The sequence below is a fragment of the Dreissena polymorpha genome, chromosome 8, assembly GCF_020536995.1.
Source record: "Dreissena polymorpha isolate Duluth1 chromosome 8, UMN_Dpol_1.0, whole genome shotgun sequence".
NCBI classification, from domain to species: Eukaryota; Metazoa; Mollusca; class Bivalvia; order Myida; family Dreissenidae; genus Dreissena; species Dreissena polymorpha.
The window spans coordinates 63,383,586-63,441,764 of NC_068362.1; the positions used below are offsets into that span (position 1 = coordinate 63,383,586).

At 35.1% G+C, this 58,179-nt stretch overlaps 2 protein-coding genes across 3 annotated transcripts; both read left to right on the forward strand.

The window, feature by feature from the left end:
- The first annotated feature begins 9,194 nt into the window (after positions 1 to 9,194).
- LOC127841929 (T-cell leukemia homeobox protein 3-like) lies at positions 9,195 to 33,593 on the forward strand. Of its 2 annotated transcripts, none has more exons than XM_052371065.1 (3): positions 9,195 to 9,876; positions 25,935 to 26,151; positions 31,764 to 33,593. In XM_052371065.1, the coding sequence occupies exons 1-3, from the start codon at positions 9,300 to 9,302 to the stop codon at positions 31,948 to 31,950; spliced, it is 981 nt and encodes a 326-aa protein (XP_052227025.1). In that variant the 5' UTR covers positions 9,195 to 9,299; the 3' UTR covers positions 31,951 to 33,593. The 2 variants fall into 2 exon arrangements, with proteins under 2 accessions (XP_052227025.1, XP_052227026.1); XM_052371066.1 differs by having other exon boundaries at positions 9,195 to 9,864.
- A 6,671-nt stretch (positions 33,594 to 40,264) lies between these two features.
- LOC127841930 (uncharacterized) lies at positions 40,265 to 41,656 on the forward strand. The gene is made up of 3 exons (XM_052371067.1): positions 40,265 to 40,509; positions 40,644 to 40,800; positions 40,997 to 41,656. The coding sequence occupies exons 1-3, from the start codon at positions 40,462 to 40,464 to the stop codon at positions 41,161 to 41,163; spliced, it is 372 nt and encodes a 123-aa protein (XP_052227027.1). The 5' UTR covers positions 40,265 to 40,461; the 3' UTR covers positions 41,164 to 41,656.
- The last annotated feature ends 16,523 nt before the right edge of the window (positions 41,657 to 58,179 follow it).

A 58,179-nucleotide genomic window follows, 5' to 3' on the forward strand; every position in this document is an offset into this window, starting at 1 on the left:
AGGTGACTTGAAAACCTCACTTTGATACAATAAAACAACGAGTAATAACACAAATATTCTATGCAGTCAGAAAGAACTTATATTCGAAAATATTCGATAAACTATGCACAATGATTTACCTTTCAATAAAAAATGATCTACAAACGGGAGTGATTGAATTCGCAGTAAAAGAGAATATATTGTTTTATAATGACTTGAGGTTTCATTTGATGTTGTCAAATAGTCACAATATTAACATTTTAAGACTTGACACATTTATTGCGCAACTTTAATATAGTACAATGAAACTCCACAAATATCATTGATATATTATAACCATACATTACTATCCGCTATTTCTTTATGCAAATCAGGTGACACTTACCGTATGCGATACAGGACAATACAAACAACACTAAAACTGCGGTCATAACTGAGAACGGCCTATGCGAAACATTTAAGTTTTGAATAGTTAAATATATGCATGCATGTTTCTCTTAATATCATCGAATGTAGTTATTCATGGACAGTAATATGAAGACCTATCATGGTTTGTACAAACACGTATATGCACGGTTTAAACAATTATTTCGTATATGTATATACCATTCAATAATTATAATTTGCATAAAAATACTATAGTTATAAATAACGTACTTACTCCGAGTAAAGAATTAAAGAAACTACTATTACTACATTACAAAAATGTCTGATATACACAACTCACTAATTAAGCCGCGGAAAACTGGGCTAATGCATATGCGTTAAGTGTCGTCCTTGATTACACTGTTCTGTCCTAATCAGGGGAGGAACTTTTCATCCACACGGGAATTTTTTCTGAAATGATAATATCTTTCAAATATAACAGGAAAACCTTAAATATATATGTATATAGCATACCTTAATTTGATCAAACACCCACATAGGAAACGAATCCGAATAAACGCTCTTAATATGTTAAATGCAGTGCATCAATGTACCTTTAACAACAAGACCGGGAAAATGTATTTGAAATTTTCTTTTAATATTGCACCGTTTTCAAGACTTTCATCTCTTTTGTTTCTAGAGAAATCTCCCAGAAGAATGTATTTGAACAGTTAGTTGTCAAAAATTCAGACTTCATTTCATTTTTGGGGAGTAACAAATCGATTCTTCAAAAAACATTTTCTTGAACAAGTCTTTAAATACCCAAAGCGCTTTTATTTTTAAAGACTTTAATTTCAGTGACAAAACGTCTTTACCCAAGCGCGTTTTTATCTAATAAAAAAATCATATTAATTGAGGAAGAATTTTCAAGACACTAAATTGTCGGCTAATTAAAAATTAACCAGCATTGATTTATGGCAAATCTCGAGTGGATCTCTGTTGAAGACATTTAATAGAGTGAAATGTCATTTTTTAAGTCGTCTTTGTCTGCGAAGTATACGACCATCTTTTCGACTTTAAATGATTGTTGTTCATTACCGTCTAATGGTACACGCCAGTATTGTTTGTTGTAAACGTGTGTATTTGTGTTTTCAAATTTGTTTTGTGTTCACTGTTGATCATTGGTACAGTTTAAAAAAAACAATACTACTACTACTACTACGACTACTACTACGACTACTACTACTACTACTACTACTACTACTACTACTACTACTACTACTACTACTACTACTACTTCTACTACTACTACTACTACTACTACTACTACTACTACTACTACTACTACTACTACTACTACTACTACTACTACTACTACTACGACTACTACTACTACTACTACTACTACTACTACTTCTTCTACTACTACTACTACTACTACTACTACTACTACTACTACTACTACTACTACTACTACTACTACTACTACTACTACTACTACTACTACTACTACTACTACTACTTCTACTACTACTACTACGTCTACGTCTACTACTACTACCACTACTACAACTACTACTACTACTACTTCTACTACTACTACTACTACTACTACTAATACTACTACTACAACTTCCACTACTACTACTACTACTACTACTACTACTACTACTACTACTACTACTACTACTACTACTACTACTACTACTACTACTACTACTACTACTACTACTACTACTACTACTACTACTACTACTACTACTACTACTACTACTACTACTACTACTACTACTACTACTACTACTACTACTACTACTACTACTACTACTACTACTACTACTACTACTACTACTACTGCTACTACTACAACTACTACTACGACTACTACTACTACCACTTCTACTACTACTACTACTACTACTACTACTACTACTACTACTTCTACTTCTACTACTACTTCTACTACTATTACTATTATTAATACTATCTCTACTGCTTCTGCCACCACTACTTCTTTTACTACTTCTATTGATGCAGACTTAGAAGTACTATTACCACACTGTTTGTTGTTTTGGGTAATAGGTCACTTGCCTTTTTTTTTAATTTTAAGCGATTGCAATGCTTAAGTTAGATTTTCAGCATAAGTTATTTGCTTATGCTGACCAATAAAAAAGTATTGTCATACTAATGATCATTGTTTTCAGTTTATATTGTTGTATTAGTTGGGTTTTGTTTTGCTTCTTTGGAGGTCAATTTTCGGAATGACCAGCACGAATTGTTCATTTCATGTCTTGGTCAAATAACTATCAAGGCTGATGGCTATTCCATACAAGCATTTCTTACAAATTATTATTTATGAGACTTTAACGGCCTAACACGAAACACCATCGCCTTGGGACACTGGCCACGCCATGGACACAACGATACAACCAAAGTAATGGACAAAACTAATCCCAACATAACACCTCGATACTGAAAACGCTTTATGATTTGCTTATAGTAATTATTTGAATTAGACAGCATGAATATGATCAGAAAACCCGTTATACTATGTTAAAAATACATAATTCCTCACACAATTGACCAAACACGAACGTTAATAACATGAAGAATTAAATAAAAATGATATAGTAAGAAATATTAGCTGGAAATCACGAAAAGATACACGATCGCAATCAAATTATTCCATAAATAATGCGGGCAGAAAATGTAAAGACGTCATAATAATAGAAAATAATTATGAAAAGTGTGAATTGATTAATACATGAAGGCAAGTCAATAAGAGATGATATATTATATGGAGGACACGACATGACTTCTCATTTGTGTGACCACACTCAACGACTGACCAGCAGAAATTATCCGCATGCGTCCACTTCTGGAAAACAAATGGGAAAATTATTACTTTAATAGTTCTGTCAAATTAGGGGGCTAATCGTTTTGTCTATCAGCGTGTTTCGATTTATTTTGAAGAGTTATTCTCGCCAATTGCCATAGGGGTTTATTTCGGAAGAAGTAAATCAAGGGAGGCTGTGACGTTAACGTTAGCAGAAACAGTCGATGATTTGTTGAAGTCGCCGTCTTGCCATGTAAAGGGACAGTGTGGCAATATTGCGCAGGTTTTATATTTGAACCTCGCTCTGGAAAACGTGCTTTAATTCATTTGCGTACGTTATATTTTCAGATAAGCCTGTGCAATCAGCACAGGCTAATCAAAGACGACACTTTAAGCTGTTATCATATCTTTCGTTTGGATGAAGAGAAAATCCAGGTGAAGAAACACTTTTCGCACACGTATTAAACCCGGTTTTTGCAGAGAGAGAAGGCTGAGTGATAAAACTGAAGAAATCCTGTGTTTAAGGCAGGCGTTTAGTATTATTGTTAGCATTCACATGTTTTGATAGCACCATTCGTTTGGCTGTTGTTGTCTTTAGACAAGAAAACAACTATGATTCCAATCATACTCAGAAACTTGTTTAAACTCGAGTGATTATTTAAATGTTTGTGTTTGAAAACCAATTACCAGCACTATGTTTGTAAATATTACTGAGGAAAGGAACCCTACTAGCCTAGCTAACGTTCCAATCCTATCAACGTTAGATGCTTGTAACTTATGTTGTAAAACACATTCTTGAATAAATATGTTTAAACCAAAGACATAACGAAATACTTTAAATGAACCAGTCACTGTTTTGTATAATGCCATTTTAAAAAGTCACACAATGTGTAATGTAGTTACAGCACTTCATCTTTGGTAAATTCAGCGTCTTAGTAAGTGCATGTACTTAGATTTGGGTACCTGATTAGTCGGTTGAAGCTAACGTCCAGCGGATATTATTGAATAACAGGTAAGGAGATTATTCAAAACATGCGTTATATATATATTTATATATATATATATATATATATATATATATATATATATATATATATATATATATATATATATATTATGCCACTCGCAATTTTTCCAATTCCGTATCACCATACTAGCCGGACTATTTTTAATGACGCCACTTTGAATGCAGAAAATTATAAGAGCATTCTTGGTTAATTATGAACGCTTAAACTCATTTTTTTACTTAAATGATTCGAATTTGTATACAATAAAAGGAATATTACGCAAGTCAATTGTTACAAATGTTTGAATCAGTCTCGTGGCTTGCGCTATTTCGTATCACACTCGAGGCTCCGCCTCTCGTGAGATACGTAATCACACAAGCCACTCGACTGATCAAACACATGGAACAATTTACTTGCGTAAAATTCCGTATATATACCACCTGATATAACAGTATAAATATCAAGCAAACGTTTTAGTGTTGAGTACAGTTCAACAGGCAGTACAGTTCGGAGGTAGGTTTTTTATGGTTATGGGGGCCTCCCGTTATAGGGTCCCGTCCGAGTTAAATTCAGTTGAACCATCAAGACATGTCGGAACTTATCATACATTTGAAAACGAACATTAAATAACTAAGTTATCGAGTGGAAAAAAAATCGAATCCCAACTTGTCTTCTTTCTATTTGAACTATTTTAGACTTTTCGAAATACTAAAGGTTTGTTTGATAGTATATTCAATGTTTTTTAAGACAAAAAAAGCTGTGAAAATGTCCATTTGAAATATTCACCTAATTATGATTAAACCGAAAGCATTTGGCTAATAGTTGTTTTTGAAAACGACCGGTTGCAAGACGAGCTTCAAACACATTTGAAAATTGCGACCACATTTTACCCTTTTACCCTTTAAACAAAACTCACAATTATATATACTAATATCATCAAAATATTTATTGTTCGCAATTAAAACAGCATAACTAACCAACATGTTTGATATATTTTACATATTTTTGTCTTTTATTTCCATTTAAAGGTAAGAGTTTTCTTGATCCACATAATTTGGCAGTATCCCTTTAAGTTGAACATCTTGATTGTTTGTCTGCAAGATTAATACAAAAGCAATTTTATCCCAACAGCAGGGAATAAAACGACGAGTGTATTTATTATTAACAACGTTGAGATTTTATTAATTACTGGAAGGATTAATATGGTTGTATGGGAGGAAATTGTTTTTTGTGTGTGCAATTAAAACCCATACAATAACACAAACTGAAACAATTTAAAGTGATACGCGAACGCAAGGGTTAGGACTCCAAACAGGTTTTTATCAACCCTGCTGTGTAAGTTGAAACTGAGTTTAAAAAAAAATGACACATCGGTTTGACAAAAACACGGTTTAACATGTTATTTCATGTCATGAATCAAACCATATAATTCACCGCGCTCTGGGAAAATCGGACTTAAATTAATGCATGTGCGTTATGTGTAGCCCCAGATTAGCCTATGAAGTCCGCGCCGGGCTATCAGGGACGATACTTTCTGGTTTAGCTTGATTTTGTTTTAAGAGGCGTCCTTTAAAAAAATGAAGTGGAACGTTTCGTTTCTGGTTCGTCTGTGTGGACTGAACAGTATAGTCTGGGACGATATTTAACGCACATGCCATAAGCCCGCTTATATATATGCTAAAGTGCTTTTTTATGAATTTGGAATCTAGATTTGTATCATACACCAACATGTATGGCTTCTAAAGATAGACAAAGTACTTAATATTTAACATACTGTTTTACACTTCATAAGGCGAATTCAATATCAGGCCCTTAAATAATCAAATTAAAACGTTCGCTTTTTAATTACAATTGTTTTTAACAAATATTCCTACAATAAAAAGTAGGTACACATTTTTATATGACCTTGGTATTGCAATCGAACCTTTCTGATATGCGATCATGAAATATACATTTATTTCAATAAATATTACTACAAAGATATATAAATACGAGCCCCACCAGTCCCTTTATTTCTCAACATTTGAAACATGAATACTAAGGTTAAGCATTTTTAAACTTATTGAGTATAAAATGATATATTTTAAGTTTCATTGGCCCAACAATTTAACATCTCATGAGTGAAAAATATCAGCCCCGAAATTATTTTGCCTCACATAATGTGAATGATAACTTTGAAAATCAGTAAGAGTTTCACTTAAACAAACTGCTTAATGGCTGATTCCACCAGACAGTTATCGTTAAAAACGTTTCTGTATCGGAGATAAGTTGCCTCGAATCACGCCTCCCGCGTTCGTCGAAATGAAAATAAGCGCATTAATAACAGTTTCTTATCCCGGACAATATACTAGATGACACCCAATTAGCCCGAAAATTGCACACTTAGAGATAAAATTGTGAAATATTGTTTACAATTAACCAGTGTCAAATATGTTAAATGAGAAACGTATCTCGCAAAAAAAAGAGTTGTCGTTTGAAGATAGTGGTTGAAGTCTGGAAAATGTTTGTATATAATCTCTCGTAAAGCAAGTTGTCGGCGTAAAGGTATATACTGTAAACTTTATAAAACGTCGTCTTCAAATCAGAGCTTTCGTCGTGTAGAGCAAAAACTGTGCTTGTTCATTGTTCATGTCTTTGCCAATAAACTTTAAGTGTCTTTGGAGTGTTCTTTAGTCCGAACTTTGGACCCCATGGTCGCTCAGCTATAATGACATGTGTACGAATGTTAATGCCAAATTAAGAACACAAATGAATGTCACAACATAAAGCGTGCCTCGTCCTGAGGAAATGGGATTAATGCATGTGCGTAAAGTGTCGCTTGCTTATCAGTGACGTTCCGCCTACACTGAATTTATGTAAGAAGAGACCACTATTTAACAAAAACTTCAATAAAAGCGGAAAGTGTTTTATATGATTAGCCAGTGGGGGCTGCACTGGCTAATCTGATAAAGCACTTAATGCATAGGCATTAAACCCGGTTTTCCCAGAACGAGGCTTAATTGACCAGCCATGGGTGGCCTGTTACCAATAAATTATCTCACTTGGAACTCCAATTAATTTGCTCTATTAGTTTCTACATACATTTGAACGGTGAATGTTTTCTACGAATATTGATGTCAACTTTCATCAGGCGGACATTATGTTTATTTAAGCTCTCCAAATATTTCCATTTCAACACTTGGGCGTGCAGGTGGCTTATGTCACCAGTATCTCTATCAAAGTGAGCCACATGCCTGCGGGCGTTTACAAGAAAGAGTTAACCTATGTTGCCAATCTATACAACTAAGCATATGCACGCTATATGGGTTAATACAGTTATATTACGCCACCTTGTAGAAAAGTGTAGAGGATTACGAATATATTAGTCGTGTTCTGAGAAAACTAGGCATAATGCATGTGCGTAAAGTGTCATCCCAGATGAGTCTGTGCAGTCCGCACAGGCTAATCAGGGACGACACTTTATGCACATGCATTTAGTCCAGTTTTCTCAGAACGCGACTCATATTGACTCAATTTTGTGTGATTTTCCTATGTATATGGTTGTTATGAATTGTAAACGGGAATTGTATGGTACATGAACGATTAGCACCGGTGTAAACATTTTTTTTGCTCACGAAGCGTGACCTCAACATTATGTCAAACAATACATCACTTTAGTAGCAATCAGTAATATTGTTTGAAAATTAACAGAAACAGGTTCTATGTTAAACATTTTCTAAAAACACCAAGAGACGAACTATTTTGATAATTTGGTAATGTTACTAAACGCCGCACTTTTTTCATCTTAAAACATACAGACAATCTGTAGGGAAAATGTTACTTGATGCTCTTTTCACTACATCAGATTTTCAAACTTAAATATCTCTTTTTATATTAAATGTCTCGAGGGACCATAGTTTAAGAAAATTTCTCAAAGGAATTAACATTTTGATTTATTTAAGCATGGCTTTGAATTTTAGCCTCTTTATAAACTAACCCGGGTCCTCAAGTTAGAAATGAGTCATGCTCTGTGAAAAGGGGGTTAAATGCATGTGCGTAAAGTGTCGTCCCAGATTAGCCTATGCAGTCCGCACAGGCTAATCGGGACGGTACTTTCCTCCTAAACTAGATTTTTGCCAAGTACAGACTAATCTTGAAACGAAAAATACCATAAAAGCGGAAAATGTCGTCCCTGATTAGCCTGTGCGGACTGCATAGGCTAATCTGGGACGACACTTTACGCACATGCATTTAACCCCTTTTCACAAGATAGTAATGCTGACGCATGAACGTTGTTTTCAGGGAAAGGGAAACAATAGAAACACTATAAAGTTAGTCTATTCCATCGCAACAAACGTTTAAAAAAGCTAAAAATGAACTGACGCAACGATATTCATGATAATGTTTACCCTCATAACGATAATTATTCTATTCTGGCGTACTAAAAATGCGTTGTTCATATACACATTCCATTCGGTTACGTGTGTTCCATTTTTTCCGTTCCCCAACATACATGTAGCGTCAGGATTACAAAGTGAGAACGAACGTTATTTGTTCAGAGACTTTATTGCTCTCAAATTACATTAAATAACAAAAGGCTACAATAAGTGCAAGTTTCCCTGACAAAGATCGCTATTTACAGTATGCGATGTCAGTTAATTTCTTCGCGAAGTAACGACGTTTTCACAAACTTTTCTGCGCTACTCAATCGCCTTTGCCCCGTTGTTATTGCTTTTTCAACACCACAATTTCTTGTTGATGCAATTTAGGCTTTTAATGACCCCAGTTTACAAATGTTCACGGCTTTTTAGATTGAGCTCATCGCCAAATGGTTGCTATCGATTTTCGCTGTCAGATCAACGCATCGCTGTTTTGTCCAATTATACAGCTCCGTAGGCGGAGTCAGGAAGCTACAGCCGCGCGCTGTTGAAGCGAGAGCCAATCAGAATTGTTCGGCGTGTTTCGTCATTTGGCGGGTCTATTTCCAGGCAAAATACTTACTTCCTCAAAACGTATGAGTAAAAACAAATAGTTCATTTGCAAATCTGAACAAAAGACTGTTAAAGATCACTGTGCATGGGGATTTGAGTAAGATAGACAAATGCAGGTGAAAATATAGAAAGTAAATCTCCATGTTATTACAAATCAACAACAACATGTCGGATAAAGTGAACAATGGTAAAAATGTTGAGTGCCAAAGTAAAAACGACACACAAAAGGAAAAGCATGATTCCTCAAGCGAATCTAAGTCGCCTGTTAAAAAGCCACATCTGTCATTCGGAATATCACAAATACTCTCTGGAAAAAGCAGTCGAAACTCGATGTCACCGTCACCGACAGACTCCGTCAGTGACGTGATAGACGCGAATGACGTAAAAAGTGATAGTGAAAATGAACACGAACTCGATATCGAAAATGAAGATCGTATTTATTCCGAAGGTGAGGGGCGCAAATCACCGTCGACGTCGCCGGCGTTGTCGGCATCAAAATACCAGGCGGCCCTGGCGTCACACGCACAAGCGATGTACTCGCTGGACTTCGCTGGTACCCCGCTATTTTCCCTCGCTGGATGTGGGTTGTACCGGGGAACTTCCGGTGGTCTGGTCAAGGTGCCGGCGCAGAGACCCCACCCTATGTTGCAGATGTTTAATCCATACAATATTCCGTGGATAGACTTCCGGCGAGACCGCTTCGGAGGTGAGACAGACAGTAAGGCACTTTAGTTCCACCTATTGTCTTGAATGATACATTTTAGCATGATATCATAATTAATTTTAGTAAAATTTATTAGCTTTGTGTTAAGCTGTATTCCATCGAGTGCTCCTTAATTAAGTGGTCATAATGACAGACATAAATACGGGAAAAATGAAAAGGAAGAACATTACAGTTTCCTATAACATAAAACAGGCACATACCTTTAATGCTTATTTAGACACCCATAAGTTCATTCTCTGTATTACCAAAGCGAAACTTATTTTTTGAAGAAAGCTATTGTTCAATCGACCGCTCATTGATCAGGGCTCTAAATAATGACCTCCGGATTAGAAAGTTGGGCACTACATAATCAGTATGAATGACCTCTTTTAAAACACTTTTGTGACCTTCTGAGCAATGCGATTTTTTTAGTGTAGATATTTAGTACTCGAGAAAACTAGTTAAGAAAGCTTTATGGATAAACATTCATATCACGCTTGTTTGCTTAACATGTGCCTATATTTGACAAATACTTTGAGAGAAAAAAAAACGGTCGTTTGTATGAACTGCAGTAATTTAGCACAAATATTCTAACATCAATTCTGAGTAGAGATGTCCCTGTTTAATATATCATTATAATTACAAATGCTTTATGATAATCTTTGCGCATATTTTAATATGCATTGTTTTAAAACCAGTTAATTGTTATCAATAATAGCAACCTTATGCTCATCTGTCGAATGACACAGAGCTCAAGTATCGTTGTGAAATACGTTCAATGTCAATGTCCAGGTCTTTGCAATGTCATGTAAGAAGCGAAGTTATTTGAAAATTATCGTTGTATATCATCGAATAATCAACACTGGATCGTTATTATTGGTTGTGTACATAAATTGCCTCTCCTGAATGACAAGAACTCATACTGACAGTACGCAATTAGAGTTTTGATAAAGTGCTCAATAAAGACGATACATTGAAAATGAAAGTAATTTAATAATAATAATTAGGTATCTACTTCCTGTTTCTATCATTTTGTATTGCATTTTTGTTGATTAGTAGTTTACTTTTTTATAATTCATGTTTAATTTTATAATGTATTTTATTCATTAGTTACACAATAACTAAGAGAATAGCTAAAATAATATTCATCCTAATGCTCAAATCACACACATAATGTGTTGAGTTATGCATTTTATAAATACTTTTCTTCAAATCTTGAATATTGTATGTAATTTGAAATGTAAAGACATATTTTGTTAAAAGAATTTGTATCAAACTTTAATTTCCGAATAATAACTTGTCACAGTTTTTAAACGCTTTTTACGTAGATTTGTATACATTAAATAAGTTAACAATAATATAATTGCGAACAAAATAAATAGGTTAAAACGAATATTATTAAACTTATTAACATTTAAAGAAATTTATTAAAAAAGAAAAACCAGAATAAACTTCCGCTGTGTGAATATGAAGTCACGTGACTTTATATTTAACGGTTCCAAATTAGTTTGAACCTTTGGTTTGAAACACTTTAATAGATAAGGATCACGCAAGTTGTTTCCGTAAACCCCCGGGCCCGTTATTCTGATCCTAAACTTGTTTGGTATTCCATGTTGAGTTTTCCATATTGTTTGCTAAATTTGATGTTATCACGAAATTATCAATCGAGTTTGTGAAATGATTTGCTTCATTTGATCACATTCGCTAAAATAAAATTATCAAAATGTACTCAACGCAGCATTTGGAATGTAGATTATATGAAGATTTCTGCGTGTCATCACACATTCTTATTAAGGTAGGTTATCGTTAAACAGTTAGCGAATTTTAGCCTACGTAGATATTATATATTTTGACAATGTTAAGGAAAGAAATGATGTTTCATTATTTTTGATCCAATTTAATTAACACTGCACTCAGCTGATAAACGTACGACATGATGTTATAACAATTGCGTGTATATAATACTTGTACAATAAGCTGTAATACAAGATTGACAACAAAGACACATGCTCAGAGGCGACATGAAAATAAGTAAGCATAAATAAGCGTATGATTCGTTTATAATTATATATAGAGAATAGCAGGTTGCTGCATGATCTTTATGTAATATATCATGCAAGGCTTAGAATATTTTAACGGCGAGGCAATAACCTGTTTTTCTGTTTATCATACATCTACGTCCCCGATTTTAAAGAAAAAAAAGCTGCAGTTTTAGCGAGAAAGAATATGACTTATGTCGTTTGACATGTTAATAATGACGCCATGAGCACGCGCGCTTAAAATTTGTAAATTTTTTTTTTTGCTGTTTGTGTTGCATTTGGTGTTTAAAATATACTACATCTTGGTATCAAATTGTTTGTTTTGTTGAATCTGATTCGATTTTACTAAAAGTAATTACCTTATAGTTGATTCCGAGTAAAATGACCATCCTCCACACATGACTGATATAAGAACTTCCTGTTGACCATGATATAAAAAAAATTATGTCAGGCAACGCTATATCAGGCAGATATCAATGCGGTGGTATGATAACAGATCATTTTACACCTGTTGTGAGCAGAATTATGTCATTCTTAGCAACATGTTTAAAATGTGATGTTTTTTCCCGATGCCAATTATAATATTTTTGGGCTATTGTCGTAACAACCTGATTCTTAAACAAAAATTTTTTTTCGAAGAAGATGGGAGCAAATTACTATGAAAATGAATAATTCTATTTCCACGCTTCAAAAGCAAATTTCTGTTGAGTTTGTTATTGAAAACGAAAGAAAACAATAAGTTTGGTCTTACACGTTTAAAGCTTTTTTCATATAAGTATTTTGGTAATATTACGTCTCCGAGACAAAGGCTTTAATTTATCAGACACCCCCCCCCAATAAAAAGAAGAGAATAATACCAATGCGTGTTCCTTTTGAACCACTAAAGCAGTATACAAACTTTTGTAAATGTATATATACGACTTTTCTTTTTCTGTGCGAGGGTGAATGTTCTTGAATGGAAAACGAAAGTAATTGGCCCAAAGCATTTTGTATTATTTATACAATTTCACACTACATATATACATGACTCACTTCTTTATCGAATCAAATGTCTCCAACCCAATTAATATTACAATTTACTGAAAACAACCATATATAAATTCTATCTTGACTTTGTGCTGAAAGTCTTATACTTTTACTCTCTGCCGAAAATCCATTCAAAATCAAGACTCATTCCTGCCTTGGTATCCCTTTTAAACACCGAGCCGACGCTAGCATGCAACTTGTCTCAAAGGTTAGCACTACCTAGCATGTAAACGCTAACTAGCCTCCTATTAACAGTTGACAGCTACCTAGTATCGAACGAGCAGCCTGCCTTGAAAGGAACTGATATTGGTTTAAGTTGGCAATATTTTGCGTTAACTTGACGTAACCTAATACCAACTTGACTCAACAGAATGCATACTGTGCTCAAAATAATTTAAACTTAACGCAAAGCAAACTTGACCCAACAAAGTGTGAATTTGACCCAACATGATGTACATTTGACCCAACATAATGTCAATTTAACCCAACATAATGTCAACTGAACCCAACATAATGTTTTCGTAACCCAACATTATGTCAATTTAACCCAACATAATGTCAACTTATTCCAACATAATGTTTTCTTAACCCAACATAATGTCAACTTATTCCAACATAATATTTTCTTAACCCAACATAATGGCAACTTATTCCAACATAATGTTTTCGTAACCCAACATAATGTCAACTTATTCCAACATAGTGTTTTCGTAACCCAACATAATGTCAACTTATTCCAACATAATGTTTTCGTAACCCAACGTAATGTCAACTTATTCCAACATAATGTTTTCTTAACAAAATAATGTTTTCGTAACCCAACGCAGTGTTAACTTTACATAATTGAACTTAACCCCAAATAATGCCAACTTAACAGAATATAATGTCAACTGAACCCAACATTATGTCAACTTAACCCAACATACTTTTACCTTTCCCCAAAATAATGTTAACTTAACCCAACATAATAACATAAAGGCAGTTATGACGTTCTATAACCCAACATGCGATCGGCCAACTAGCATGCTAACACGGAAAGAAACTGACAAACTAATACGCTTACAGTGTGTGTTTGTTTTTCGAAGTTCATGATATAATGCCGTCCAAGCACTCCGACCTGATTAACTAACTAGCCTCGCGAAATTTGGGACGAATTTTCAGATATATTAACAGCTAGCAATGTAGTTGTTATTGACATACTTTCAATTTAGGCGAGGTCCTGGGTTGTGTGTGTGCGGGGGTGGGGGTGGGGGGAACGGATTATAGACAAGTATTACACCTTCAATGGAGGAATGAATAAACTACGCTGTTTTCAGGGGCGGTTGTTTTAATGATTATACCAATAACAATCTAACAATGAACATGTAGTTAGAATTTTATTGATTTAAAAAGTTAAGAAAAATTATACACGGTCATCCACACTGTTTGTTTCAGCCGGATTCGAACTCACCTTTAAAAATCTCACACTTCAATATGAATATTATATTTGTGCGCGTACGCATAGCACCACCTTATGTATATGTGTAAAAGGGGTTAAATGCATGAGCACAGGCTAAACAGGGACGACACTTTCCGCCTTAACTGCATTTTTACTAAGGAGTGACCTTTTTTAAACGAAAAATAAAAGCGGAAAGTTTCGTCGCAGATTAACATGTGCGGACTGCACTGGCTAATCTGGGACGACACTTAACGTACATGCATTAAACCCTTTAGCACGGTCCATATTATATTAATAAAGAGTCCACGAAAAGCGTCCCGGAGATAAGTTTTCGATAATTGTGGAATTAAATAGTTCACGGAGCATAAACTGGCATTGTCATATTATATTTTTTTCCATTGGCTTATAAGCTGTTTATTTATTCAATAAGGTTTTCTTCAATATATTTTGCATGTTTAATGCAATCTCCACGCAGAGTTATCGTTCCTTGCTCTCACATACAATATCTACCATGACAAGAAAATTCAAACAGCATTGGTAGTATTTAATTTTTTTTAAAACTTTTATATTATAAAAAAGAAGTAACATTTTCTTTTATATTTTAAAAAAAGTGTATAAAATTAAGTTTATAATACCAAATGACATACCTAATTAAAAAAGTCTAATTAACAACAGTAAAATGATCGTACCACGTGGTTAGGCTATCATCACGTTGTTGGTTATATGAAGGCAGGGATTTAATCCAGCTGTTCTGGTTCCAGTCAAATCTCTGCGCGGAGGTTGTGTTTAATGGAGAGTCAAAGCTTTTCCAGAATGAACTCAAGTCGCACTTTGCACTTCCACCAGCGTCAAGCGTTTGGTTGAACTGTATTTTCGTCGTGTGTTTGATATGTTTATATGAAAAAGCCCTATATGATTATTAAGATAATACATTTATTGATTACGTGATACTTAATTATATCATATCTCAAAGAAATATCGACAAAGAACAGCCATGCATAGTAATCCGCCATCATTAAAATTCGTACGTCGACGGCGGAACGATTTCAACACATGATTATTTCTCATATTTATAAAACGTGATAAAATCGCTGCGTCTGAATCGGGTCGTGTTGATAGATTCACCAACACTTTAAGGGAGATATTTTCGCCCTGTCATTAATAAAAGTTTCCATTCATTTCCCCTAATTTATTAGCAAGTAGATCGACCACACACGTCACGTGCGTGCATGAACTATTTGTGTACGTGAAGTATTGCATAAAGACACAGTTATCACAGTAACGAAATAAAATTCTTAGATAATGTCGGTTTACGCTTATTACAGTTACACGCCATTCCAATGTCCTGTTATGACATGCTTGGAGTATAAATTATTAAATGTGTTCAAAGAAAAAAATAAATATGACGAGTTTTCTTTACAATAAATTTGAAAAAAAAAGTTAACCTGAGAACTTTTATCTAAAAACGACTGCCAATCTGCTGAAAAAAAAAGAACAAAAGTTAAACAAAAAGAGAAAGAAAGAGAGTGATTACAAATTCGGTTAATTTTATCGCCCTCAGCGTCATTATTGTATATTGCCAAAATAACCATTAAAAGTCATTTGCTAGGCATTGTTTTGTCGTTTATTGCGCCTATCAAATGTATTGAACGTTTACGCACATTCAACATCGTTTCTATGCCAAACAGTTGCAGTTCAAACTCCGCGCTTTCCTGCTGCATTCTCGAGAATTTAAGACCTCGTATTTCTAATGAAGTCTCCAACAAAAAGGCCTGTCGGACCGTATTTGGTACAAAAACGAATATGGTACATTTGTACCATATTCGGCCGAATATGGTACAAATGTACCATACTCGGACCGAAGATGGTACAATTTTCGACCGAATATGGTACAAACATTGTACCATATTCGGTTGGAATAAGTTTTTCTATGCTCGCCAAAACGTATTTGGTACATACCAAAAAAACTCATAAAAATGAAAATGGCCTACGTATATGGTACATAAATTATGTATTTCTTAATAAATGAAATAGTCTGCCGATGTGTAAACTTTTTTTCAAACTCAAATACATTGTATTAACCTAATATTGGAAGTGACAAAAGTATCATCATCATCATCATCATCATCATCATCATCATCATCATCATCATCATCATCGTCGTCGTCGTCGTCGTCGTCGTCGTCGTCGTCGTCGTAACTAGCAGTAACAGAAACAGCTAACCTAACCACACTTTACATGGATTTTGCTGGTTGTGTAACTGTTTCGCCGGCTAGCTTAGTCGGTTGCGCGTCAGATTGGCACGCAGGCGGCCTGGGTTCGATTCCCGGGCGGGCCAGATACTTTCGTGGAGATCATTAATAGCAATTTTCAAATTTTTAAAACTTTTTTTTTCGAAAGTGTATTTTCACCAAAATCCGATTTAAGAGATTTTGAGCTCTTTTAAATGAATATATCTCTCCAAAAATAAGGATGTTTGACTGGCTGCTTTAGACAGGTGTGACTGTATTCCTAAACATTACTTTGTAAAGTTGATTTGTCGTTCCGACGTCATATTGCTGAGAAGCCGACAAAGCTTTGAAGTTTCCGATTTTTTCTTTGATAACGTGCCGCTTTAAAAAGGCGGGAATTTTGCACACGAGTCTTACTCAGAAGTCAGTAACCATATTTGACTTGGCGGTCGGCAAGAAAAGTTGTGATTTTCGACTAGAAAGAATTGAAATCCAAACTTTCTTCAAACTTCAAAAGAATTCTTGACAGTAAATACTGTACATAATTTTAATTTTCAGTTGTCTTAATATGCATTGATGTTTTAACATGCATTGAATTTTATGTTTTATGCCCCCCCCCCCCCTCAGAGTGCATTTGCAGTTGTCCGTCCGTCTATCCAATTGTCCGTGGCATTCCTTCCGGGTGCGTAACTCCTAAACTGCTAAAATATTTAAGCTACAGTCATTTTTTCGAAAGTGTATTTTCCACCAAAATCAGATCGAGCTCCTGTAATCTGTAGATTTGAACATTTTAAATTTTATGGAGTTTATAGGTCTTTGACCTTCGAACCCTGCCTAGTCGTGACTTCTGGTGAGCGACCTAGGCCCCCAGGGCCCCTTCTTTATATCCCTTCCATCCACGTAGCATTGGTTTCTACAGACCGTTTGTCCGTTGACCGCCATAAGTTTGCCCGCTATTTTTCCCCTGAATTTGAATTCGGTTGGATTTCAATGAAACTTTACATGAAGTACTTGCTACTTTCATTGCGCATATTGCCCGGAAGTTCGGATTGTAAATTTTAGCGGAGCTATCAGACGAGTGATTTTAGCTCAGCTCATGTCGTGAGACATTCGTTTTCGACACGCGGTGTTCAATACAAGCTCTATTAACTAATGAAGTATAAATGTATAATAACTTATTATATTATTTCAGATGAAGGAAGCAATTAGGAGAAAAAGGAAGCAATTAGGGTGCTTGCCCAGGTCGAAGTACGACATTATTGTCAGATGTTTAAACGGATCGTTGGATGTCCCTGTGAAGAAACGGACACCTGAAGAGAATAATTGTTTGGCCATGATTAGAAAACGTAAGGACTTCGAGCTTGGTGACCGGGGTTCTTTATTGTGTGGCGGAAAGCAAGTCCTTGTGAAAGAAGATCTTCCTAGATTTGTTGAGAAGATGTTCATGGAAAACAAAGGATGTGGAGCAAGGGTTATTTACAACAAACTGAAAGTAAATTACACGGGGTTCTCGGAACAAGCTATCCTTGAAATACTGTACAATAGCAAGTATTACCATGAGAAGTATCCGAGATTTACAAACAAGCCAAAGCCAAAGACAATTACAGAAGAGGAACCAGGCAAAAGATGGCAGATTGACATAATTAACATGAAAAATCAAAGTGTTAGCTACAAGGGGTCCACATACAGTTATATTCTACAAGTCGTGGACGTTTATTCTAGGTACGTTATGCCAAAACCCCTGAAAACGAAGAGTTCGCGTGAAGTTGCAAAGGCATTAGAGGACGTGTTGATGGTTAACCTTGCCCCTGACATCATCCAATGTGACAACGGACTGGAATTTAAAGGCCCTAGTATGAAACTTTTGTTGAACAAGTACAACATCAAAATGATCAATAGTAGGCCGTATCATCCTCAATCACAGGGCAAGTGTGAAAGGTCAAACAGTGTTATAAAGGCCAAGATTCTATTTGCAACAAAAAGTAAACGTGGATTTAACTGGGTCGAAGGGCTTCAAGATTTAGCCTATGCCATAAACACAAGTTTCAAACGAGTTCTTGGGGGTCTCACGCCCTTTGAAGCCTACTACGGAAGAAGTCATGTTTTTACCAAAGAACGTCATAGTTCTCGTGAAATAAAGAAAACCATACGGCGAGCAAATAAAAAGGCTTACAGGTCGCTGTTGAAAAACGCAACTTCCCCAAGCAAGTACAAAGTAGGAGAGACAGTATTAATTCGCTATCCCTTTCGAAAATCCAGGGTGCCAACCAAAAGATATGTTATCGAAGGCAAGGTAGAAAAAGTAAAACGAAATGGTTTTTATATCGTGTCATTTCAAGTACCGAACAAACCCGAACTTGGATTCGTAAGCAAATCGGTTGGGGTCGAAAACATGACTAGCCTAACTGTTGCGTTAGAGAAACAACGAAAAATTAAAAAACATTCATTAAAACAGAACCGCTCAGAGAAACAAAATCACAGAACTAAGTACTATCATGTTTTAACACACCATGAAAATCTGCAGTTGTTGGATGGGGTGAATATTGCCATGGACCCAAATCCGGATGGAAATTGTCAATTTGCTGCTATATCGCATCAACTTGGTAAAATTGGTATATACAAAGACGTAGATGCTTTACGTAAGGAAGCAGTCCATCACATTGTAGAAAACAGATATTTCTATGAAACTTTTGTCTATGATGAAACATTTGATGAATACGTTAAGAATATGTCTAAGAATGGGACATACGGCGACAACCTCACGCTCATTGCACTTATGAGAGAATATAATTTGCAGTGCCTGGTAGTTTCTACCCGAGGACTAGAACACTCATCAAATGTGTCAGCAGATGGAACGTTCGATGGTGATGTTGGAACAATTGCATTGGGGTATTTCCCAGAAGGATTTGGCATGCATTACGTTAGTATCCGTATCAATCAACGCGTGTACAAGGACATAATACCACGCTTAGAACAGTCGTATGACAACGGTGACTCTGGCGACAGCGCTGCGTCTGGCGACAACGCTGCGTCAGGCGACAACGCTGCGTCTGGCGACAACGGTGACTCTGGCGACAACGGTGACTCCGGCGACACCGCTGCGTCTGGCGACAACACTGCATCTGGCGACAACGCTGCGTCTGGCGACAACGGTGACTCTTGCGACAACGGTGACTCCGGCGACAACGGTGACTCCAGCGACAACGGTGACTCCGGCGACAACGGTGACTCCGGCGACAACGCTGCGTCTGGCGACAACGGTGACTCCGGCGACAACGCTGCGTCTGGCGACAACACTGCATCTGGCGACAACGCTGCGTCTGGCGACAACGGTGACTCTTGCGACAACGGTGACTCCGGCGACAACGGTGACTCCAGCGACAACGGTGACTCCGGCGACAACGGTGACTCCGGCGACAACGCTGCGTCTGGCGACAACGGTGACTCCGGCGACAACGGTGACTCTGGCGACAACGGTGACGTCTCTGTGTGTTCAGCCCTGAAAGAGCTTCAAGATATGATAAACAATAGGAGGGCACAGAAGCGAACGACTTTTCCATTTCTGATGTACCACTTCACATTCAAGTTGAAATGTTTAAGTTCTGCATACAATCAAACCCGTCAATCCAGTTTGTGTTGGCGAAGGTCGGCAAACCCTTTAGAGATTTAATAAGGTCAATGAGTTTGCAAACACCTAGAATTTACATTCGGCCGGATATTGGACTAGATACTAGTAACAGAAATCATGTTAGCGTTCGTTTCCTATTAACAAGAGCGGGCAGAAACAGCGGTCTTATTTCGGCAATAAAAGAAATCATCAAGGGGCCAAAATGGGCAAACGCATGGCTGCGTTTGCGTGTTAGTGGAATCGGTTGGTATGATATCATAGATGTCATGTACAGACATTACAGGTGAAATATACATGTATATCGGTGTTTGGAAACCTGTTATGTTATTTTTGTGATTGATGATTATGTTCTTCTACCGGAAATTTGTTGTCATTTGCTCATTTACTGGTAACTTTTTACGAAGCACATTTGGGATATTTTGGCTGCTACTAAAATGAATGTATATATGTATATTATGTCTTGTCAAAATGCTACAGTTGGATTAAAATTTAAATGCTGTTCTATGTTCTTCAATATTACTTTGAAAAATCCTGTCAGTATACCAATAAATGAAAAAAGTACAAGTTTGTTGAATCTCTTGAATGAAACAAATTATAAAATACAAAATGTAAAATGAATATGTGATGATGATGATGACAAAACATTTGTGATGATGATGATGGTAAAAAAATTGTGATGATGATGGTGGTGGTGATGATGATGACAGTGGTTATGATGATTGGGGTTTGATGATTGTGGTGATGATGATGATGATGATGATAATGATGATGATGATGATGATAACAAACGTTTTGGGATGATGATGACAGCGATGTTTATCGGACGATGATGATGGTTATAATGATGATGATAAGTTTTTAGATGATGATGACGGCGATGTTTATCGGCCGACGATGATGATAATGATGATGATGATAACAAAATATTTGTGATGATGATGATGGCGATGTTTATTGGCCGATGATGATGATGATATTCTCATCGTCGTCATCATCATCACAACATCCTCATTATCGACCGAAAACATCGCTGTCATTATCATCACAAAAAAAACTTTTGTGATCACCATTACGAATCATGATAATGGATATGATGATGTTGGTTTTGATGGTGATGATGATGGTGGTGTTGGTAAAGATAACAACGATGATGATCATTGGGGTGTTGATAATTGATGTGATGATGATGATGATGATGATGATGATGATGATGATGAGATAACGATGATGATGATGATGATGATGATGATGAGATAACGATGATGATGATGATGATGATTACGATGATGAGTGTGTATCATATTCGGAACGAATGTGGTACATTTTTCATCCGAATATGGTACAAGTTTGTACCATATTCGGTCAGGCATTTTACCCCAAAACTGCAGATACGTATATGGTACAATTAGACAGTTGTACCATATTCGGCCGAATATGGTACAAACTTGTACCATATTCGTTTTTGTACCAAATACGGTCCGACAAAGGCCGTTAATTTTCAGCGCCCTCTGAGAATCATTTGTGGCATTCGGGAGCCTTTCGTCACTAAAAGCGATCCTCTGAATTATTAATGCGGCAAATACAGGGTGACTACTTAATTTCAAAGTGTCAACTGTGTAGCCTAAATTAGATAACTTAAGATGCGATCATTGTTTCTTTTAGATTAAAGGAGATGACTGTTCATTGTTTCTACTAGTTGGTAAGTGCATTGGTAAACAAAAGGTCACATTCAGCCATTACGGGACAAACACACAAGTCATATAATCCGAATGATCGAGGTGTTTGCTCGCATACACTATGTTACCAACACTCTTCGAATACCACCTATCTTTGTTTCATATTTACTTAAATGTTATTGTCCAAGTCAGGTTCGTCGCATTGCTTTGTTATTACACTTTATGTTGTGGAGTGTGAAAATATATAATTATGTTTGTTTTTTATTTGGAGCTACCCAGCGAACTCGAACATCTTACGGACGAACGTACGGAAAACATCCCTACAGTACAACTTCCTCTCTCTTCGCGACGGGAGCTGTTTGTCATAATTTCACGTGTATTTCAGCACGAATATTTTAATGCACAGGCCTTTAACTAGGATCTGTGGAACAGTTCGTTGTTCAGTTATCGATAAACTACTACAACGGGTTTATACGAACAAGTATTACTTTACATTGAGCAACTGTACATCTATCTTACAGCATCTGGACTACTAATTCAATCACGATTGCATGTTTAGGTTGAGCAGGTTCATTTTTAATATGTAAGAATTATCATTGATGGTATTTCATATCCTTTTTAAAAATAGTCTTCGTGTTATAAAAAGTTTCTGTTTGCGCATCTTTCAATTTCTACCCTGATAAACTTCAATATATAATCCCTATATGCTAGCCATGTATGTTCTGTCATTGAACACCTGCTATTGGGGACACGAACAGCACTGACAGCAGGCGCTTATCAGTTAACTCTCGTGTGTGCACACGTTGTGGATAAAACTAACTGGCAGATGAAGATCACTTATTTTGAAAATGATTTATGTTTACATATTTGTCTCTCAGTGGATCGTTCATACGCGCATAAACACATCAAGTATGAAACCTCATAGCTTAAACAGCCCGTAAAAGAAAACGTAAATATAATATACGCTGTTTATGCTAAGAATATTCCGTGCCAAACAGGCCATCAAACCATGTTGACGCCAACACTTCAAATTTTTATTAAACGGTCCACAGCTGTTGCGATCTGCCCAGTATGTCTTTTGGTAGGCAATCCAGATGAAAATCACGCATAGCTAACTTGTAAGGATTTTATTTGGTGTTGCAAAATAAATATTGCTATAACCCTTTACAACTTAGTTACGTATTTTGACGCATGTGTAGTTCCTTAGAAAGTTACATGTAATTAAAGACCTTTCTTACTAGATTCAAATTTTAAAGGCTTCATCTCTCTAACCCTAGGTACTGATGAGCAGCAAACAGCATAAAACCTGAACAGACTGCGAGTGACTTCCAAGCTTTTCTGGTTTTATGCTTTTTGCACCTAGCCATTTTCACTTTTCTTTTGAGTGGGAAAGGGTTCAAGGAGATTATCTTAAAATTTCATGCAATAATACAATTAATACCTGTTGAATGCATATACATGTGTTATATAAGTTGGCATATATTTCGTTGCTTTCTTTTTTATAAATTACAGGAGGATGGCCATGCAGTATACGGATACTACTGGTTTCTGTATACGGATACTTCTGGTTTCTGTATACGGATACTACTGGTTCCTTTATACGGATACTTCTGGTTCCCGTGTTACACGCGCGTTTGAAAACGTTTATGCGTAGAAGCGTACTTTAGGCGTTACATTATGATGCTTACAGATGCTAATAATTACCAACATTTGTATGTTAAACCCATTTATGCCTTGTGGACTCTCCCATCCTTCTAAATGGGATCAATTTATTTCCAAAATTAGGGATATCTCGTATATTTATTTCTGTTCATGTATTTAGAATATTTATTACAGAACTTTCTTTAAGCAAACAACGCAGACCCTGATGAGACGCCGCATTATGCGGCGTCTCATCTGGGTCTACGCTGTTTGCAAAGGCCTTTTTTTCTAGACGCTAGGCATAAATGGGTTAATGTTGCGCTGTATCGTTTGTTTATACATTGAAGAAAATCTTCCGTTAAATAAAGCACTTGCGTATATTAACAATAATGTCTCTGGCAATGTTTTTTGGAATACCATTATATGTCTGAAGCTGTACACAAACGGTTGCTTTTTACAAAAATTTCCACTTAAATGAAACTATCAGATTACAGAAAACAATGAATGAGGTGACTTTAAAACACTTTTAATTGTTGTTTCAAGTGTTAAAAAGCTGTATTGGATAGCAACAGAACTAATCGGTGTCGACTTTAATAATTCCTCTGGTAATCCTCTCTCTGTAAATTCTTTTTCTCACCCAAAGAAATTTAATTATCCCCTCCATTACGGTTGTAAAAAGGTCCATTTACAAACGAGACCTTTGTTCCGATGTCAAAACTAATTGTGACCCAATTAAAGTAATTGTTCTTCACGAGATCGGAGCAAATCCCACGTGACATCCGTGTTAAGGGAAGACATTACATTTCTCTGTGCATTTTACGACCGCTTAATCAGACCTGTTAATCGAGTTTAGAAACGAATACTGTTATTGCAAGAAATGCGTCAGTGAATGTGTGAACATAGTTTGTTTTGTTAGAATAGTTCGAATTGCTAAATAATTAATTTTAATGTTTTTCCATATAATGTGCTCGGTAACTGTGTTGGATGCCATTTTGTTGTGGGATGGTTTCAATGGTGCTGCATAGCGGCCGAATCTTTGAACAATTGTTGTATTAAAGATTGGTTCTTTAGAAAAACAGCATGTGCTTCAACAATTATGTATTTGTGGACGTAACGTCGTTATACCACTTAATGTTTACAAACCCTGTTGGCATGCTGTGACAGTGTTCACATTGCTTACAGGGCCCACCTGTAGCATTTGGTTTGTTACAAGCATGCTGATTGGTGTATTGCTCTAGAGATAATCTTTAGGCCCTGTCAAATGCCGCGTTTTAAATCAGTTATCGGGTTAATGATAACCCGAGTCGCGTTGACAGACCGCCCGACCGTGGTGTGTTAAGACCGACATACATTTGAGCCACGATTTGTGAAAAAGGGGTTAATTGCATGTGCGTAAAGTGTCGTCCCATATTAGCATGTGCAGTCCGCACATGTTTATCAGGGATGACACATTTCGCCTAAACTTGATTTTTGCTAAGACGAGAATTTCTTGAACGAAAAATATCATAAAAGAGGAAAGTGTCGTCCCTGATTAGCCTGTGCGCAATGCAGAGGCTAATCTGGGACGACACTTAACGCATATACATAAAAACCCTTTTCACAGAGCGTGGCTTATTTGGATTTTTGGATGAAATACGGCGCTCGGCAAAGTTTCCTTGGTTCTTTCTAGTAAAATAAAATTGATTACAACACAATACTTTTGTCAGTCGCAAACACACATTGTTTTATGAATCCATATAGCATCCGTGTTGGAATTTCAAACATAAGTTGGTAATGTATTACATAAAGTACTGGGATCATTTCCTTGCATAGTGAAATGCCGATAGCAAAAAATTAATTAAGTCCAATATTAAAAAGAGCATGCTTCATCCTTCGCTTCATGTGTACAATTTCTATCGGTCTTTAAAATTAATTTAAAATTATTAATCTAACACACCATAAACTTCAAATAACCAGGCATTAATTATTTTGAACAATTTTTTTTTTAAAAGTATGTTTTATGGCTCTGTAAAATGTGCCTACTTTTGAAAAAGTGTTCTGTTCAATGGATCGTGTTTAGTAATGCATAAAATACAGATTTTCCATGCTGAGACTGTCGCAGCTTATAAGATGTTCGTTTGTCATGTATGGTCTTTTCAAATATTTTGTTGTTTTACATTTGATATTTTCTCTTTTTTGTGTAACATATGTCATGCGTTATTTATAGTAGCCTATTATGAACGCGTTATGTTGACTAGCTCATCATAATCCTTGCATTTTATACACTAAATGTCCGTAACTTTCAATCCTAATCGACAAATACTAATCGACAAGTGAGAATTGCAAACTAAAATGAATATTCCATTTATAATTTTATCACACTAATACAGAGTAATGCTCTTTTTCCCGTTGCAGTTGTTCGACGAATCGGCCATCCGTACCAGAACCGAACGCCTCCGAAGCGCAAGAAACCGCGCACGTCATTTTCCCGCCTCCAGATCCTCGAGCTTGAGAAGCGCTTCCACCGCCAGAAGTACTTGGCGTCGGCGGAGCGCAGCGCCCTGGCCAAGACTCTCAAGATGACGGACGCCCAGGTTAAGACGTGGTTTCAGAACCGCAGGACTAAATGGAGGTAATTGGTATGAGTTGTTGTTGCTTTGTATGGTCATGCGTTTTAAGATCATTTGAAGGGTTGGCGATTTTTTGGTGTTGCCGCCATTTCTAGCAATGATATAAGCGTTATCACCGCCAAAGCTATCACGATTTATTTTCTTTGAGTATGTCACTTTGCAAAGCCGTTATATGTTTGCGTGTTCTTTCTTATTCACCAATTTAATAAAAATAATCTACTTAACCGCTTTTTGAGAATGAACACAAAACCGTATGCTGTTCCTTGCGAGATTCTATTTGAAAATCGCTTTGAGCTATGTCGGACCGTATTTGGTACAAAAACGAATATGTACAAGTTTGTACCATATTCGGCCGAATATGGTACAACTGTCTAATTGTACCATATACGTATCTGCAGTTTTGGGGTAAAATGCCTGACCGAATATGGTACAAACTTGTACCATATTCGGATGAAAAATGTACCACATTCGTTCCGAATATGATACACACTCATCATCGTAATCATCATCATCATCATCATCGTTATCTCATCATCATCATCATCATCATCGTTATCTCATCATCATCATCATCATCATCATCATCATCATCATCATCATCATCATCATCATCATCACATCAATTATCAACACCCCAATGATCATCATCGTTGTTATCTTTACCAACACCACCATCATCATCACCATCAAAACCAACATCATCATATCCATTATCATGATCGTAATGGTGATCACAAAAGTTTTTTTTGTGATGATAATGACAGCGATGTTTTCGGTCGATAATGAGGATGTTGTGATGATGATGACGACGATGAGAATATCATCATCATCATCGGCCAATAAACATCGCCATCATCATCATCACAAATATTTTGTTATCATCATCATCATTATCATCATCGTCGGCCGATAAACATCGCCGTCATCATCATCTAAAAACTTATCATCATCATTATAACCATCATCATCGTCCGATAAACATCGCTGTCATCATCATCCCAAAACGTTTGTTATCATCATCATCATCATCATTATCATCATCATCATCATCATCATCATCACCACAATCATCAAACCCCAATCATCATAACCACTGTCATCATCATCACCACCACCATCATCATCACAATTTTTTTACCATCATCATCATCACAAATGTTTTGTCATCATCATCATCACATATTCATTTTACATTTTGTATTTTATAATTTGTTTCATTCCAGAGATTCAACAAACTTGTACTTTTTTCATTTATTGGTATACTGACAGGATTTTTCAAAGTAATATTGAAGAACATAGAACAGCATTTAAATTTTAATCCAACTGTAGCATTTTGACAAGACATAATATACATATATACATTCATTTTAGTAGCAGCCAAATTATCCCAAATGTGCTTCGTAAAAAGTTACCAGTAAATGAGCAAATGACAACAAATTTCCGGTAGAAGAACATAATCATCAATCACAAAAATAACATAACAGGTTTCCAAACACCGATATACATGTATATTTCACCTGTAATGTCTGTACATGACATCTATGATATCATACCAACCGATTCCACTAACACGCAAACGCAGCCATGCGTTTGCCCATTTTGGCCCCTTGATGATTTCTTTTATTGCCGAAATAAGACCGCTGTTTCTGCCCGCTCTTGTTAATAGGAAACGAACGCTAACAGGATTTCTGTTACTAGTATCTAGTACAATATCCGGCCGAATGTAAATTCTAGGTGTTTGCAAACTCATTGACCTTATTAAATCTCTAAAGGGTTTGCCGACCTTCGCCAACACAAACTGGATTGACGGGTTTGATTGTATGCAGAACTTAAAAATTTCAACTTGAATGTGAAGTGGTAACATCAGAAATGGAAAAGTCGTTCGCTTCTGTGCCCTCCTATTGTTTATCATATCTTGAAGCTCTTTCAGGGCTGAACACACAGAGACGTCACCGTTGTCGCCAGAGTCACCGTTGTCGCCGGAGTCACCGTTGTCGCCAGACGCAGCGTTGTCGCCGGAGTCACCGTTGTCGCCGGAGTCACCGTTGTCGCTGGAGTCACCGTTGTCGCCGGAGTCACCGTTGTCGCAAGAGTCACCGTTGTCGCCAGACGCAGCGTTGTCGCCAGATGCAGTGTTGTCGCCAGACGCAGCGTTGTCGCCGGAGTCACCGTTGTCGCCAGACGCAGCGTTGTCGCCGGAGTCACCGTTGTCGCCGGAGTCACCGTTGTCGCTGGAGTCACCGTTGTCGCCGGAGTCACCGTTGTCGCAAGAGTCACCGTTGTCGCCAGACGCAGCGTTGTCGCCAGATGCAGTGTTGTCGCCAGACGCAGCGGTGTCGCCGGAGTCACCGTTGTCGCCAGAGTCACCGTTGTCGCCAGACGCAGCGTTGTCGCCTGACGCAGCGTTGTCGCCAGACGCAGCGCTGTCGCCAGAGTCACCGTTGTCATACGACTGTTCTAAGCGTGATATTATGTCCTTGTACACGCGTTGATTGATACGGATACTAACGTAATGCATGCCAAATCCTTCTGGGAAATACCCCAATGCAATTGTTCCAACATCACCATCGAACTTTCCATCTGCTGACACAATTGATGAGTGTTCTAGTCCTCGGGTAGAAACTACCAGGCACTGCAAATTATATTCTCTCATAAGTGCAATGAGCGTGAGGTTGTCGCCGTATGTCCCATTCTTAGACATATTCTTAACGTATTCATCAAATGTTTCATCATAGACAAAAGTTTCATAGAAATATCTGTTTTCTACAATGTGATGGACTGCTTCCTTACGTAAAGCATCTACGTCTTTGTATATACCAATTTTACCAAGTTGATGCGATATAGCAGCAAATTGACAATTTCCATCCGGATTTGGGTCCATGGCAATATTCACCCCATCCAACAACTGCAGATTTTCATGGTGTGTTAAAACATGATAGTACTTAGTTCTGTGATTTTGTTTCTCTGAGCGGTTCTGTTTTAATGAATGTTTTTTAATTTTTCGTTGTTTCTCTAACGCAACAGTTAGGCTAGTCATGTTTTCGACCCCAACCGATTTGCTTACGAATCCAAGTTCGGGTTTGTTCGGTACTTGAAATGACACGATATAAACACCATTTCGTTTTACTTTTTCTACCTTGCCTTCGATAACATATCTTTTGGTTGGCACCCTGGATTTTCGAAAGGGATAGCGAATTAATACTGTCTCTCCTACTTTGTACTTGCTTGGGGAAGTTGCGTTTTTCAACAGCGACCTGTAAGCCTTTTTATTTGCTCGCCGTATGGTTTTCTTTATTTCACGAGAACTATGACGTTCTTTGGTAAAAACATGACTTCTTCCGTAGTAGGCTTCAAAGGGCGTGAGACCCCCAAGAACTCGTTTGAAACTTGTGTTTATGGCATAGGCTAAATCTTGAAGCCCTTCGACCCAGTTAAATCCACGTTTACTTTTTGTTGCAAATAGAATCTTGGCCTTTATAACACTGTTTGACCTTTCACACTTGCCCTGTGATTGAGGATGATACGGCCTACTATTGATCATTTTGATGTTGTACTTGTTCAACAAAAGTTTCATACTAGGGCCTTTAAATTCCAGTCCGTTGTCACATTGGATGATGTCAGGGGCAAGGTTAACCATCAACACGTCCTCTAATGCCTTTGCAACTTCACGCGAACTCTTCGTTTTCAGGGGTTTTGGCATAACGTACCTAGAATAAACGTCCACGACTTGTAGAATATAACTGTATGTGGACCCCTTGTAGCTAACACTTTGATTTTTCATGTTAATTATGTCAATCTGCCATCTTTTGCCTGGTTCCTCTTCTGTAATTGTCTTTGGCTTTGGCTTGTTTGTAAATCTCGGATACTTCTCATGGTAATACTTGCTATTGTACAGTATTTCAAGGAAAGCTTGTTCCGAGAACCCCGTGTAATTTACTTTCAGTTTGTTGTAAATAACCCTTGCTCCACATCCTTTGTTTTCCATGAACATCTTCTCAACAAATCTAGGAAGATCTTCTTTCACAAGGACTTGCTTTCCGCCACACAATAAAGAACCCCGGTCACCAAGCTCGAAGTCCTTACGTTTTCTAATCATGGCCAAACAATTATTCTCTTCAGGTGTCCGTTTCTTCACAGGGACATCGAACGATCCGTTTAAACATCTGACAATAATGTCGTACTTCGACCTGGGCAAGCACCCTAATTGCTTCCTTTTTCTCCTAATTGCTTCCTTCATCTGAAATAATATAATAAGTTATTATACATTTATACTTCATTAGTTAATAGAGCTTGTATTGAACACCGCGTGTCGAAAACGAATGTCTCACGACATGAGCTGAGCTAAAATCACTCGTCTGATAGCTCCGCTAAAATTTACAATCCGAACTTCCGGGCAATATGCGCAATGAAAGTAGCAAGTACTTCATGTAAAGTTTCATTGAGATCCAACCGAATTCAAATTCAGGGGAAAAATAGCGGGCAAACTTATGGCGGTCAACGGACAAACGGTCTGTAGAAACCAATGCTACGTGGATGGAAGGGATATAAAGAAGGGGCCCTGGGGGCCTAGGTCGCTCACCAGAAGTCACGACTAGGCAGGGTTCGAAGGTCAAAGACCTATAAACTCCATAAAATTTAAAATGTTCAAATCTACAGATTACAGGAGCTCGATCTGATTTTGGTGGAAAATACACTTTCGAAAAAATGACTGTAGCTTAAATATTTTAGCAGTTTAGGAGTTACGCACCCGGAAGGAATGCCACGGACAATTGGATAGACGGACGGACAACTGCAAATGCACTCTGAGGGGGGGGGGGGGCATAAAACATAAAAATCAATGCATGTTAAAACATCAATGCATATTAAGACAACTGAAAATTAAAATTATGTACAGTACTTACTGTCAAGAATTCTTTTGAAGTTTGAAGAAAGTTTGGATTTCAATTCTTTCTAGTCGAAAATCACAACTTTTCTTGCCGACCGCCAAGTCAAATATGGTTACTGACTTCTGAGTAAGACTCGTGTGCAAAATTCCCGCCTTTTTAAAGCGGCACGTTATCAAAGAAAAAATCGGAAACTTCAAAGCTTTGTCGGCTTCTCAGCAATATGACGTCGGAACGACAAATCAACTTTACAAAGTAATGTTTAGGAATACAGTCACACCTGTCTAAAGCAGCCAGTCAAACATCCTTATTTTTGGAGAGATATATTCATTTAAAAGAGCTCAAAATCTCTTAAATCGGATTTTGGTGAAAATACACTTTCGAAAAAAAAAGTTTTAAAAATTTGAAAATTGCTATTAATGATCTCCCCGAAAGTATCTGGCCCGCCCGGAACAAATGTACCATATTCGTTTTTGTACCAAATACGGTCCGACAGAGCTATATAAGGATTTATCTCATCGATACGTTTTTTTTTTAATTTGTGTTACGAAATTGAAAGTCGGTCGAAACGATTTGTAATTTATTGTATACACTTGCGGTTGCTTCTTCTACTGAACTTGTCATCGCCAATGTTCTTTCAATATACTGAACTAATACTTGAAATTACCAATCCCAATAAACAATGCAGTTGTTTATTAAAAAAATACACGATAGTGTCCTTGTATTTACAGACGACAGACGGCAGAAGAGCGGGAAGCGGAACGTCAGGCCGCAAACCGCCTGATGATGTCGCTACAGGCGGAAGCCAGTAAGACGGTTTACGACATTCGAGACCCGTTATGCATGAGCAATTCCTCACTTCACGCTCTACAGAATCTGCAACCGTGGGTGGATGAAACCCAGAGAAGTTCGAGTTAACAAACAATTGAACGTTGTTCTTTTATCACAATAATATTAACGTTGATGAGACGCCATAAACAGTATCCGGTGAAGATGTGTCCGTGTTTGATTGGTATTTTTGTTGTAATGGACACACATCCCAGCCTGTCTGACCGATCAGTACTGTTTGCTATGAAATTTAAACATTGTTACTGTATTGATATGCAGTTTTCAATATAAACAGAGTCTACATCAAGTATTTATCATTGACTATAACTCAATGTCAATGTTAATTGAATTTGTCTATGTTAAACTAACTGTCTTGTTTGAATTTCATGGATTGATGTTATGAAGGTATGGGTGCGCAAAATAACAAACGAGTGATGAATTGAAACATGCATTTACAACAAGTAAAGCAAGATAATGTTTAAAACAATCTTGAACTGTTGCAAATTTTCTACCGCTCTTTGCAAATTCGTCTACAATCATAACAAGGAAAAAAGACCATTGTAATAGATGTATAGTGTGTGTTGATGAACTATTTACATGCAGTGTGAAGTTTAAATGGGGCACGTTACTGTATCAATGGGGCATTAAATACACAAAATTTATGCTCTTTTCCACCACATATCTCTGCCTACTCTTGTTTTTGATAAAACGCACTATATACATTTCAGCGCATAAGGGTCGGAGAACAGATTATTTTTGTTCGCATTCGTGCAGAATACTAATGCATAAGAACGGCATAATACGAATAACCATCAAGCATTATATATGTTTTGAAGACTCTATCCAATAATATTTAAATTCATTTTGCAGAAATCGTTTCTCATAGTCATCTTATCGAACAAAATAAAACAAAAACGCATTGTACTTAAATAAAAACTATTGGATGAGTATTTAAAGTATAACTTTTTGACGCACCAGAGGTCAACGAATACTTATTTTATGTTCGAATCGGATAAACAGGAAGGTATTTATTCCATTCGAACCATATCGCTTTATATAACAAATTAAAAAAAGCAGTGGAATTAGCGCCGTATGATTCGTTAGAAATTAGTTTGACTTTAAAATCATTCAACTTTTTTTAGGTGTACTGGGGCTGTAAGAGATGGAATTTCGTTCATGTAAGCCGTTTTATTAATGTGTAAGCAGTAACTCACATTTATGCAATTCAAGTAAATCGATACGAAATAACGCTATGTCACTATATTTATTCAATGTATACGCAGCCTTTTTTAATGAAGAAAACAAAAGCAGTTATAATTTGTTGAATACACGAAATGGATGGATCAAATCCGCTATCTGTTAAATCTATCTTGGTTGGAATGTGCACATGTCAGTATAAATCCTTATATTTTCCTTTATTGATGTAGTCTTACTTGTAATGTTATGCATTTTGAATCATTGTGTCTCGCTCTGAGAAAATCGGGTTAAATGCATGTACGTGAAGTATTGTCCCAGATAAGACTGTACGATACTTTCAGCATTTATGGACCTTTCGTATAAAGGAAGTCTCGTAAAAACGAAAATCAAGTAAAGGCGGAAAGTGTCGTCCCTGATAAGCCGGTGCTGGCGGCGGCCCGATTACCCAGGGCGAGTTTTAATTATAAATCAATATGAACCGCGCTCTGTGAAAATGGGGTTCAATGCATGTGCGAAAAGTTTCGTCCCAGATAAGCCTGTGCAGTCTAATCAGGGACGACACTTCTCGCCTAAACTGGATTATTGCTAAGAAGAGACTTTCTTCAAACGAAAAATACCATAAAAGCGGAAAGTGTTGTCCCTGATTAGCCTGTGCGGACTGCATAGGCTCATCTTAGACAACACTTCACGCACATGCATTAAACCCCCTTTTCACAGAGCACGGCTCATATATAACACGCCTGTAATGTGCTACACTGAAAGACGTATAACGTTATGTCGTTGAAATGGATTTTCTTTGACAATGTTAACATACATTTCGTTTTAATTTATTGTTACATATTAGTTTTCTTGCAAAGACAGAACTACATTTCTATTTGTTAAACAAAGGTAGTCATGTTGTTATTGATACAATTGAGTTGCCATTTTTATATCTTTTTTAAGAATTCTAGATTTGTGTTTGACATACTTTCCTTAGAGAAGCAGTTCATTCGCAGACATGAAAATCCATTAATAAAAAACCATGTTTATGTACACAGTGCTGGAATTCCAATATAAGAATTATGCCCGATTAGGTACATTGTACATTGTATGGTTATATATTGTTTTTGACGATCTCGGCTTGGGATGAACCTATGAAATAAACGGGTATTACTCTGAACATTTTAAACGTGTGGTTGTCGTTTTATCGTTCATATCTATGTTAGTAAAACGTTACATATCAAACAAGTCGCCCATTTTTGCTTTTGCGCGTATTCGAATGATATACTATCCTGTTTAATACTATATCACATGTTTTATTTTGTGAAATTATGGTTCTTAATAAACTACAGACTTATGCCTAGACAGCGACGTGACCTCTAGGTCTGCAGCCGCATTCATTTGGTGATGATGTTGCCCAATATCCGATAGTCGATATGAGCCTCGTTCTAGGCGTAATACACGTGCGCAAAGTGTCACAGTCCGCAATTCAGGAACAACGCTCTGAAATATCGTTCGAAGATAATCCTTTTAACGAAAAATTCAATTAAAACGGACGTGTCGTTTGTTTTTGATAAGTAAGTGTGAATTGCATAGGCTAATCTGGGACGACACTTAACGCACATGAATTAAACCCAGTTTTTCCAAAACGAGGCTCATTTTATCTCCTGTTCAGCGTCCTTGAAGTTTAAGACATGATTTTGACAGCTGATGACAACTTAAAACGTAACATTGAACACTTGATATATATATATATATATATATATATATATATATATATATATATATATATATATATATATAATATATATATATATATGAATCAATGATGACTATGTATGGCTTTGATTGTATGGTAAAATTACATTTCATCCACTAACACATGGAATATTCGATAATTTTCAACAAATATGTAAAATGCTCATACAGTTTACTGGACGGGGTGCCCTCGGGTAACGATCCTTATCATACCTAAGAGAAATATATTGTAATAGGAAAATTACTCAAACAACTGTATTAAAATATATATAAAATACATCGCCATGTACAAAACGAAACTGTGAGTGAAATTTAATAACCACTATAAGAAAAGAGTTAGCATGTTTATGCATTTAATAATAAACAGTTGTATATATGTACACGTTTCTTACGTGTGACACAAAAAGTAGCAATTAAACATGTTATCAGTGAAAGAATGCGTAGGTCGGTCGATATGTGTCGACAATTTGCACCGTATTGTCCCGTATTATCCCGTATTATCCCGTATCTGTAACTGTAAGTGGCCCTCGACCAAAATTAATGGAAAACGTCAACGCTCGTTGAAACGTGTTTGTTCCGATGTGCATCTGGTCACGAAGTGAGGTTCACACTTAGAAGCCTCTAAAACCTCTGGATTATTAAGTGATTTCGCTTGCTTTTGTAGAACTCTTATATCACATATATCGAAGTTTAAATGTGGGTATATATACAAGCATTACTTGAAATAATATAATCACTCACTGCCTTATGAAAACGCGCACCAAATAAAACCATTTTTTAACATTTACACATAGTTCACCGAAAAGCGGAGCCTATTGTCTTTAGTGGACTGTACTATTTTCTCAAAATGGTTCAATACAAATATAACGGCATATTTTATCAATATATTCAAACGTCATGGTATTAAAGAATGCATACCACAGTTTGTTACATTGAGACTCTCTGGTGCTTCACTGTTAGAACTGGTTTGTCATTTTCCGTGTGCTCAGTAAGTTTTAAATCGTGTTAAAATGAGACAATGCTTGCATATAACTCAAAACATATTCATGTTTGAACAATTAAGTCATCAAAGGTTGTATCCTGCTCGAGACAAAAGCTTTATTTGCTTATTTTATAGCAAATGGTAATGTGAAATGATTGACGAATCAATTAAAATGCTGATGTTGGAACTGAGTTATTTGCTTGGCATTTACTATGAATGTGATGAACGTTAGGCGAACAAGGTTGAACTAAATGAGTGTATAATAAGTGCCTAGATTTGGCAGAACTCAGCCTAATGAATTGGCGCGAAGTGTCGTTTAAGATTAGCCTGTGCGGTCCGAACAGGATAATCAGGAACGCCACTTTCCGCCTTAACTTGATTTTCGTTTTGCTAAGACTTCTTTCAACGAAAGAATTCATACCAGCGGGAAGTGTTGACCCTGATAAATATGTGCAGGCTAATATAGGACGACACTTTACGCTTATGCATTAAGCCTGTACGACACTTTACGCGTATGCATTAAGCCTGGACGACATTTTACTCTTATGCATTAAGCCTGTACGACACTTTACGCTTATGCATTAAGCCTGTACGACACTTTACGCTTATGCATTAAGCCTGAACGACACTTTACGCGTATGCATTAAGCCTGGACGGCACTTTACGCTTATGCATTAAGCCCAGTGTTTTTTAGAACGAGGCTAACAATCCAGCCTTATGTATTCCCAAACAATGCAAACTTAACTTTTCAACAAGGAATCCTAATTCGAACATAAAACTATGTATTAATATGACACATCATATACATGTGTACATTATAAATATAATACATTCATGTTAATAATTGGTTTAATTCTGCAGTGGACTTGAACAAAGTGTTTTTATTAAAAAGAATTATTTAGAAATGTTATAACATTATACATAAATTTGAAATAAGATCAGCGTTTTAAGTTTATCAAGACTCGATTATTTTATTTTACATGCAATGTGCAATTAAAGATTCGATTATTTAATAATACAGCCAAGTTTACTTCTTTGACAAATTGAAGTACGGGCCAACATAAGTGATTGTTATTGATATTAATAAGATAAAAACTAGTCCCAGGGACATCGAGACGTAAAATGGAGAGCTAATTGTCGAATACTTTACAGTAGCACGTGAAAAGTTGACAATTATAGAGACAATAGACGCATTGATTCGTCCATACTAGTCTCAATATAGTGATTTCCGTAGATTAAGCAGTAACTTATGTCCTGCATTTGTGTCAAAAAGTGATAGTAGGTCATTTAGACTAAGATATTGTCCATGTGTTGTCATAAAATATAATTAGGTAAGTTAGGTTCTTTTCGAAAATGATGGTCATGTCAAAGAGTTATTTCTTTTGGGATTCATTTCGCTTCTTTATTTCATGACCTATAATAAAATTGTCGCCTATCGTTTTTTGCTGTTGACATTGTGAACATCGAATTACGAGTCGGTCCTTGCTCCAAATGACAGAATTTTGCACTAATTGTTTCGTCATACGCCATCACGCGACCACTACAAACCAGTAGGATATGTATCTTTCTTATAAATGTCCATATGGGCGGAACTTGGAAGAGGCTATCATGTTTCTCTAGATATTTTGAAACAAAGTCAGCCTGCGTAAATATTTGATGATGGCGACATCGTAAATTTGGATGATAACATGGGTTCATCTGACAGACTATTTAGAGCTGATGATCTTACTTCTTGCTTTTCTCCGAACAATGGAGTCGCGTTCTGATAAAACTGGGCATAATGCATGTTCGTAAAGTGTTGTCCCAGATTAGCACGTGCAGTCCGCACAGGCTAATAAGGGACGACACTTTCCGCCTAAATAAGATTTTCGGTAAGAAGGGACTTCCTTTAAACAAAAAATACCACGCACATGCATTGACCACACTTTACACTGAAGGGGGCTCATATTCTTGGCATCGGGAAGACTTGGTGATAGGTAATGAAGTTGCCTAGGTAATGAGTATTGGGATTCAATACGAAGATAAAGTCGAATAGCTGGTTATGGGTTGTTTGAACTTAAGCGATTATTAAGCAAATCACGATTACTCGATCAGGTATACGGTTATTTAACTTAAGCGCATTCTAAGCGAAGGACGAATAAATGGGTATTGATTATTCAAACTTGAGCGAATATCGAACCAAAGTAAAAAGAACAGCTCGGTTTTAGGTTTTGGAACTATTGCGATAATCGGGCGAGGAAAGAACACCCAGTAATTATTTTGAAAATATTTGAATATTGACATTTTTAAAAGAATAAAGAATGTGGGTTTTGGTCAGCTAAAAGTGTTTTGTTTCTCTGTCAATCTCTTCCTCTGTTTATCCATCCGTCAGTCGGTTTGTCATTCAAATCTTAAAAAGTTGAAATAACTTGAAAAGAACATACGAAACCATGAAACTAGGTACACAGATTCAGCTATAGAGTTTCTATACGTATGTCTGTTAATTCCGTCCTCTATTATAAGTATATCTGTCTGTTCGTCCGAAGTAGACCAGAAATAAATAGAAAAGTACATGTTATAAATGGGCTTTGCAATTTCTCAGAAAGTACTGAAGATTAAGGACAAAGCATAGTATACTTATAAAGGTACATGCAGCAATTAACATGGTGCAGGATCACGTGACTTTGTGGTGTTCCCCCTTTTAACTTTAATGGGTGTATACACGACGGTACAGGAGTGCTTAACAATAGGGCATGAATATTGCCAGCAAAATTGCCAAAGCCTTATTTAAGTTTGACTTGGACTTTTGACCTTGGGGCATATGTCTTTTCCAAATGCACTTCGTTAACAAAAATGAACTTTTTTTTACAAATTGACCTATAAATGATATAGCAGACGTCTTCATAATCTGTTTAAACCATTTATGCCTAGCGTCTAGAAAAAGGCATTGGCAAACAGCGTAGACCCAGATGAGACGTCTCTTTTCTTCAAGGAATTTCTGTAAGAAATATTCTAAATATAGAAATAAATATACTAGACATCCCAAATTTTGGATTTAAATTGATCCAATATAGAAGGATGGGAGAATCCACTTAGCATAAATGGGTTAATGGCATATTTGAAGCATTGACCATTGCGTGTAAACGTGTCCTTTGAGTGGAATGCCCTTGTTCACTGCATAACTTTTGGTAATACATCTTCTTGCGAAGTATACATAATAACAGACAAGCAGTTGCTGGGGAAACCTTTCGGAATGGAATACGAAAGGAACAGATGTTATGAGCTTTGGTCTGCAAAACCGGCGACAATTATTATTTTGTCCCGAAAATCTTAAGGGGATCATGAACACCTGCGATATGTTTTAATTGCAAATAATTATCTTCCGTTTGCAAGTTACACACCGTTTTATTAACATTTGGTTGAATAACAAATAAAAACTGTACAACATATTGAATAAATAAGATATTATGCACTTATTGTATTACGTTTCAATTGAATAATACGAAACGAGCGCTGTCTAAACGGATGCGATTGTTACTGTACTTGTACGGGGAGGTAACTGAGTACTATGTCTACCAAACTTCTTACAGTGTTACCTCTCCTTTTGAGTTTAATGATTTAATGTATTGTTTAAAATGACAAAGCACTCAATGTAAAAAGTTTATGTTAATGCTCATACAATAGTGTTTTTTTTCTATCAAATTCACATGAAGTGAATAGAATCTACCATGTCTATCATAAGGTAACAATTTATAGAATAATTTCTGTTTTCGGTTAATTTAAGGAAAAACAAAATAGATCTACATGCCACCAACAAGTTATAATATTAAAACTGGAAATCTGTCAATTCAATATCAATACTTGGAAAGGTCAAATGGCTTAAACTTGTTCGTTATGAATTAACCACAACGCAATGTTTGAACACACAGAAATCCACTTTATATGTTATGGTGGACAATACGACAATATGCCAAAAACTGGTCGCAGTCAAAACTCCTCCAATAAAGAGCATCTACAGATTTAACTGTGAAAGTACGACGGCGGTTCATAATTCTGCCAAAATAACAGAAAACGTTCGTCTTTTAAGAATCGTCTACATATAACGATTTTTCAACTGTGAAAATTAGCGCAATATCCATCCAGTTGTTATTCCAGTTCAAAACAAAAGGGTGGGGACATTCGACTTAGCGGATCAGTGCATTCGGTTATGCCTCCCACTCCGTGACGGCATTCAAATCGTATAACTCGCTTTAAATGCTTAAAGTATAATAGATCTACAATGTAAAATTTCCAAACAAAATAGCTCTCGATTAAGTACTATGCAAAAAATATTTCAAAGCGGGTGCAACGTTTTTCTTTTGGTACATTTGAACCGCTGTTTAAAAACCGGGCCCAAAAATATCGATGCGAGAAGCTGTTCGTTGTAAACCTAGCGGTAGTAAACAAGCTGTAGATTACGTCACCAATGACATCATACAATTTAAAATAAATATGATGACGTATTTAAGTGATTACATCACTTTAGCATTTTATTTTTAAGATGGTCGATAATAAAACATGTCGATAATACTCTATTTAGTTTATCTTTGTGGAGTGTGTTAAAGAATTTATGTTGATCTTAATAGACATAGCTAGACAAATATTGTACCTTACCATTTATAAGTTTTGTTTTAGAAGTGTTGTGTTAAGGCATGCAATAGTGCAACATGCACCCAAAGGATCAAGAAATTGCTGACTGTAAAAGGAAAATTGAGGTATCGTAATTATTTCCACAATTATAAAGACATTAATACATATATGTACTCGTTGTTGCAATAGACAATCAACACTCATTGTAAAAAGCTTTTTCTCAAGTAATGTGTTTTCAAAGTGAATTATTTATTTATAGCATTGTGAAAGAGAGGCTAGATCTCTGCTGGAGAAAGAAGCACGCGATTTTGAAGACATTGCACAGTCCATTGAACGGGAAACCAATTGGAACGTTGCAAAAATCTTCGCTGGATGTATAGGGATCGTTGTAGGCACTGTTCTGAGCCAAGTTTCTTGTAAGATCTTATTTATATACCCACAGTAACAAGTACTAAATAAGAAATGTAAATCTGTGCATTTGAATACATATCATTAAAAAGTATTAACAAATAACAACACATGTAGATCTAAATCTATTGAAATTAATATCGTACACAACTATTTACCGCACATGTTTCGAAGGCTAATAAAGTATACTCATTTATTTAACAGATGAAGCCAGTTTGGTATTAACACTTGCTGGTTGGGCATATGCTGGAACGAATCTGAGCAGCGCTGTTGAATGTATGCGAGCAGCGAAAGTCGCCAGAAATAATGCCGAAGAGAAGCGGGCTGAAGCTGCGAAGCTTCATTCAAGGCTGACGAAGCTTTTAAATTGAACAATATGTGAGAAACGATTTCGATGTCAACGTTTTAACGTTGCGAAGAATACTGACAACTCTATACTTAAGAGATGTTCTCCAAAATACTTCCTAAATTTCATTTGTTTACTGTTAGCCATATGCTTGTGTTATTATTTAGATCTAGTTATAATTTTATGGTGGCAAGTACTATGTATAATGACTAATTACGAATCAGAGTCTGAAAGTATTGACTGTTTTCGTTTGCTTGTCCATTATTCCATTCATGCTATTATATAGAATTACTCTCTTAATATTTAAATTGTGTGACCTAATCGATTAATAAGTTCATTTTGTTTGTAGTGATTTGCATTTATAAAATTATGATCTGTACAATCAATGCATAATTCCTGTTGTTTGTTTATAAAATGTGTTGAAAAACAGACGAACAAATACAAATCATTTAAGAAATACAATTTTTTAAAATTGCTACCAGGGTGTACTTGTTTAACGCAATTAAATAATCAATTGATTTGTTTGTTTATTTTAGAAAGTATACGTTTTAAGCTGCTACGTCATAGATGGTAAGGTGAATATAAATTAGGCCAAAACGTTATTTGCAATCTCAGAATCGTCAAATTGTTGAATAGTATAATAATAACTCAAATACGATCCGACCTTAGACAAAATAAAATGGACTTGAACTGTTCGCTACATGATTCGATAATAGTAATTTTTCGCCGTTTATACTAGATTTAATTAAAGGCCTATGATTTGGAATGATTAAATTTATTTTTGTTCATTAATAACTATGTTACTCAAATATTCTGGAAAATACACTGCAGTTTAATTATATAAATAATTAAATATATATTGCGAGTAATTTTAAAAAGCGAAAACACAAGTACTCTTTCTGTTCACACAAAATAAAGATATAAATTGACAATGAAAAATAAAAAAATTCCACATCACGACAAGTTATACTCTTTCTGTTTACCCAAGACACATATCAATTGCCAATGAAACAAGAGCTGTCTCCATAGGATGACATATGCCGCCGAAAAACGCTTTGATAGTTATGTAAGACAGCTAAAACAGAACAAATTTTCGAAACCTTAATGCCGACCCTAACTTCAAGGTCATGGCAACAGGGGTCAAGATTTGTGGGCGTCTGGTTAGATCTTTTTCTTATACACATGCATACCAAATGTGCAGGATATACTTCAAGAGACATAGAGTTATATTAGCATTTTTCGAAACCTAATCGCAGATTTCGAAACCTAAACGCGGACCCTAAGTTCAAGGCCAAGTTGAAAGGGGAAAAAATTTGTAAGCGTATGTAAAGGCCTTGTCCATATACACATGCATACCAAATAAGAAGGTTACATCTGAAGCGACATAGAGGTTATGAGAATTTTTCGAAACCTAAACGCAGATTTCGAAACCTAATCTCGGACACTAAGTTCAAGGTAAAGGTCAAAGGGGTCAAAATTTGTGTGCGTATGAAAAGGCCATGTTCATATACACATGCATGTCAAATATGAAGGTTACATCTGAAGCGACATAGAATTAATGAGCAATTTTGGAAACCTAAACTCAGATTTCGAAACCTAAACGCGGACCCTAAGTTCAATGTCAAGGTGAAAGGGGTACGAATTTGTGTGCGTATAGAAGGGCCTTGCCCATATACAAATGCATACCAAATATAAAGGTAACATCTGAAGCGAAATAGAAGTAATGAGCATTTTTCGAAACCTAAATGCAGATTTCGAAACCTAAACGCGGACCCTAAGTTCAACGTGAAGGTCAAAGGGGTCAAAATTTGTGTGAGTATGGAAAGGCATTGTCCATATACACATGCATACCAAATAGGAAGGTTACATCTGAAGCGACATAGAAAATATGAGCATTTTTCGAAACCTAAACGCAGATTTCGAAACCTAAACGCGGGCCCTTAGTTCAAGGTCAAGCTCAAAGGGGTCAAAATTTGTGTGCGTATGTAAAGGCCTTGTCTATATACACATGCATACCAAATATGAAGGTTACATCTGAAGCGACATAGAAGTTATGAGCATTTTTGAAAAAAAAGTGGTAAGGACAAACAGACGGACAGACGGACAGTGCGATCGCTACATGCCCACCGTCGGGAGCATACAAAAGCATCCTGACATGTTACACTAGTCCTTTTTATGTTTTCACATGGTTAAATTATGAAGTGACAATTAAAAAAACACACAACACGACACGTTACACTAGTAAACTAGTGCAAACCCTAACGGGTTTCAAAAAAGCAGTTGAATATTGTTACGTCACCAGAAAAGATAGCAAGTTCAACTGGTTGGTAAAATCCGTTAATTTTTTTATCTAAGTAAAATAAACATAAAAAGTGTTTTACATATTCCCAGTGTCGATTTCATTTACAACTAAAACATGATAACATATTTTTTTGATGGACACGAGGGCCGACAGATTCGGAAATAATACCGGACCTCAATCAATTTTATCAGATATTTTTGAGGTCCGTCGTCTTTAAGAACGGCTGGACCCATGGGAGCAAGTTAACAAAAGAAACCATGTTTTGACAAGTGAAGCATTTGAAAGCAGTATACAATAACCCTATGTGCATTTGTAGGAACAGTCAGTTTTATTGTTGAGGCGATGGCATCCTCGACACCTACAGACCGCATAAGGAAAGAAAAATGACGGTGGCGTTCCGTTTAACTATATCGCACGAATTTGATTCTACTTCATGATCACAATTGCGAGGTTAAATAACACTTAAAGCAATCAGCGATTGCAATGCAATGCGCTGGAAGACCACAACCATCAAACTATGGCATAAACGTAAACGGTGCATCTAATTATCATGCAGCTAATTAGAACATTAAATTTTTTTTTGTAGAACGAAGCAAAGTTAAACATGCCGCCGCAATAATGAATTGTACATTTATGAAGTCATTGAATTGTCCGGACTGCACAGCCATTGAATACGAAAAATGACAATTCGGAGTAAAATACAGGAATTAGTTTTGTATTTAATATCGAAAATACACCAAGAAGAGAGTCAGATTATCTGTATGTATATAAACAGAAATATACTGAACACTACAGTACATGTTTCCTGCGAAAACACCCGATTTGGAGCTCAACACTTTGCAGCGCTACTCGATTAACAAACTCTTGGCAATTTCCAACACTTTAAATGTACCAGAAAACAAACAGCATTGCTATCTGTTTATAACTTAAGGTAAAATTACGAAGTCTGTGTTGTATTTATAAAACCTTATCACGACAAAGATAACAAGTCCATGTATGGGTCACTTCTATCATCTAAAGGAAGACTTATGAAAACCGTCCTTCTCTCGCCTACGTGCAATAGGTGCGGCGTCCATATGGTTTTAACGTCACTTCGAATGATAATGCGATATTTTGGTCGAAAACATGATAACCTTTGATCTGAGAATTTCAAATCACATCGAACAAATTCAGTGTTCATTACGTGTACTTTAGATCGGTATAAAAATGTTTAATTGAATAAAGGTTTGTTCTCATAGGAATGACTGGAATCGTATTCAAAAGATTACAGACAATGAACAACAAAAATATATTTTACTATAAATTACGAACTTGTTCTGGTAATCGTTTTGAAAGAAATAATGGAGACTATTAATAACTCAAGCTACAACAATAAATTAGTATCGCCGAATGAACGTAAACTTATATTGGAGATCAAAGAAAAAGAACAAAAAATTCAATGAGAGTAATAAAGAAAAACTGGAGCAACTAAACGTTGAATTTAAAAGAATAAGCGATGCAACATTTTAAAGCCACGTTTTCAGATCTAGAAGTTGTAATGAACAACAACGGCAAAAAACGACTAATATTTTTTTTGGCTTGAAAAAAGGGTACACACAGCATTTTTGCAACAATTTTATAAAAAAGCTGAGCACTCCTGATTTTAATGTTATTATTATTCACAAAATAATACTAAAAATCGATCACTATATAAACAATCAAATGCCATGGAAGAAGTAATAAAATAGTATGCTCAAAGACAAATGAAGAACGACAAATACCCTAGGTTGGATGGCCTTACACCAATTACAATTAAAGTTGGAACGTTCGTATTGGGAAGTTTAAAATTTGCATATATGTGAGCAATCCTTTTTTCTGTATGTCAAGGTATACTACGTGTTTGCCATCCTATATCTTTACTCAATACTGTATACAATATACGAAATGGTATCAGGGACCATAGCCGGTGTACGTTAATTTCACCTTCCAAGTCTGATTTCAAACGATTAGACCTACTTTGTTTGTGGACGAAACATTCTTGAAGTCCTACGATTGCCCTATGATATCAAAACTTTACTGAAATAATAAAATACCAGGTCGTATAACGCTAATTGATTTTCAAAAAGTCGTTGAAACACTCTCATTGGACTGTATAAGGCATACCTTAACGTTTTATACATTTGGATAATTTTGTTAAACGTCGGATTTCGATTTAAAATCTTGTCACAAGCAACTTAAATAGATTTTTATCTGATTTACTTTATACAATCTAAAGGTACGTTTCATTCAGTGAAAATAATCATTAAATATTGAGGTTAGTTCTAAATATGTTCTAAAGATGTACCCATTGTTTCACACTTACTGCGAAAAGTCACGACCTCGACTTGCTTTTAAACAGTTGCCACATGAAAGTCGGCCTGATATACGTATAAGGGTCAAAAGACTCAATAACGCGCATTACAGTTCATACATCGTTTAGTCATTCTTCATCATTGAACATCACTTCAAACAACGTTTGCGTTTACGATTACGATTAAGATTGCGGTTATCTGAAATAAACAATATTATAAAGAAATAACAAAAGGAAAAGAAACACATACCATGCTTGATCTTGACACATGTAAATGAACAATTAATATCAATTACGCATTCTGAAAATAAACTTTACTTCCATTCATACAAAATAAGGTTTACTTATAAATATGAATACACTTCTAGGAGACTTCAAAAAATGACCAATAATCCATAAAAAAGTACATTGTAACTTATTTGTAAAATAAGCTCAATACAATACTGAAAACAAGACACTCACACAAAAATACAAATAAAACTTACTGAACAATGCCAAGTTCCCCCAAAACGTACACAAATTCAAACAATACGACCCACTTGTTTTAGAGCCTTTTCCAAACTGATGCTTTGGGCGATTTCTAAGAGAACGTTCAGCAAAAATTTACATACATTAATTAATATTCATAATGGTAAACCAATGAAAATATAGAATATAGCCATATCAACCGGTCTAAATATATCTTTTACCAAATTTGGAGTTCCGGAAATGCCATGACCATATCCGGAGTGTCGAAACTTCAAAGAATTGATAAGTATTAGATGTGACATAACAATTAAAGTATATGGGTGGTCGACCCTCCCAGTCCCGCAACACCGTTATTGTTTAATCATCATTCTGCTATTTTGAACAATGGTGCTAGTCTGCAACACCCATACATAACCAATCAAATGTACATATATACCTCACGAATATTAAAAATTTGCAAGGTTTATCATTATTTTGCGGCGATTTGTACTCAATATTCTGTTTTTTTTCTCTTCGCTTTAAATTTGTTTTTGCTGTTATGCTTTCTGTTTTTGTTCCCCGGCCATCAGTGCTTATAAGGTATTGAATAAACTGGTTTGCTACAGGTCGTGATATCTTTTTAACACTATTAAAGCAAACGTTATCCGTGTACTTTGTATGGTATATATACCGATCACTTACTAATTTTGTTGCTTCGATCTTATCTGCTTGTTACTATTATTCTCATTATTTTTTTTTTACTGATTTATGAAAGAGTTTTGTGCGCGAAAATAATTCGATTAAAGTAATATTAATACTCAAAATCTACGAATATTTTGCAAAAATATTTCGTAAAATAAAGTTATCCCATAAAAGATCAGTGTTTCTTATATTAATAGCCAAAATGTCTACGCTAGATGTGGTCTGGTAATAGATTTAACGCGATACAAAATGCTCCTTATTTTTGTGCAAGAATAAATTCAATGTTAATTTCTCGCAACGATATACAAACATTTACGAGCGAACGCGATACAGGCTTCGGGCCGCGTCGGAAGAACGGCGTAAAAATGAGAACTACATCGTCAATCGTGATACATCGGCTATCTCGAATTCCTCCGTAAGATAGGCCTCGTGGCTAACGGTCGCCATCTTGCCTTGTATTACTACTTTACTACCCAAAAGGTTATCAGTCTATTGTTATGAGGCTTTAAACGATGCGCGTTGAACTATCGCCAAACTTTTTACCGAAACTTTGATATTAAGAACCCTATTAACGTTCATTTGTGTTGCATTTTGACCTATTATCCAAATAATTTACTTTTCTATTATTATTTAATCACCATATTTTCCAGTTTTTAAGATGCAACTACGGTATTTACAAAACCAACCAAACCGAAAGTGAAACTGTATGCATTACGTTACGCTATGTAAACATTAAATATATGTTCAGTTTGAGGAAGCGAATCGATCAGAGACGATAGAATATGTATGCAATACAGACTATCATTGCCGATTGTAGTACTGGCTAAAAAATACCTTTGATGACAGGTCATGTATAGAATGTTAATCAAAATAGTGACCATAAATCACTACAAATGTCTGGGTTGATCATTAATATAATGAATGCACGTTTCTGATATAATTACCTGCATCTGGTTGTAAATACCATGAAATTGATAAATTAAAACGTTTTTTCATAAATTAACATTTCATGTGTTATTATTATCATTTAGGTAATTTAGAATCATATCATTATCATCATTTACTATTCTTAAAATTGAAAAAAGCTTATATTATCATTATTACTTTAAATTAGAATTTTTAAATTTTACTCATTACTTTAATAAAATTCCACATTTGCTTGATTCAAAATAAAATGTATGAATAAGGGTATCAGTTTTTAGTTTTAACCTATTTTTAGTTCCATTAAAGAACTAACTACGTACATGTATTTGAAATGCTCTTGAGTTCGTTTCCTGGGCCTAGAACCAGTACTTTGGTGTCTCTTGGAGATTTCCTTAAGAATACTCCCACACTGGGGATCATATCAGTGACCTCCAAATCATTAGGTGGACACCACATCCGTTACACATCAGCGACCTTTAATTATTTTAGTATTGCAGCATTACATAATATAATGTTGCTACATAATTTTGGAAAATGATTTATGTGCAGTACTAAATAAATCTAAATGCATACAATTTTAATTGTGTATATTGTGTGATTATTAGTTACAAATTCACTTTTAACAAGTATACTGGTATACAGGGAAAAGTCTCGATTTTTTTACTATATACTATATATACTAACGTTAGTATATATAGTATATAGTAAAAAATCGAGACTTATGCCCCATATAAACGCTTGATAGAAGTTATGAGCTTTTTTCGAAAACTAAACGCAGATTTCGAAACCTAAACGCGGACCCTAAGTTCAAGGTCAAGGTCACAGGGGTCAAAATTTGTGTGCGTATGGAAAGGCCTTGTCCATAGACACATGCATACCAAATATGAACGTTATATCTCATGGGACATAGAAGCATTGAGCATTTTTCAAAACCTAAACGCAGATTTCAAAACCTAAACGCGGACCCAAACTTCAAGGTCAAGGTCACAGGGGTAAAAAATTGTGTTCGTATGGAAAGGCCTTGTCCATATACACATGCATACCAAATATGAAGGTTATATCTCAAGGGACATAGAAGTTATAACATTTTTTGAAATCTAAACGCAGATTTCGAAACCTAAACGCGGACCCTAAGTTCAAGGTCAAGGTCACAGGGGTAAAATTTGTATGCGTATGGAAAGGCCTTGTCCATATACACATGCTTACCAAATATGAAGGTTATATCTCAAGGGACATAGAAGTTATGAGCATGTTTCGAAACCTAAACGCAAAGTGTGACGGAAAGACGGACAGACAGACAGACGGACAGTCCGATCACTATATGCCCCCTTTAATTCGAAGGGGGGGGGCATAAAAAATCGAGACTTTTCCCTGTGTACTGGATTATGAAAGACTGATAAGCATAAAATTGACAACTCATCTCCCCAATGATACATGTACTTTGGTGTGGCTCATTCTCAGAACAAACCCACAGTCAGTGAGAAAACTACAGTGTAAAAAGACCACTAAAGTGTTACAATTATGGCTGACCAAGCAAATGTTATCATTTAAAACAAAGAAAACTTCCAGTTCAATATAGATGTTATACCAATTATGGCATTGACCAACACAGAACATAATTCTAAGGTTGAATTTCCCAAAATTGACTGTTACAATTGGATACTGTTTTAATCTTCACTCTACTTTGTCTGAAAATAAAAGTCTTAAATGATGTAATAGAAACATACATATTTAATTTTCAGTTTACAAGTATATATATACATATATTATAATATCGTTTATCAATGGTCAATAAATTTTAGTTTAACTAATATACATGTATATATACATGTTTATGCTTTGATTTGTTTCTATTGAAGCCAAATTAATATCCCATTTCATAAATTAATATCACAGCAGTATTCCTTGTTTGTCTGCAAGTACTGCAGAAATTAGGGATAATTAGTTTACTGACTCAGCCTTAATCTTAATATAGTATAATTGTTAAAACAGATTTGGATGTTTATAATACAATTGAAGATGCATCAAGATTAAAAAATGATACATGTATAAATTAATGAAGAATCAATAACAATCATAAACTGTGCAATTATTTTTCATTGTGTGAAAGGATATGAAGTAACTATGTGTTTTTGAAATATGATTTATGTGAATTTTAATAAAAATATAAATATTTTGTGATTTTTCAGATAAAACAGTTAATTACATATTAAGAATGTATTATATTAATATTCATTCAATTTTTTAGTACAAAAAGCACTTATCTGGCATTTGTATTTATAGTAATTGCATATTTTATCATTCTGACAGCATTTATAAACTGTGTTCATGCAAGCATGGACACGGTTTCATTGTTTGAGTATTTAAAAAATCAAATTTAAAATTAAGTTTTGATGTAAAATCAGTTTTCATATGCAAGTGTCTATTTCACTTATAAATTAAAACAGCATATTATACATTATTGAAAATATTATTTCAAGCTTGATGTCATATTCCAACTTTGCATAGTGTAGTTAATCGAACATTGTATTGAACTGTATGGGAAGCTATATTTTTTAAGAAATGTATGTTGTATTTACTAGTATACACAATGCATTATTTCTACCACAAGTAGACCATATAAGGCCTACTGCTACTAAATAGGCACTGGTATGAATTTGACACTGTATTTGATGCACATACAAAACTTCAATTATTAATACACAGTATTTTTTCCAAGGTTTTGTACGACGTTTTTTGCAAAAGAGTGTCTTAATGCATTTGAAAATATACTTAATACAAACTTAAAATGATTTTAACATACCTTTTTCCTGGTAAAGTGTATTTTGGATGATAAAAATACACTTGAAGAGTATTAATGCTGGAAAAATGCAGAAAAAAAACATCATTTTTTCTGTTAGAAGTGTATCTTGTCTGCATTTTTAAGTGTATTAAATGCACATTAAATGCAGATAAATACAATGCCAATACTGTTACATGTAATGGACATTAAATACACTTTTTTTCATGTAATTAAATGCTTTAGTGAATTGAAATCATCTTTTAATAACGTTTTAACAATTTATAATACCTTTTTATATAAATTTTCTTTTGAAATGTGACACTTTAATGATTTTTGCACCACTAGTTAGAGATATAATTTGTGCTAATATGCTTTATCATTACACTATATAATATAATTTGTTGTATGAAAATTACCCGTACAATTCATGTGAAAGCTCAAGAGATAAATAGCAGCATGCTACACCCTGCTCCTTTTTACATGACTTAATGGTATTTATTTAGTCCCCAATTTTACATGGCCAAGGGCAAATGTGCAGATTTGACAAAACAGGCTTAACTGGGATCCCATAGGCAGACTTTCATCTTACTTGTATTTAAAGGGGCCTTTTCACGTTTTGGTACATTGACCAAATTTAAAACAGTTGTTTCAGATTCGCAAATTTTCAATTTAGTTATGATATTTATGAGGAAACAGTAATACTTAACATTTACCATGCTCTAATATAGCTATAACATGCATCTTTTGACAATTTAAAAACTTGAAAATTATAAAGCGTTGCAACGCGAAACAATTGAATAATTTGGAGAGTTCTGTTTTGTGTTATATTTTGTGAAACTACGAGGATTACTTATATATAGTAATAAAATACATCGTGCATTGTATGCGGAAGGTTGGGCGAGGGGTCTAAGTACGAGACATTTTAGGCCAGAACTCCAGGGGTCAGTGGTTCAAGCCCTGTTGAGGGTTACTTTTTTTTCTTTTTTGAATTTTATTCTTATTTTTTTTACTGGAGCTTTTTAGAGCAAATGTTTACATTTATCAATAGAAAGCATTTAATGACAAACTACAAAACATGCCAAAATCTGTGAAAAGGCCCCTTTAATTTAATTCATGATCGGAATTGCTATTTGGCAAATCTTCAGTAGTCACAGTATTCAACTGAATTTTTTTCACTTTGTAGTGATTATATTTTCATTATTTACCAGACAACATCTCTCTTCAAAAGTTTAACATGATTGCTTTGTTAATTTAGAAACAAGATCAATAACATAAATAACATAAAATGAAAAAATGTGTAATAGTAAAAATGGCAGCAAAAAAGCACGAGATTATGTGCCTTTAATCTGAGATGATATGGTGAAGTATTGGAATTTCTCATAAATAATGTGTCCCATAGTTGTAACTTGTATAATTGTATAGTCGCATGCATGAGTGGTGTCAATGTCACAATACCAATTAAAGCCTATAATTTACTAAAAGAATGTGAAGTTTGATGTGTGTTTTTTTCAAGATTTGATATATATAACATAATTTTATATATATATTGTTGAAAAGTTAACATGCAATAAAGTTACTGTAATTAAGTGACAGTAAGTTTTACTGATTTGATTGGATGCATATGCAGATATATCATGGTTTGTGCAGAGGACAGTAGCAAAAAAACAATTAAGTGCTTTATCCATAAACGCTTTGATAGAAGTTATGAGCATTTTTCGAAACCTAAACACGGACCCTAAGTTCAAGGTCAAGGTCAAAGGGGTCAACATTTGTGTGCGTATGGAAAGGCCTTGTCCATATACACATGCATACCAAATATGAATATTTCATCTGAAGCGACATAGAAGTTATGAGCATTTTTCGAAACCTAAACGCTAAGTGTGACGGACAGACAGACAGACGGACAGTGCGATCATTATATGCCCTCCTTCGGGGGCATAAACATGTGTTTCACATTGTTTTGGTAAATTAGAAATGTAGTTATTAAGAAAAACAGAATCATCAATTGTTATTGTTATTGATTATAAAGTGTTGCTGGCATATTGGATGTGTTCATCTAGCTATTAGAAGGTCTCTGTTTTATTCCCACTGGCACTAAGTGAGGGTTCTCAAAATCTTTAAACAAAATGAATAAGTACAGATAGGATCAAGAAAACCTTGTTGATAGGGGGGCTAAACACCTGAAATCAAAGCGAACCAGGTTAAAGGCAGAGGTCAAATAAATAAGAGGCAGCATGAGCCTGCTATACTCTGAACAAGTATTACTCAGGAAACTGGCTTTAGTGTCTTACTAAGCTTTAGAATTTAAGTTTCAGTGCAATCTTTCTAAAATAAATTGGTTAAAATAAATGCTAATTTGTAAAAAAATAAACATTCTGCACAAATTCAATTATTTACTTTACCTGTGTGCAGGAATTATTTCAGTGTTGATGGTTTGTGAACTATGTCAAAAGCACCATAGCTATGAAACACGTGTATTTTTAATATTGCAATGTTCCACAGAAATGATGCTGATGATAATTCTACACGATGATGAATTAGTCTATTAGATATATTTCTAAATTCCATTTCCACCAACAATTCCACTACCAGTTCAAATGCGTTCGTAGATCTACACAGTTGAACATAACACTATTCCATTCAACAACCGTGACACATGTACTCAATTTTTCAAATTTTCGCAATTAAAATTGACTTCTACTGTTTATATTGTTGTTGTTGTACTTTTGAAAGTAGTTCGTAAGATGGCGACCATTAACCCAGAGATTGATTTATGGAATAAATCGTCTGCTGATCCAGAGTGCTACATCGTGCTTCCGAACCTTCCCGAAGCGAATCTGGCGTTCGCTCGTAAATGTTCGGATATCGTAGCCGAAAATTCACATATATATTGAGTGTCAAAAAATAAAAACGAGCATTTTGTATCGCTTTAAATCTGTTACCAGACCACATCTAGCGTTGGCTATTGCTATAAGGAACATTTATTTGTTCTGTTTTTACTTTTTATTCCGCAATATTGTACGAAATATTGTTGATTGTTATGGGCATTTAACATTTTTACGTTGAGTTGTCCTGAACATGAATAGCCGCGTTGGTTTTGTATGGAAGGGAAAGACCGCCAATATTATTCATAACCAGAAATGTTGCACGTGTTGAATATTCAGCTCATTTGTTTAACAGAGAATTTTTTAAATGCTTAAATACAACATTTTAATATCTGTTTTGTACAATTGTCAAGTGTAAAATGATGTATGTACCGATTCTACAAAATCGATATGCAAATAAATCAATTATGAATTTTTCATTTTAATTCTATCGATGTCCACAGTACGCATGTGTAGAATTGCACTTTGTTATTGAAGTAAATTTACCGTTTTCTAAACTTCAACAGGTTTAAATGTTTAAATACACACATGGAACTTCATAAACTACAGATCTGAAAATGAAGATATCGCATATATATATATATATATATATATATATATATTCAGACTCCACTATAGCCCTAACGCTATTATATTTATGACATAGATAAGTTAAAAGTCAAACCTGCTACACTGTAGACTTCAAGTTCCTTAATTTTCAGGTTTCAGGTGTAATCATTATATCATTTATTTTTTGTAGCGTAATCAACAGTGGTTTACACACATATATGATTAACTCTTTTAAACTAGATATACGTCTGAAAAACATAATGGAAAAAAATATATATTCACTAAGCATTGAAACTGCTTATACCATAGTCTTATATTTGGCAAATTTGCGTTTGAAGTGGAGAAATATTGTATATGCAGCAGATTTTGTTTTCAATTCACAAACGAGAATCCCAATTATAACGATGTTATGTTATATTCATTGATAACAGATGAATTAGAACGGTGAAGACAAAATACAATTTGGTTATTCAGACTTATTTTGTGAAACAGAAGCTAGCGTACCTTCTTTATTAAATCCAAACATTAAAGTGTTTATCACACAGTAATCAAACGTTATTTAACGAGTGGTACGATAGTCCAAACCACATGCACTTTAGTATGACTTTCGTTTTCGCTATCAAACGAATATCCACACTCTGTGTACACTTTATTGGACCAGGTCCTTCATTTATACATGTGTGCCATATATGTTTTATATCTATATCTACGTTCTGTTTATTTTTTCATTTTCTTCTTTGTTGAATGATCTGATCATTATTTGAATCATTTATAAGTATTTAATATATATAGAAAAATATGACAAAGTCCTAGCTTTTTAGAATTTTATAACAAAATGTCGTATTTTGCGTCATTTTATATCAAAGATATGTATTACACAAAGCATATCTGAACTCGAATGTATTTAGTTCTCCCTGATTACTTACCTATGTATACATACCTGTTCAGCTCAAAACGAATAACCTTTATATAGAGAGATTAATTATTGCAACCAATCATGTATTATAAATGATAAATCTCTAATAAAACATACTATGTTAGATTGGCTCTGCCTTCTTTTCTTTATTTTCGGGTGTTAAACGACATAAACAAATCTTCACTCTGTGACGGCTTAACGTAAATTATAAACGTTGATAATATAGTAGCATGTATTTAAATAGTATTAATGACAAGAACTGTTTATTACACTCGGTTTCTTTGACTTGGGGAATCAATGCTTACTCACAATGGTCTGATTCACTTTAGCTGCTATCCTGGAACTGACGTTATTTTTATTTATAAAACCGGTATTATAATATAACTCCATCTTAAAATGCAAGTTTTATCCTCGGGTTACAGTTTTCAAGTTTATACAATTATTTTATGTTACGATTTAAACATGCTGTATACGAACAATAATTCGACACAAGTGTGCATGTACTAATTAATTATAATGACTTTAGATGACGAATCTTCAAATGATAAAAATGTTCTTGTGTGAAAGTTATATTTACTAATATTTAGAAAATATAAGCGTGGTATCAGCGAGTTTATTTAAAACACATTATGTATTGACAACTTACTATGTATTATTTTTGTCAACTATTAATGTTTTACACGTTATGCAATTTTTACACAACAACAACATTTATTAAAATGTTGCTTTTAAGCATTACAATTGCTTCTTAGCCAAATGCTAAAACTATGTATCGTTTGCACACTATTTATTGGTTTCAGTCTATGTATTATTGACGAATGTTGAAGTTTAAAGACTTTATGTAGTGACTACACCTTTTGTTTTGTTTTAACACACACTGAATCGGTAACACATTATGCCTTGGTTACTTGGCATGTATTATTTACGCACTATTTTGTTTCCCACGTAGTATCGTATCCACACGCTGAATTGGTTTACCATATGTATTTTACAATCAATTAGTATTAACACATTGAGTATTGTATTTACATACAATATACATGTCGATCGCAACCTAATTGATGTACCAAAAGTGTACGATTAAAAAAGCAAATTATTACTTTATTAATTTCACTGTTTGTTTCTTTTGTATTTTGGTCATTATGATCCCCATATTGACAGAGTATCAATAGGCATGGACTGATGATTCAGATGTTATTCGGGAGTAGACGATGAAAATGGTACAGATTACACTATGTGATGGTAGTACTTTGTAGATATCATGTGATTTTAAACTAAACCGCAAGTAAACATAGCCCAGTTGGCTATCATAACAACCTACTAGTGTGATTTTAACTCTGTATCCGGGTCTTATTGACACATCACTTTAGCTAATTACTGTTTAAATTTGTAAACATACAACTAGCCAGTGAGCGTTAGTTTGCAGGTAAACCTCCTTATAATTAATTCCCATTTGACCGAAATTAAATCAACGTATTTGAAAATGTTTACTTTTCCAATTTTATCGAAGTAAATGGAAGATACTTTAATTCCTTCGTCAGAAATGCATTATATCATGTTTATGTCCGAACTCGCTTAGTTTGAATGGAATACATCATTAATATACTCGTTTTATATACGAATTATCGACGATATATATGAATATATTCACTACGTCTTATACGATTTACTCAAGAAATCTCAAACTCATTTTCTAAAACCATACGATTTTGTATTACTTATGTGATATCATATATCCTAAGTTCAATGCGCTCATGAATTACAGTTGGAAGTTCATTATAATTGATTCCTGCCATGGTTACTTCGGTTTACTATGTAAGTGAAAGGAGTCCAAGATCTGAATTACTACGCATTCACCAAAGAGACGGAAACTAGAGATTCAAAAGCATATAAATTTCTCAGCAAGCTGAGTTTGTGTTGCGGTTTATATTTCATTCGGAGACAGTATCATGCTCCGGCCGAGGAACTAAAGTACATATTGTCCTGAAGATTATTTATCATTTTGATAGTTCGCTCTCTACTTGTGCATTCACATATCAGTGTTGCATTTTTTTATATCTCAAATATTGGGGTAGTTTCAGGTTTCCCATCTGTGAACATGCCCCTTTAATAGCACATTAAACTCATCGAAAAAAATCAACTCATCGGCTTCACGTAAGAGGACAGTTGAAAAACTGTTCAAACTTGTTTACAGTTGCACGAGTTTAAAGCGGTTTAGTACAATCTCCGTATAATATAATTTAAAACGCCGTCCTTGTGATAAATAAACACGGAAAATTTATGACAAATTGCTTAAAAAAAATATAAAAAAATAATTAAATAAATATATATATATATATATATATATATATATATATATATATATATATATATATATATATATATATATATATATATATATATATATATATATATATTTCAATAACGCATATTCTAAATTTATGGAGCTACCTGAAAGTATTGTGCTTGTATAGCATGTGATTTGTGTGATTCAAATATCTGTTGTCTTGAAAAAAAAAAGAAAACAGTGGTGAACATTTTACATACATTTTCTGAAGTCAATAATGCTTTGTCGTTCGCAAATGCTAGTATTAACAGGTACAAACTGGATAATACAGTTCTGTCCCTACCTATATATGTTGTTTCCGATTATAACAGATATAAATTATGTTTAACATAACCATAGGGAGCACCCGATAATATGTAGGTACAATTAAATTATCCGTAAGTAGAACATATATACTCTCCGTTATTTCTCAATTGTCCTAAAAGTATTTTATTTCAGCGCACATGAATGTTTTAATCTGGGAACCCTTTCATAAATATTGTACAGCATATTGACAATTCGATACACTCTTACGAAAAAGCATCGACGTGTTACGCACAATTTTTATGACTTTAAAGCATTCAAGGTTTATTTCTATGGTGTATTTCATATATATATGAGAGCATTGGCTTAAATCACGATTATCGGAGCATTATAAACCATTTATTCATGCCCGCTTCCAAATTGTTTGATACAATATCACATTAAAACGGTTCGAAAGATAGTAAGATACTAACTGTGTAATTGTTATTGGTTCATATGCATTACACGTTAAACTTAATTTCTGATTAAACATACTGAGTAAAACGAATATTCATAGTACAAATAGAAGTTATATGAATTTATGTTATAATTCTTAACAGTAACATTTAAATTACG

Coding starts and splice junctions, on each gene's coding strand:
- LOC127841929 (XM_052371065.1), top strand. CDS start 9,300: ATGTTATTACAAATCAACAACAACATGTCGGATAAAGTGAACAATGGT. Junction 9,877..25,934: donor CTTCGGAGGTGAGACAGACA/GTAAGGCACTTT, acceptor TTCCCGTTGCAG/TTGTTCGACGAATCGGCCAT. Junction 26,152..31,763: donor AACCGCAGGACTAAATGGAG/GTAATTGGTATG, acceptor TTGTATTTACAG/ACGACAGACGGCAGAAGAGC.
- LOC127841930 (XM_052371067.1), top strand. CDS start 40,462: ATGCACCCAAAGGATCAAGAAATTGCTGACTGTAAAAGGAAAATTGAG. Junction 40,510..40,643: donor ACTGTAAAAGGAAAATTGAG/GTATCGTAATTA, acceptor ATTTATTTATAG/CATTGTGAAAGAGAGGCTAG. Junction 40,801..40,996: donor TGTTCTGAGCCAAGTTTCTT/GTAAGATCTTAT, acceptor TTTATTTAACAG/ATGAAGCCAGTTTGGTATTA.